Here is a 68230-nt window from a genome sequence, read left to right as displayed (position 1 = left end):
CATGTGACGCAAATACACAAGTGGATTGTGATCCGTGTACACAACCAATTCTTTTCCTGCATCAAGATAAACTTCGAAGTGCTGTAATGCTAACAACAACGCTAGGGTTTCCTTCTCAATCGTTGCATAGTTTAATTGATGTTTACAAAATTTCCTAGAGAAGTAACCGACCACTTTGTCTACTCCATCCACATCCTCCTGAAGGAGCACCGCTCCTGCAGCAGTATCACTGGCATCGGTCTCCAGCTTAAAGGAGCGAGAGAGATCTGGCGCTGTTAAAACAGGTGCATTGCACAGCAGGGCTTTGGCGTTTTCAAAGGCTGTCTGACAGGCAGTGCTCCACACAAAAGCGTTTTTCGGACTGAGCAAAGACGTTAGAGGATGTACTACAGTGGAGAAATTCTTGCAAAAATTTCTGTAGTAGCCTACCATGCCAAGAAACCGGCGTAATGCTTTGCGGGAGGATGGAATGGGATAGTTTTGAATGGCTTCTACTTTAGCTTTGATGGGTCTAACTTGGCCATCACCGACTTGTTTTCCTAGATATGTTACCGTGGCTTTCCCTACCTCACATTTTGCCAGATTTAGGGTTAAATTAGCATCAGCGAAGCGAGAAAATACTTGTTCCAGTATTTCCAAATGGTTTGTCCAGGTTGAGGAATAGACGACAACGTCATCCAAATATGCCGTGCAATTCTTTATACCCGACAAGACAGTGTTAATTAATCTTTGAAATGTAGCGGGCGCGTTACACATGCCAAATGCCATTACCGTGTACTGTAGAAACCGGTCGGGAGTGACAAAGGCCGAAATTTCTGATGCGCGTTCAGTTAATGGCACCTGCCAATATCCTTTCAAAAGATCGAGTTTTGTCACAAATTTAGCAGCTCCAATTGTGTCTACACAGTCGTCAATTCTGGGCAACGGGAACGAATCATTAACAGTAACAGAATTTACCTTTCTGTAATCTGTAATGAATCTTGGACTACCGTCAGGTTTGCTCTCCAGCAGGCAGGGTGAGCTCCACGGACTGGAACTGTTTTCAGCCAGGCCATTCTGTAAAAGATAATCAGTTTCCTGTTGCATTAGTTCACGCTTATGTGGGCTAGTACGGTACGGGTGCTGTTTAATTGGCTTTGCATTCCCCACATTAATATCGTGCTTAATCACAGTCGTGCGCGTCGGAACATCATTAAATAACGAGGGATACCTTTTCACAAGATTAACAACATCATCCCTTTGATTATCAGTTAAGTGAGTTAATTGATTCGGCAACTCTTTTAACATAGCAGAGTTTACTAGTCTAGCAGACAGCGGCGCAGCACGCACAGTGGGACAGCCCGGTCCACACTCTTCGTTTGTAACAAGGGCAACATTACACACGGGAGAAACAACGGTTTTCTCAGAATTCGTTCCATTCTCATCTGGAGAATTGTATCTTTTCAACATGTTCACGTGGCAAACTCGGGACTTCTTCCTGCGATCAGGAGTACTGATCACATAGTTTGTATCAGAAAGGCGGTCTAGCACTTTAAACGGTCCACAAAATTTTGTAGACAATGCCGAAACTTGATTTGGCATAAGCACTAGTACTTGCTCTCCTACTTCTAATTTTCTGACTGCAGCGCGACGGTCAAATTTCCTTTTCATTTTTTTCTGGGCATGCACAAGATTCTCTTTCGCAAGAGTGCGTACTCGAGACAAGTGTTCACGTAGAGTGGCAATGTATTTAGATATTGTCACCTTCTCGGCGGACTCTGATATTAACTGTTCCTTTAACATCTTCAGAGGGCTTCTTCTATTATGTCCGAATATTAATTCGGCTGGGCTGAATCCTAGCGATTCCTGAACAGCTTCACGTGCGGCAAACACAGCGAACGCAATTCCCTCATCCCAGTCTTTCTGTGTCTCAAAGCAGTACTTTCGTAACATAGATTTTACGGTTTGATGCCAGCGTTCGAGTGCTCCCTGTGATTCAGGATGATAAGGGCTAGAAGTTAGATGTTGAATTTGCAGCGCATTGAGCACCTGTTCAAACAGCTTTGACATAAAGTTCGCACCCTGATCGGTTTGAATTACTTTGGGTAAACCAAAGGTGGTGAAGAATTTAGTCAGTGCCTTCACAACGGACTTTGCAGTGATTTTTCTCAGAGGAATAGCCTCCGGAAATCTAGTGACTGCACACATGATAGTGAGTAGAAATTGATTTCCATTTCTAGTGCGTGGCAAAGGTCCTACACAATCCACTATCACTCTTTCAAATGGTTCTCCTACAACAGGAATTGGATGCAGTGGAGCAGACGGGAGCGGTTTGTTTGGTTTCCCACTCATCTGACATGCGCGACAGCTCTTGCAGTGAGAAATTACATCCCGTTTTAATCCAGGCCAAAAGAAATAATTTAAAATCAGTCTGTAAGTTTTTGAGATGCCGAGATGTCCAGACCACGGACTCTCATGTGCCAATGATAAAATTTGTTTGCGGTATTGGACTGGCACTACAATTTGATGAATGACTGTCCACTCATGTCCTGATGCAGCACACCATTTGCGCATTAGGACATCATTGTGCACATAAAAGAGCGGAGCGTCAGTCATCTCAGGGGAAATACTCACAACTTTGCCGAAGCACTCTTGTAGTGTCGGATCATTTTTCTGGGCTTTACACAAGGATGGACATCCCTCATCGACACGAGACACTCCAGGAGAAGGTGATGAGGTTTTGTCGAGCTGCTCCACGGCAGTGACAGTGCTCTCCTCCTTCTCCGTAAGTTTCTCTACAGTGTTTGGTTCATCAGAAAAAACGGCAGCAAACAGACTGTCAGCCAAGGTTACATCGTCCTTATTTTTTTTTGCTTGTGCTCTTGTGACAGCACAAGTGGGAAACATTTTTAATGTCGCCTGATCGTTCAAATTTTCGTTTAACACAGGTTGATCCAAAATTTCCAAATTTGGAGTTACCTTTCCTCCTGCAATATCGTTGCAGAGTAACAAGTGAATTCCTTTGATAGGAAGTGCAGGGCACACAGCTATCGGAAACACCCCTGAAATTAGATCAGACGTTAGTTGAACGTGGTGCACAGGTCGAGGCACATAACCCATTTCAACACCTTGGATCACAGCACTGTAGCCAGCAGCAGAGGCATCGGTGAATGGCAAACAGTCAGCTAAAATTAGCGACTGCGATCCACCAGTGTCTCTTAACATTTTAACACATTTCTTAATTTCAGAATTCCCTGGCAAGGAGACTGACCCTTCTGTCACAAATGGTGTAAAGCACTCATCCACCTTGACTTCATCATCCTTTGTCTGTTTTTCACTCAAAACCATTTTTTTGTTCACAATCAGTCCCACTCCTTTTGTTTGCGAATTTGTCTGTCCCTCTTTTCGTTTAACAGCCATGCAATTGGCAATTATGTGGCCAGGTTGATGACAGTAGTAACATTGGCGGGTTTCTTTACTTTGTACTTTTCCCTCAACTCGAGTAGAATTACTTGAGCTGTTCACAGACCTTGATCTACTCACATTATTCTCATTAAAGAACACTTTATGCGTCAACATATATTCATCAGCCAACACAGCAGCAGCAGTTGGAGAACTAACTTTCTGCTCATTTAAATACGTCACTACTCGTTCTGGCAGACAACTTTTATATTCCTCAAGTATTAGCAAATCCCTTAATGCAGACAAGTCATTGATTTTCTCTGACATACACCATCGATCAAAAAGTAGAGATTTTTCTCTCACAAACTCTACATGTGTCTGTGTAGGAAGCTTTCTTGCCCGTCTAAATTTCTGCCTGTACGCCTCGGGCACAAGTTCATATGCTTTCAAGATTACACTTTTTACCTTTTCATAATTTGTGCTGTCCTCTATTTTTAATGCAGAGACAACCTCCTGAGCTTTGCCATTAAGCTTGCATTGTAACAACAATGTCCAAAATTCTGTTGGCCACCTCATCGCGTTAGCCATTCTCTCAAATACTGTGAAATAGGAGTCCACCTCAGCTTCACGGAAAGTCGGCACTAGTGCAATATACTTAGTAATATCAAAATGTGAGGAGGTGGTGGGATCCATACCTGCTTCATTGGCTGGCGTCATTTGTTGTGCGCGGTGTTGAGCATCCAGCTCGAGCTGGCGTATCCTTACAGCTTTTTCCGCCTCGATTTCCATTTTTTTGAGCTCAAAGAGCCGCTCTTCTTTACGCTCCTGAGCCTCTAGCTGAAGTCGTGCCAGTCGCACTTTCAACCGGACATCTAGGCGTGAGCTTGCACTGCCTTCAGAAGAAGGTGGATAAAATCGGGGGAGGGTGAAAGGAGTTTTCACCTCAGCTGTATCGCCATCACACACCTGACTACCAGCTGCGTTATCCTGTTCATCAGGATCAACACACACAGCTACAGGCTCCTCCTGCGCTGACAAAGCAATTCCCAATTCCACCAATTTGTCTGTAATCAAGAGTTTGAGCTCCAGCTTTCTAATTTGTTTTGGGTAGGAAATTTCATAATGCAGTGCAATTTGGACCAAGTCTTCTTTCCTTAACTTATCCAAGGCCTTTATTGAAGGTGCAACAAAGAACCTTTCCAGCTCAGACGTGGCCATTTCTCTCTTTTTTTTTTTTTTTTTTTATTTTTATTAGCAAAGTCTATCAATTGTCTCTGCACTCTTACTCACACAGAACATAAATAATTGAGCCCAACCAACAGTTCTACCAAAAAAATTGTGTCCAATTTTTTTTTTTTTTTTTTTTTCTCAAATTTTCTATTATATGGGATCAACTTTTGAAAAATATCCCGGACGAGCCCCCATTTAATGTCACGTCCACAGCTCAGCTAGGGCGTTTAGGGAGGACGTGCACTAAGGCAGTGGGTTAATTTGAATAATTGAGAAGAAATTAAGAACACTGGCAGGCGGAACTCAATGCTATTTATGTTTTTACTCAAAGGTTGTGGTGCAATACAAATAAAACAGGTTTTCAAACAAAACCTCACAACCAAGAAAATAAAACTACAAAAGTGGTAAAAAGAAAATCAAGCAGGAACCCTACAGGGGGAATTAGCCTTAGGGAACCGGACACTCTAAGGAGAACACAAAACTACCCAAATGGTGGGATTATCACAACAGTACAACAAACAGAAAACTACTCTAACAGAGCGAGAACAATACACAGGGCACAAACAAACTGAAAACTACTCCGTAGAGCGACACACTCACACAATGGAGGACAGCACAGCAAGACTAAGTTTAACACAGACCTTCTCACTTTTCGTTTAACACACAAGGCACGGGGGAGAACGACCAACACACTCTACACACAAACCAAGTCACTACAAATTCTCCCCAGGACGCAAAGTCTCGCGGGTCCTTTTATACGAGGCCTCGTCGACACTCTCGTTCCAGTTGGTCCACGCTCTCCCAGACGAACCAATCAGGGCAGGGGGGCGACGGTGCACAATTTGCATTTTAAAATCACACTCAGCAAGACTCTGCAAGACTCTGAGGAGAACGTCACTCACTCCCCTCCTAAGGACCTCAGGGGCCGTGACATGATCTATCAACCAGGACACCTTTAATTGTTCTGTAGTCAAATTCTGATGTCCAAAGTAGGAGCTTTCAGCAGTGGGCAGAGGTCAGCATGGACACCCTGACTGTTCTGCAGCTACACAGCCCCATGCACAACAAACTGTGATGTACTGTATGTTCTGACACCTTCTATTAGAACCAGCAGGAACCTTTTTTTAGCAGTTTGAACATAGTTGTTTACTGTTGGATTTGACCACTAGGACCAAGCCCTACTCTTGATGTGTGCCTTGGCCATCCATGACCCTGTCACCAGCTCACCTCTTCTTTGGACCACTTTTGACACTGCACTGACACTGACACACTGCAGAATGATAACACACTGACCCATTCATCTAGCTTTCACAATTTGGCCCTTGTCAAAGATGTCCATTTTTTTGCCTGCCTTACAATGTTCTCCACACTGTGTTAACCTGCCAGCATTGTGAGGTGAGTGTGTGAATAAGAACATCCACATCCACAGGTGAGCCTGACGTTTCTCGCTGTAATATGATCAAAGAGCTGTTTAAAAAAAATGGTAATAAATACAGAATAAAAACCTATTGTGTAAATGGAAGGTTTGACTGAAAATGACCTTCAGTGAGAATCTAACATCTCTGCAGGGAAGCCCCTTTGATGCCTGCTGAGGATGGTAAGCTGATGAAAAAAATATCAGCCTCGGAGTCGCTTAGATAGGATCTTAAAAGAAATGGCAGCTCAAATGTAAGGAATGATGTGCTGATGCAATTTGACTTTAAAAACAAGGATTCAGACTGAGGACGATGAATGATGGTGTCCTTACAGACTTCAGAAGAAAAATAAAACTTGTAGACATAAAGCTGGAGGGAACCAGATTTACTTGGAATGAAAGGGAAAAAATGTACTATGGGGTTTACAGGCCATTGTTAGGATAGCATAAGTGTGTCTGAGGCTTTTGTTGTGCTTTGTTTTACTTAAATAGAAATATTTAATTGTCAGCTAAAGTTACATTGGAAAATGTCTGCACTCCTACACCAAGCTTTTCTGACTGAGTCAGGACTACATTTTGAGGAGAAACTCTCTATACGCAGCTGTCAGACTGATTGATTGGCTAGAAAACAATAGTGCTGGAGGATACCATTGATTTTTCGGCACCACTTACACCATGGTAAGCAAACCAAGACGGGAATTCACTACAGGAAAATATACAGATCTCACACTTTAAGGCAGTCTAGTCAACATAGTATCAAACATAAGGTATTCTGAAATGCAAAAAGAAGCTTATTAGATCCACGTCGCATAGTGTGTCATGCAATGGTCTTATAAGATTGATAAAAATTGCACAGTGTATAGTGGCCATAGGGTGAAGTTTGCATTAAAACCAGATCCTCTTAATGAATAAAAGAATAACACTAAAAGGTATTTCCCCAATTACTTATTCTGGCTTTTAACATGAAAAATATATCAATAGAAAGTTGGCCCAAGTATGTGCGTTTATTAATTTTTGAAAACAGCCATTATGAGTGTAATTTATCAACACTTGCTCCAACCATCCTAAATTTCAGTTTCCTTAAAGTCACACAACAACAATCATATGGTACAGAGATGTGTACACCTCCTGAAACAGGGTTGGTCTTCATCTGGACACTATTTATTTGCCTGTTCTTAACAGACATGATAATTTGAGATAAGATAGATCTAGCAAAGTTCATATTTAAAGGTGATATTCACCTATCTGAATCAATTCAATCAGATTCCATCACTAGCTCATATGGCTTTTGTTCGATAAATACTTGTCCAATCTCCAAATCTTGTTTTTCAACTATATATTTCAATCATGAGAGACTCAGCGAACTGAATGAGAAAGAATTTATTAACACAATAATTGTAAACGTGCATTGGCGTCCTAGACCCCGTCGTGAGGACCACGTCCGAAAGGGGGGAAAGCTCGAGCGGAGAGGCCGCTGACCAGAAGACCCCCCGTGTCTAGACCTGGTGGTGGTGTAGAAGCAGGAGAGCAGGAGAGAGGAGGCCTTGAACTGCATGAATCGTGAGGTGCTTGGGGTGGAGGAAGGTTGCCGGATTTGATCAGGAGACAGCTGGAGAAGAGACAGAGGCTTTTAAATTTCTTGCTACGCTATCTATTACACACCTGACTATGTGGGAGGTCACTAGGGGGAGTGCAGTGTAGTGAAAGAGAGAGAGTGTGAGGACGGTGAAGAGGGAGAGGGAAGCGGATAGAGATAAGAGGTAGATGATGTGAAATAGAGTCTTCATGTCTGAACTTACGCTGAGAGCTACATTTCTGAAGACCCAACCAGGATGATCATCTTTTAGAGTCTCTGAAAACAGTCTCATTGTTACTGTGACTTATTTTATTTTTTTGCCTTTGTTGTGACTTTGTTCTGTAGAAAGACTGCAGTTCCTCACATCGCCACTTGAGGCTGACTCTATAAGTGGGTCAACCCTCACATGTTAAAATGTCCAGCTTTACAGCAGAAATAAACATGCATGTTTACAGCTTATAGTTAATGTCACAAATGAAATATCATTTCATATCATACCACTGCGCCACTGCTGTCCCCATTTGCATTGTGTGTGTTATACAATGACAAGATATTACAGTAATTCTATAAATTTTTTATCCATTTTAATGCATCCTCTTCAGTTGCCCTGTGTCAGTGACCAAGCAGGGACAGGCACAGGTTTTACTGTCAAGAAAAAAATGTTTTTTATTCACTTGAAATATAATAAAAATACAAACAATAAAAAAACAAGCCACATCATCAAAAACAGAGCAGTGTAACTTAAAATAAGGCAAAAATAAGCATATGCCAACTCAACAAACAGACCTCACAAACTAAGAAAATAGTGAATAAAATATACACTTTTTAACAGACCAATGAGACACAAAAGAGGAAAACTGACTCCAGCTTTTGCCACTATCCAGGCAGGAGGTCTGAAGCTTCTAAAAAGGTAATTCAGACCAAGAAAAACAAGAGAGAGAGAGAAGTTGATGGGCAGCCATGAACCTGTCTACAAAATGTGGTGGAACTGGATCACAGCCATCACACACTGCATTGATTGTTTGAGTTGCTGGTTGTATTTTCACTGAATAAACTGAGAAATGAACTGTAAGGCTACTTTGACTACTAATTCAGCTACATTAACACACTGTGGTTAACAGTTATCTGAATGCACTCCTCTCCTTCTGTCTGTCAACTCAGTGGAGAAGAAAAAAACAAAAAAAAACAAATTACCCAAGCAGATGGAAGATTGAAAGCTTTTTTCTCCTGCTTGATAATCCACCACTGACTGAGCCTTACCCTCATTAAAGAAACCTGACACTGATTGAACCGCCTGTCACCCCCCCCCCACCCCCCCACCCCAAGTCCTGACAAAAACCCCTTTGTTGTCATCTGCTGCATATGTGTCTGTGATCTGATACTTTATTAATAGTAAACGATGTTGGGTGGAGAGGGGCAGGGGCATTTGAGATGGAGGCTTACATGGTCTGCTGCAATGCTTTAAAGGAGAATTATGACTGAATGCAAGTATGAAATAGGTATCAAGGTTGACATGTGTGTTTGCCTATTGAAGGCATATCCTCTCTCAGGCCTTTAACAAAACATTCAGGTTTTTTTGCGATCACTATTTATAACAGGAAGTGGAAATTGCCAAGGGGTTCTTTGTGCGCCACCACTTGAGGTCACAGTGTGTTTTATGAATGCCACACTCACAGGGAAGTGAGTCTGTGTGGCTATTTTAATTTTGATGCTGTCTACTGCCACCACCTTAACACAGTGTGCTGGACCTGCAGCAGCACGGTTGTAGAAAATGTTGAGGTAATGATACCCTGACATGGTTATAGCTGAGCATGCATAAACTTGTTGTGGTTGAAACTGTTGGAAGCTAACACCATCTTAACACTACAACTGCCAACATTCCATTACAATCTAGTAAACTGTTTATTTTTATCATTTTCATTTTTTTTAGTCAGCATATTTGCAAAAGTTACAAATTAATAAACTGACCATATAAAAGGCTGTTTGTGATGTTTATTTTTTTGAGTTGTTAGAATTTCTGGCTATTTTATTATGCTTACAAATCAAAATTGTAAATACATAATAATAATATATTTCTCAATTGTTCTCAACTGGTAAACAGTTTTAACAACAATGTAATTATAAAATAATAAATAATTACCATATTACATATTATTACATATTATTTACATACCATGTAAATAATTACCATATTACTTAGTTTTTCCATTTTCTGTGATACATCAATAAATCTTAATTATTTTCAATAATGACATTTCTTCTTTACAGCCTGAACACTGCCAGAGTGGCCACAGACTGAAGTTACTACTCACACTGTGATCAGCATGATTTCTCCTGTGTGCGATACTCCCTCAGTCATGTCCAGGACAGGACATTTATCTATCTAATTCAGCTGATATGATATTAATGTGGGAATAATTACCATATGACTTAATGTATCAGTTTACTGTGACACAGAATAATAATTTAATAACATTTCTTCTTACAGCCTGAACATTGCCAGAGTGGCCACAGACTGAAGTCATGTATGACAAACCTCTTTTCTTTCTCTTTTTTTGCACAACTGATGCTGGCACCTATAGTTCATTCTGTACATACACTAATTTGCTTTTTATTTTTTAGTACCCTATGTTTATACACTTATGCATGCTATGTTGTCTGTTCCTATGCTGTTGTTTCTGGATACCTAAATTTGCCCTCAGGGATCAATAAAGTATCTATCTATCATCTATCTATCTAATTCAGCCTATATGATATTAACGTGGGACTACTTGCCCAGCTGTCATCAACTTTCTGTGATTGCTGTTTGTTAAACAGAGGTGCTGGTTGGTGCAAATTTACTTTTTAAAAAAAAAAAAAAAAAAAAAGGAAACAGGTAAAAGAATGCCAACACAAAACTGGACAGAGGAGCAATGCTCACTCTGAGCACAGTTTGCTGACGAGAGAAAAAAAAAGTTCTCCAAGCAAAATTTGTAATTTCTCCTGGTTTGAGTGAGGAGTGCAAAAAGCGATGGAATGTGTTGAATTTAAGATGAAGTCAACCACAAACATTATGCCCGCTCCATCTAATTTGTATTGTTTTATTAGCTCACTGTCAGGTTTCTCCTCTCTGTCGCTCCGCCATGGCCTCTCTGTTTAAGGAACTCTTAAGCCCTTTTAAAAGTCCTCCTATCTACTCTTAACAGTTTTTCACCTCTTTTAAGGGCTAAGATGTTTTGTGAATCTTTTTTACCTTTACTCGGATTTAGTCTTAATTATGAGGGGAAATAGAAAATGTCATAATTATAAGTATTTTCTTAGAATTTCACCACTAAGGGTATTTCTTAGTGTTAAGAATCTTTGTTAATATAGCCCCAGGTTTCTAGGCAACCGTGGCATGAATGTTGAGCACCGCATTCTAGTGATCATATTTCTTTCCAGTTACTCCACACAACCCATATCGTACTTAATGATTAATAAACTCGTTTTAGGAAACAAGAAGATCAGTGAGAGAGTTATTTTCCCAGCCTTACTACCGGCTAATCCAAAAATGCAATCAAGTGTCACACCCTTGTTGTGTGGGTGGTGTACTGTAGGGCTGGGTGTCATTTACATTTAGGCCACTACCCGGAATCTGACAGAAACTGAAACATTTTTCATTTCTTCAGTGCTGTCTGGGCTGCTATTATTGCCTGTTATTGTTGTCATCACTACCACAATATTTTGCAGTGTTTGCAGCTAACATTAGTTGTTGTGCATTTCCATGTATTAGCCTCCATATTTCATCCAAAGCCCCTCCATAGTTAGGCCCCTTAAGGCCATGTCAGAAAGTATGGTTAAGATTATGCAATAAATGTCTGAATAAAGTACATTGGAGAAAAAAAATGTATGTTTATGTTTTTGGTTCTTGGTTACCATGCTATCAAACGCTGCCCCTTCTAGAATATAGTGTGCTGCCTGATGAGGAATGGCTAATGGTGTTTATTCCTGTGGTTAAAACACATCGAAGTAGGGCTGACAACAAAATACTACCTCCAGGATTACATCTATGATGTTTTCAGCCCCTTAAGGTGAGACCAAAGACAGTTAGTCCATCTCAGGTCATCAGAGCAATGAATCACATGTCGCTAAAAGCTGCGGCCAGTTATCTGAGGGCACTGTTCACAGAGGCACCTTCAAATAGATACTTTTCAAGGGGATTGGATGGGACAGTTAAAGGCACATTAAAGGTCAGTGTAACTCATAAGACACCAAGAACCTCCAGTACTTAGGTGCAAGATGACGAACCACCTACAGTTCGTGTGCAAACACATAGCTTAAAGCCTTGCAACATGTGAGTGAATCCTGTGAGAATCCAGCTACCTCATAATATAAAGCAGCACTGACAACTTCCTTGAAATCTATAGAGGTTTTAAATGATAGATGTCAACATGTATTTATAATTATATCATTATAAGTAGACTAAGTCCATTCCTCTGCTTAGTTTCTGTTTTGTAAACAGATCCCTGTAACCTGATCACATATCAAGGTAATCCATTAGCCCTGCACTAAACCCTCAGAGCAGCTGTCCAGGTTACTGAAAGTTTGCACACACACACACAGCACACTGCATCCAGATTACTGTGACACGGCACAAACAAGCGGGGCAAAACCAACATTGTCATGCTAGCCATAGCCTGCACATACACCGTGATAAGCTGCAGACAGATTTAGTCAGGATTTTAATTTAATAGATTGGAGTGGCATAAGGCAGCAGATGTGGTGTTTGGCAGTGAGAACCCAAAGACTTGTGAATAGAGGATATGAATCAACTGTGTGTGTGTGTGACAGAGGCAGAGAGAATATGGTTGAAGGTTAGCTGTCATTTGAATAGCTGTATGTACTGATGCTTTCACTGTAGATCTCAGAGTACAATCTAAAGTAAAACCTTTGTCTATTCAGTGTATGCAATGGGGTCAAAGTATGCTGTATGTGTCCTGAAATCAGCTTTCAGGACACAGAATGTTTTATCATCCTACTAAGTCTGTGTTTTTTTAGGAAACTATCCACCTAGTGGTGTCATTAAACAAGTGTCACTGGCTCAAAGCAAAATGTGCGCAAAAATGTCTTCTGTGTTACACAGGAAGTAAACAATAAAGTGACATTTACTGCAGGAGTTGGTGACACACAGGCCAGTTCAGAGACTATAAAAGACAGCAGACTAAAGAAGAGGGAAAATACAAGTCTGATACGTTCATGGCTAAGAATGAAAGGATTTCTGTTTTAAGTAACTGAAAATTGCATGTCTGAACAAATGCACAGACATTTAGATTTTGTGATATTCTTGAGCCTCTGCACTATGAGTGGGGCACACCCTGCCCCTCCTGTCACCGTCGTGCCCTCGCAGTAAGACCGAGGTAGCGGATGACTGTGCAAGGCCATCCATTTTCTCAGACAGTGCTGACTTGCAATATTCATTAGCTGGTGAGCTAAGTAACTTCTTCTACCTGAGGCCACTGACTTGTTGATCACCTCATGTATAACATGTAACAGTAAATTATATGCTAGGACTTCTTCTCTTCTTCTTGAATCAGCACTGCAGATAAAAATGCAATGGTGAAAAAGAGTAGAGGGGAGGTGCACAATGCATCATGGGAGGTCTGCCAGCAGCTAGGCCTATAGCACTATAACTAAGGGAATGCCTCAGAGTGGGGTCTGGCTGGCTGGTTCCACAGGAGAGTTTACAAACAGCTAAAGGTTCTACACCCCATTTTGGAATCTGGTATTCTAAGCTCTTAATATACAAGAGCTTGCTTATTAAATGTCACTTTGCTGATTTCCAACAATATCTTGAGTGTGCTCCATGCTCCACCTCTTTGACCATATTTGGATTGACCAGGAGTTAACTGGACTCAGGTATTGCTGAGATAGCGTTGGCCATAGCCTCCACACTGAGCAGCAAACCTAATCTTCTGAAAACCAAGAGGTTCATTCATCTTTATTCTTTAGTAGTGACTGAAAGCTGCTCACATTGCTGCTGAGATCATGTGATTACCTATTCTGGAGTTAACAGTGTTTCAGTCCTGATAACCATTATCTACTGCTCAGCCACAGGTCACACACTACATGTAACTCTTTCTCCTTGGCCCTTCAGCTGCTGTGGAAGAATTTATCAATTAAGTATTCTTTCTGTGTCTTAACTTCTCATCTGCATGTCCTGGTCCCACTTGTTAATCTGTGCAATGTCAGAGCAAGTAAGGCTCTAGTCTCTCCTAAAAAAGCAGAAAAGGTAGGTGTTCACATTTTAGTACTTCTGTTTCCCTCATCCTTGTGTTTCTGTTTATATGCCTGAAATATGGTCTCTGGTTAGCTCACAAGATTTTTACTTTTTTTTTTTACTTTTTACTGACAAACCTACAGTATATTACGCTATAGTAAACACCCCATAATTATTTAGTTTTATAGACTCCGTTGCTACCAAGTGGCTAAATGGGACAACAGAAGATACTGGGGACAGTAAACATCATTACATTGAACTGGTGCAACACCTAGGTGAGGTGATTCTGTAGCATGTGACGCTGGTGTTTGGCAAATGTAATATGAGCTGGATATCTCTAAGCCACAGAAATGACTAGTGGGCACAAAACCAAGACTCCTGGGTGAAAGTCCCTGATGTCAGGTGTGCTGTTCTGGCATCCTGTGTTAAATTAACCATGTGTTGTTTCTGGTTTAGAGGATTATTGAGGGAGTGAAGTGTTTATATTTGAAGCTGAGTTTGAGTTAGCAGCACATTAGCTTTTTAGTTCTGGTTTTTAAAATTTATAGATTATATTAGTGAAGATTGACCTGCTGAACAAAACATGTACACTACAGTAAAAAGTTTGGGCACACCTTCTCCTTCAATGGTTTTCTTGATTTTTATCATGATCTGTATTGTACACTAATATATAAGACATAAAAACAATAAAGAAACACATATGGAATTATGTAATAAACAAATGTTAGATAAACCAGAATATGTTTTATATTTTAGATTCTTTTGAAATAAGGGCCCCAGCCCTGTGATATGCTGGTGACCTCTCTCAATCAGGTCCATGATATTGTCACCTGGAATGGTTTTCAGTTAAGAGATATGCTTAAGTAAAGTACTGAAAGTAAAGAGAAATGACAGTCAATCATCACAGACATGAAGGTCAGGTAGCCTGGAACATTTCAGTGACTTTTAATGTGTGTTCAAGTACACTTGCGAAAAAAAAAAATCAAATGCAAACACACCTGCAGAATATGTATGGGTTATTTGACCAAGGAGGAAAGTGATGGAGTGCTGCATCAGATGATCTCCATCACTTGACCTAACCCTAAAAGCTGTCATCCAGACAAAAAGAGGCCACCTTAAAGCATCTAAAATATAAAACATTTTTTTGTTGTGTTCTATCATAGCTCTGATGTCTTTAGTATTATTCTACTATACAGATAATAGTACAAGTGATTAAAAACCATTAAATGAGAAGGTTTGTCCAAGCGCTTGACTGGTAGTGTAGGCATCATTATATTTGTTTGTCATGAAATCAAATTTGCAGCAGATGATAACTGCCGTGTGGCCTTCAAACAAATGAAACAGACCCGGAGGGCCAAAGGGTTTTAACCTTGATAACCATAAATTCACACCTGTCTTCTGTAGAAATGGCCTTAAATCAAGCTGTAGTGCCTTTTAACATTTCAGGTTTTTGATGTGATGAACGAATGTAAATCAATCTAATGTAGCATGAATGCTGGTGGCTTCCTTGCAGTTTTGAATTAAGGGTTGGGAGAGTGTAACAACAATGTAATTAGGGATGGACATGGTAAAAAAAAAGGAAAAAAAGAAAAAAAAACTTTCTGATTTTCTTTCCCACTGTATATTTGCTTCCTTTATTTTCAGTTGATCACTTGGTAGAAATGTTGTGATAACACACACGCACACACAGTGTAAACCAAGAGTGAGAGCGAGAGAGAGAGAGAGAACGAGTGAGTGAGGGAGACAAAGGTGGCTGTGAGAGAAGTGTGTGTATGAGCAGAGTGAGAGAGAAACGCAGAGAGCGCGCGTTAACAGAGACAGGGTGAGTGTTGGGGCTCCGGGAGGAACCAGGCAGCCTCTGAAACACTTACACAGATATGGACTTTATATCCGGGGCTGCCAGCGGCGGAGCGGCGGGGGTCAGGCTGGTAGCCTCCAACTCTTCTCTTCTCTCTGCTTCGTGTCTCTTTGTCCTCCTCTGAGGGCAGCGGAGGAACTTCACCGGTGGCTCCGGAGCAGCGGCCGACACGCTTACAAGGCGTAGTAGTGTTCACGAGTAGGCAAGGAGCGAGGGGGGAAAGATGCGGAGCGGACCGCTTGTGACATAAACTTCCTTTTTAATATTATCACTGGCTTATTCTGTCAGGAGCATGCACATTAGGCGTAATGTCACATTTTTTCCTCTACCGGAAAACCAAGTGAGACGAGCCCGCATCTGCAGCGGGAGCGGGGAGCGGACGCAGCGGGCAGGATGCAGACTTTGCGCGCGGTGTGAGCGCAGCAGTCTGCGGACAGCGCAGCAGACGGGCTGGATGTGAAGCAGCAGTACCTTCTGCTTTCCTGAAGGTAAGGAAAAAAAATAGTTTGACGAAAAACACTTTGTTTTCCCAGTCTTTATATATATTTTTTTATTGTCCAAACAAGTGTTGGGTTACAGAAAGAATAGCCTATATCTACCTATTAATTAAACACTTTATTTGATTTTTACTCTTTATGTATTGTATCATATTCTCACATGTTACATATTAGTAGATATTTAAAGCATTGACATATTTAATACAGGGAAAAATACTGGGATGGACTGTGCGCTCTCTTAAGGCGCAAAACAAATGCCTGCCAGTTCATTGCCTAAACTGGGACGGTGCACAAAGGCTGTCTCTCTAAATGTAGGCTTTGCGCAGGGGCACGTGAACTTAGGGGTTGTGCTATTGGGGTTGATGCCAAAGACCCTGCTGATATTTACCTCAGTGTGGTCGGGTCACCATAATTGGACTCAGTTTGATGCCTTGTTTGCCCCCGCCACCACCCCACCCCCCACCCCCCACCACCACCACCAAGGAACATTACATAACTATTGAACCGTCTTGGCCAGAAATCAATGCAATCTGTCAACAGGCTGCTGCTGCTGCTGCCTAGTGATATTTTATCAATCACCAGTACCACCCAGCTAACAACTACTAATAATACATTATTATCAGAAATTTTCTATTAAACTCAACTTAAAAGAGCTGCAGTTTTTTTCTTTAAATCTAAAACAGGTGGGTACTTTTATTTAAATCTTATGACCTTGCAGGCACAGTAGCACCTTTCCCTAATTGTAAAGAGGCCTCCATCGATCTTAGTATTTGTCCCTGTGCAAGGAATTTGTCTCATCTTATCTCTGCTGACAGGCTGTGTTCATCACCATCCAGCACGCCTTCTCTCCTCCAGCACAGCTGAACTTAACAAATCAGGGGAGGACAGGAATGCAGAAGTCTAATCTAGCAATAATTAGGAGCAAATATTTGGCTTGGTACTGGTCTTATTATCTGCCACATTATCTGATGGCAGAATCCTTGAAGGCTAGATTTGGATAATGGATTCACAGTGCTTGTGGCTTCACATCTTATTGCCTGGAAAAAAACAGTTTTTAACAACCTGTGTTTTAAGTTTTTACATTTTTATTTTAAATGTAAATGAAGAACGTAACAATTCAAATTCATTTGTATGCACAGTGCTTCTCCCCCAGTTTAGAATGCCTCACAATGCACTGTGGCATATAGAGTGGGAGACAAATTATTTGGTCTTTGGTAGAAGCATTTTAAAGGAAAGAAGTACTGATTTTCCCCATTATTCTTCTTTCACAACAGGCTTCTGGGTCCAAATGTCAAGCCAGAGACGCTTTTTATTATTCTGGAACCAGCAGTGTGTGACGAGAAAAGGAAATGAAGCAAGAAAGGGACATCAAATGATAAGCCTCCGGTGTGTACATGACACCATCAGCACCAAGCACTGTGGAGAGAGAGAGCTCTACCCGATGGTGAAAGAGGGTGAAAATGTGATGAACTTCACTAATGTCGCCCAGCTCAGCTATGGACCATAGCTGGCAAAGGAATAATATTGCTTAATGAGATCATTGCTCTTGTGTTGGGAAGCATAAGACAACCAATTACGAAGGGATTACTCAAGACCTTCTGCAGCACACCAGGCTGGACACAGTGGTGTTATTAAGCCTGATTTCTTACCATTTCTTTCATCTTTCTGTTTTTCCTGATCTGTTTGAAATGGAGATACAGTGGCGTTTATGGAATAAGGACTGGTTCTCCTTCATAAGACCGTGGCTACCTATACTGTTAGGCCTTCATCTTCAGTTCTCCCGGGCCTCCAATTGTCCCGAGGAGTGCCGCTGTGATCGCACCTTTGTTTACTGCAATGAGCGGAGCCTGACCTCAGTGCCTCTGGGAATCGGTGAGGGTTATAAGACCCTCTACCTCCACAACAACCAAATCAATAACGCTGGCTTTCCTTTGGAGCTCCACCATGTGTCTTCTGTGGAAACTGTTTATCTGTATGGCAACCAGCTAGATGAGTTCCCGATCAACTTACCAAAAAATGTAAAGGTCCTTCATCTGCAGGAGAACAACATACAGACTATCTCCAGAGCAGCTCTGGCACAGCTTCTTTGGCTGGAAGAGCTGCACTTGGATGATAACTCCATTTCAACCGTAGGGGTGGAGGAAGGAGCCTTCCGTGAGGCTGTGAGTCTTAAGATGCTCTTCCTCACCAAAAACCACCTAAGCAGTGTGCCTATCGGTCTCCCAGATGATTTAAAAGAACTGCGACTGGATGAAAACCGTATTGCAGTGATTGCAGAAGAAGCATTTAGAAATGTCACCCGGCTGGAACGTCTCTTATTGGATGGAAACCTGTTGACAGATGAAGGGATCTCACCGGGAATATTTCAGGACCTGGTCACCCTGAGGGAGCTGTCCCTGGCCCGCAACTCACTTACTTACCCTCCCCCGTTCCTCCCCGGGGAAATGCTTGTCAAATTAAACTTTCAAGAAAATCAGATAAACCAGATCCCTGCCAAAGCATTTGCAGGGTTGTACAAGCTGGAGAGGCTGGATATTTCTACCAATCAGCTGCAGTCTTTGGTACAAGGGGTTTTTGATGGCCTTGTAAGTCTCAGACAGCTCACTGTACGAAACAACCTTTGGCTGTGTGACTGCAGCATCAGATGGGTGGTGTCATGGTTGAAGTCTCTGCCTGCCTCGCTTAATGTGCGTGGCTTCATGTGCCATAAACCTGAAAAGTACAGGGGCATGGTGATTAGGGAGCTTACTGCTGAGCTAATGCAGTGTCCAGAGAGCACATCCCTAGCCCCAGACCCCACCTCACCTACTGATACTGCTCTGATCCCATCTTTGCCCTCCTCCACAGATGCCCCTTTGATAACTAGGCATGTTTCCTCCTCCACCAGGACACCATTCCCCATACAACCCACTCTCTACACTGTCTATACAACAAGAGAAGGAGGACTAAGGACTAAGCAACCTTTGGTTCCCCGAAAGGAAAGTCTACAGGTCACATTTGCCATACTAAATGGGTCAGCTATCCACGTGAGCTGGGTGGCTGCATTTCCAGTCACTGCCTACAAAGTGACCTGGGCCAGGATGGGCCCCAGTCTGACTGGTGACACAGTAAGGGAGAGGATAGTGGGTGGGGAACACAGAGGGATCCGACTGGCCAACCTGGAACCTAAGTCCACCTATCGGATCTGTGTCATTCCTTTGGATGCATTCAATAACTATCGACCCAAAGATGATACAGTGTGTACCGAGGCCATGACAACGGCGGCCCTGTTTAGCCCCGATGACAACAACAAGAGACGGTCAGGTCCTGAGCAGGCTGCTCAACAAGAACACAGTTCGCCTTTCTTGCTTGCAGGGTTGATCGGTGGGGCCGTGATTGTGGTACTGGTAGTTCTGCTTGGCGTCTTCTGTTGGCATATGCACAAGAAAAGCTGCTCTAAGTCCTCAGCAAAGTGGAAATACAACCGTGGGCGCAGAAAAGATGACTATTGCGAGGCAGGCACCAAGAAAGATAATTCCATTCTGGAAATGACTGAAACAAGCTTCCAGATAGTCTCACTAAACAACGAACAGCTCCTCAAGGGAGATTTCCGCATTCAGCCTATTTACACCCCTAATGGGGGCATCGGCTTCCGAGACTGCCCTCTGGGGAACAACAGCACAGTCTACTGCAAGAACAATGTTCAGGATGCAGACTTTTGTCACACATGATAGTTTTGGAGCATCAGGAGCATTTTTACTGACAACTACCCACACTTTACTGACACTGTACAGTGTGAATATTATTTGAAACCCCTGTGTCTTCAAGAAATGTAATTTATACAACAGACTGGATGATAGCTTTTATATTAACAACGCTAGATTTATAAGTTATTGGTTTTTGAAAATGTGCTGTTTCAGTTCTGTGCACACACACATAAACAAATGAGATTAATTTCCTTCTAAATATTAAACCTCATTTATTTTAGTTTTTCAGTTAAATATTTTGAAAATCATTGTATACTGTGACCATACCAGATCTACAAAATGGGCTTAGAAAAGTGAAAAAAAAAGAAAAAAAACAGCTGATAAAATTTAATATGAGAGAGGGAGAAAAGAGACAGGCACAATTTAACCATACTCACCACTAGAGGGTGCAGTTTTCTGCCAGCCACACTGGCTGTGACTGAGTCATCACACTTGTACGACACGATGTTTAATAACAGCCTGCACTCAAAAGAATTTTATATTCCTGCAGTAGGAGAACACATTTTTTATGTTTTGCTCTTTGCATCAAAAAGAAATTTTAAAGGTCACAGTCATTAAACACTCACAGAAAGTGGCAGGCTGCAGTGCTTTCACCTGCTTTCCAAGATTAATATAATATCAGCGTTAAGAGGTCATGTTATTAGCGCTAGCTGTGTTTGTGGATGTCACAGAAGGAGCAGCAAAAAAAATCCCACATTTGCTGTATGTTTTAACACATTATGGGCCTTTTTTGTTCAGCAAAAACAATGTTATGGTATCAGCTTACAATGTATTTTAAATTCATGTTTTGTTTTTTTGCACAAAATATATCCTGTATATACATTCAATTGTTGTTGAGCAAACATCTTGCTCTGAATTATTTATTTACCTCATTACATGTTTAATTAAAGCATAGGCTATCTCCAAATGTGAACTTATTCCTCATTGTGTCTGAGAAAATTCACAGATTTATAAGAGCATTGGTGTGATAGAAACGGGGTCCTTTAAGGATTTGCAGTACAAGCTCAAATGTTACAAAGGGATTGCATTCTATGTCTACTGATTCTTATCTCAATGCTGCACAGCTGTGGGCATAGATTTACAACTATTTTCCATGGCCTGAACCTGTGGTAAACAACATTAGTTCAGCTTTAAATAAATGCAACATTTTCTAATGTTTTCTAAATCGTTTTAAGTGTATTTCTTTTAAAAATAAGACAAATGCCCATATAATCATTCAAATAGTTAATGTGTCTTCATAGCCAGTGCACTGCTTCTTTTGGGAGATTCTTTAGGATTAGGACTGCCTGGCCTTTGGTTAACTGCTCCAGGTGTGCGTCATCCTGGAGTAGCTGGTGTATTTGTTCAGCCAGGCAGTCATGGAATAAGGTCAGCATCTTTAGCCAGAAGACATGGATTATACCAGGGCCTCCTGCTGCCCAGTTCTTTTCTGTCAAAGACCGTTTCTGGAATGTGTGTCATTGTGACTTTGACTGCATTTTGCTCAGGGTGATTACTGTGTTCAGTTTGTAGGTCCAGTAACTACCGAGCACCGTCTCAGATATTTACCGTTTATATTGAGAATGCTGTAATCCATTTTGGTGCATTTCAGCACTGCAATCTATTTGCTGCAACTGTATTGAAGCAAGAATTCAAAAAATATGGAATATATAAAAATGAAATGTGAAGTTCAAAATGAGGAAGACAGCTATTATAATGAGTTGTCTTATTATATTAGACGTGGAAGTAGAAGTAAGTACCGGTATCTTGTCTTCCACTAAACAATATACTTCTTCTCTGGTGTGACCTCTCTGGATGTTGTTTGCTTGTTATTGTTGTCATCACTACTACAGTACATAGTCACGAAAATACAATGCACCTTACGTACGATGTGGCACATGCAAAAAAAAACAAAAAAAATGCAAACACCAAATCTGTGAAGCCTATTATTTTAGAAACTGAAGATTTTCGGGAAACACTTTATTTGCATTTTTGCCATTCTTATGATGCCTTGTGCATTTGTAAATACTGTTAAAGGTCGGGTAGGAGATTTCATTCTGATGCACTTTTTGTTAAATTAGTGTAACCTCTCTTTACAATCCGATAGCAATCGATTAGTTCGGCAGTTTCGCTTTAAAACGAAGAATATTAATCACCTGTGGAAGCTATAAAACACTAAAAACATCAGCCAATCCTACGAGGCGCCCCTGCGCGTATAGTTGGCTGGTTGTCACTCTCTTCCTGCTCTGCGCGCACCAGAGAGGTGTGTGCATGGCCGAAGTCACAGACTGGTTGGGATGCGTGGCTTGGGAGTGAGCTCCGAGAGAAAGGGGCGTGTGTTTACTTACAAAATCTGGCTGACTCTCACTGAGTTTTCAAAATCTTCTACCCTACCTTTAAGGCTACAGTGCTGCCAGTTTTTACTTTTGGTTGAACTAGTAACTATGTTATGTAAGTTTACTCTCAGTTGTGACAGTAAGCAAAATAGTTCATAAACATGAGTTTTTTATAGTAAGAATATAATATTCTGTACATGTCTGTAGTAGTAAGTTTTATTTGTCTGTGTTTGAGCACTAGGCTGTTTTACCTGCGATTGATTTATGGTGCTCAAAACACTATAAAAATACTCCCTACAACAATAATCTGAGTGTAAATCCACATTGTTTTCTGATACCAGTGAGAAAAAACAAGGCTTTGTTCAGCTTTAATTGTATTTGTCTCACATTTTAAGTGCAGTTCAATCTTTAGTAGATTTAAAGCCTAAAGAAAACATTCTAGTGACTAGAGAAAATCTTTATATATAAAGTATAAATGGTGGAGTGGAGACACAGGATACTGTACTCCCTTGGTCAAAGTGCCTTGGGGACAAAAGGATCCTCTTACTCAGATACTGTCTAAAGTGTTTTAGATAGTATTTAATCTTACTGATGGCCATAGATCCATAGTGCCAGTGAAGAAGACATGAGATATTTATAATATATTTTAGTAGATACACATACTGGCAGGGAAAAGCGACAGCAGAGAGGGCTAAAACATTCTGTAACTTTCCATGAGAAGTATATTTTTTATTTGTATCAGCCAAATCCACACTTGTGCTCTTCTGGTTTATTATATTTTGGGTTGTATTTTTCACCAGTGTAATGATTCTAAGTGTTAACTTTGAGACCAGAAAAGGGTCTACCCTGGGGCCCTCTCCAGAATAGACATCCGAACTAGGTGCACAAACCACTTTAACTGACTCCTCTCAATGCAGTAGAGCAGTGCTCTACTTGGAGTAGACCGACCTTCCTGACCCTGTCTCAAGAGAATCGGGCCACTCTACAGAGGAAACGTATGTAGTCTGCATTTATTCACAGTTTTTTGATCTCATAGCTTGTGGCTATAGGTGAGGGTAGGAACTTATATCGACTTCTTCTTCAATATGTGCTGCTACGAGCAGCCTGCAGTTGTTAGATAATATTCAAAAGAGCACTCTTTGGCATTGAGCTCAATTTGTGGAGTCAAGTGGGTTCAAGCCCCACTAGTGTCTTTGCATGTATTTCTACTTGTTTAATTTATTTGCATATCAAATGTGGGGGTCTTTATAAACAAAGCATGATTAAAACTGATGGTGATCATCCTGGATTTCAAGTTTACACAATGTCATCTACAGTAACTGGTGCTGTGACTTAGTTGGTCAAAGTGCCCTGCTGCTGTATCAGGCACTGTGGCTTAGTTTGTTAAAGTTAAAGCAAGTCTAAGACTGGTTGAAGAATGCAAATCAAGCTTCAAAGTGTTTTTTATCACTGCTTCACCTTTTGACTCCTTTTGAAAGAGAAGGACTAACAAATAGTGTATCTGGCTTTTACTTCTTACCTTTTCTAGGAGGACAGAAGCCTTCATGTGGAGGTGTACAGGAAACCCACACTCATGGACCGGTACTTGCTGTTTGACTCCCACCACCCACTGGAACATAAGCTGGGAGTTATCTTTGACTTCTATTTGTCTGTAACAAAAAAGAATTTCCCCTCAGGGATAAATAAAGTAAATCTGATCTGATTCTGATTCTGACCAGGACCCTGCAGCACAAAGCTCACACCAGCTCAGAGGGGAATAACAAGGAGTAACAACACATCAGGTAAGCATGTGGCTGTCCCAACCGGTTTTGACCCTCGTCAAAACCACAAAGACAAGACCCACCAACAACAGAAAAATGGACAACAACCAGCTGAGGAAGAATAGTCACCCCATATGTGTCAAGAATGTCAGAGAAACTCTGCAGGATTTTGAATAAGCATGACATCCTGGTCCATTTTAAACCAATGACAACACTAAGACTGAAGGACACACTCTTTTGTATGTCAACTTTTGTAACTGTTGCGCCTGTCTTTTTTGTGCAAAATATGTTTGTGGTCTGTTTTTCGTTACAGGCCAAACAACTAATTGGGCCATCCTGGACTCCCAGCGACTACTCATTGCTTTATCAGGTGCTGTGCCATAGTAGGTCATTTTCATTCAAAAGGGTTGAAGTGAGGCAACTGGACTTTTGGAGTTTTCTTGAAGACATTTCTCTGCTCCTCCAAGCAGCTTCACCAGTTCTAACTGTTTGGTGGGGAAACATGATTTATATGTGGTGGAGGACCTCAGTGGGTGGGTCTGTGAGAAACTCACCAACAGTAGTGCTAAATGTCTCCATAGTTACCTGTGTTGGTCCGACTGTCTGTCTGGTGTATCTAACCACTGGTTATAACGACTATGAAACTACAGGGGGGCTGTGGTGGCGGGAGAGGCTGATAGTCCATTGTTCTTGCTGGGCACATGTGACTTGGAGTCAAACTTTGGAGGTCTAGTTGATCGTTAGGGTTTGAATGGGGGTGAAACCTGCTAGGAAGGGATGAAAGGTAATCTATGGAGTTTAGTGCAGTGAGGAATGCTTTGATCTCTATATTAGCTGTACTACCAGCTTTATCCAGGAGGGGCCATTCTGTGTCTCTATGGACTCCCTAAGATACACAAAGATGGAGTTCCTCTTAGACCCATCGTATGCAGCGCTAATTCAGTTACATATAACTTTGCGGATAAAATCAAACAGATTATAATGGACAGATGACACCATGGTACCTCTTGATGTAACTTCGCTTTTCACACAGCTCTCTCCAATGCTGCATCAGGCGCTGTGGCTTAGTTGGTCAAAGCGCCTGTCTAGTAAACAGGAGATCCTGGGTTCAAATCCCAGCAGTGCCTTTGTGTCTGCTTTCCAGATATTTTAATGGGATGCAGATCACACTTGTTACACTTGCTCTGGGGTGGCAGTGTAACTAATGAACATGAGGCTGAAGACAAATAATATTAATCAGTTACTATTATCACCTTCTATTCCATAAGAAAAAGAATTGCATCCTTATGATGCACTGTCATGCAAACTTGCTTAGGACGTCAAAGTGCTGGCATGCCAGCACTGACCAACACACTCTTTTGTATGTCAACTTTTGTAACTTTATAGACAAAGCATGAGTAAGACAAGTTGTAGCGACCATCCCGGATTCCAGTATAATAGTATGTAGCATACCTCAAGGCGCTGAGGCTTAGTTGGTCAAAGCGCCTGTCTTGTAAACAGGAGACCCTGGGTTCAAATCCCAGCAGTGCCTTTCTGTTTTTTTGTGCAAAATATGTTTGTGGTCTGTTTTTCGTTACAGGGCAAACAACTAATTGGGCCATCCTGGACTCCCAGCGACTACTCATTGCTGTATCAGGTGCTGTGCCATAGTTGGTTAAAGCACCTGAAATTATTGTGGTGTGGATCAGACATGTTGATGAAGATTCTCAGTAATCTAGGTCATTTTCATTCAAAACGGTTGAAGTGAGGCAACTGGACTTTTGGAGTTTTCTTGAAGACATTTCTCTGCTCCTCCAAGCAGCTTCACCAGTTCTAACACTTTGGTGGGAAAACATGATTTATATGTGGTGGAGGACTTCAGTGGGTGGGTCTGTGAGAAACTCACCAACAGTGGCTCTAAATGTCTCCATAGTTACCTGTGTTGGTCTGACTGTCTGTGTCTGGTGTATCTAACCACTGGTTATAACGACTATGAAACTACAGGGGGGCTGTGGTGGCGAGACAGGCTGATAGTCCATTGTTCTTGCTGGGCACATGTGACTTGGAGTGAAACTTTGGAGCTCTAGTTGATGGCCCATCGTTAGGGTTTGAATGGGGGTGAAACCTGCTAGGAAGGGATGAAAGGTAATCTATGGAGTTTAGTGCAGTGAGGAATGCTTTGATCTCTATATTAGCTGTACTACCAGCTTTATCCAGGAGGGGCCATTCTGTGTCTCTATGGACTCCCTAAGATACACAAAGATGGAGTTCCTCTTAGACCCATCGTATGCAGCGCTAATTCAGTTACATATGATGTGGCCAAACATCTAGCAGTCATCCTGTCTCCATTGGTGGGCAACACGCCACACCATGTACACAACTCACAGGACTTTGCGGATAAAATCAAACAGATTATAATGGACAGATGACACCATGGTACCTCTTGATGTAACTTCGCTTTTCACACAGCTCTCTCCAATGCTACATCAGGCGCTGTGGCTTAGTTGGTCAAAGCGCCTGTCTAGTAAACAGGAGATCCTGGGTTCAAATCCCAGCAGTGCCTTTGTGTCTGCTTTCCAGATATTTTAATGGGATGCAGATCACACTTGTTACACTTGCTCTGGGGTGGCAGTGTAACTAATGAACATGAGGCTGAAGACAAATAATATTAATCAGTTACTATTATCACCTTCTATTCCATAAGCAAAAGAATTGCATCCTTATGATGCACTGTCATGCAAACTTGCTTAGGACGTCAAAGTGCTGGCATGCCAGCACTGACCAACACACTCTTTTGTATGTCAACTTTTGTAACTTTATAGACAAAGCATGAGTAAGACAAGTTGTAGCGACCATCCCGGATTCCAGTATAATAGTATGTAGCATACCTCAAGGCGCTGTGGCTTAGTTGGTCAAAGCGCCTGTCTTGTAAACAGGAGACCCTGGGTTCAAATCCCAGCAGTGCCTTTCTGTTTTTTTGTGCAAAATATGTTTGTGGTCTGTTTTTCGTTACAGGTCAAACAACTAATTGGGCCATCCTGGACTCCCAGCGACTACTCATTGCTGTATCAGGTGCTGTGCCATAGTTGGTTAAAGCACCTGAAATTATTGTGGTGTGGATCAGACATGTTGATGAAGATTCTCAGTAATCTAGGTCATTTTCATTCAAAACGGTTGAAGTGAGGCAACTGGACTTTTGGAGTTTTCTTGAAGACATTTCTCTGCTCCTCCAAGCAGCTTCACCAGTTCTAACACTTTGGTGGGAAAACATGATTTATATGTGGTGGAGGACTTCAGTGGGTGGGTCTGTGAGAAACTCACCAACAGTGGCTCTAAATGTCTCCATAGTTACCTGTGTGGGTCTGACTGTCTGTGTCTGGTGTATCTAACCACTGGTTATAACGACTATGAAACTACAGGGGGGCTGTGGTGGCGAGACAGGCTGATAGTCCATTGTTCTTGCTGGGCACATGTGACTTGGAGTGAAACTTTGGAGCTCTAGTTGATGGCCCATCGTTAGGGTTTGAATGGGGGTGAAACCTGCTAGGAAGGGATGAAAGGTAATCTATGGAGTTTAGTGCAGTGAGGAATGCTTTGATCTCTATATTAGCTGTACTACCAGCTTTATCCAGGAGGGGCCATTCTGTGTCTCTATGGACTCCCTAAGATACACAAAGATGGAGTTCCTCTTAGACCCATCGTATTCAGCGCTAATTCAGTTACATATGATGTGGCCAAACATCTAGCAGTCATCCTGTCTCCATTGGTGGGCAACACGCCACACCGTGTACACAACTCACAGGACTTTGCGGATAAACTCAAACAGATTATAATGGACAGATGACACCATGGTACCTCTTGATGTAACTTCGCTTTTCACACAGCTCTCTCCAATGCTGCATCAGGCGCTGTGGCTTAGTTGGTCAAAGCGCCTGTCTAGTAAACAGGAGATCCTCGGTTCAAATCCCAGCAGTGCCTTTGTGTCTGCTTTCCAGATATTTTAATGGGATGCAGATCACACTTGTTACACTTGCTCTGGGGTGGCAGTGTAACTAATGAACATGAGGCTGAAGACAGATAATATTAATCAGTTACTATTATCACCTTCTATTCCATAAGCAAAAGAATTGCATCCTTATGATGCACTGTCATGCAAACTTGCTTAGGACGTCAAAGTGCTGGCATGCCAGCACTGACCAACAGACTCTTTTGTATGTCAACTTTTGTAACTTTATAGACAAAGCATGAGTAAGACAAGTTGTAGCGACCATCCCGGATTCCAGTATAATAGTATGTAGCATACCTCAAGGCGCTGTGGCTTAGTTGGTCAAAGTGCCTGTCTTGTAAACAGGAGACCCTCGGTTCAAATCCCAGCAGTGCCTTTCTGTTTTTTTGTGCAAAATATGTTTGTGGTCTGTTTTTCGTTACAGGGCAAACAACTAATTGGGCAATCCTGCACTCCCAGCGACTACTCATTGCTGTATCAGGTGCTGTGCCATAGTTGGTTAAAGCACCTGAAATTATTGTGGCGTGGATCAGACATGTTGATGAAGATTCTCAGTAATCTAGGTCATTTTCATTCAAAACGGTTGAAGTGAGGCAACTGGACTTTTGGAGTTTTCTTGAAGACATTTCTCTGCTCCTCCAAGCAGCTTCACCAGTTCTAACACTTTGGTGGGAAAACATGATTTATATGTGGTGGAGGACTTCAGTGGGTGGGTCTGTGAGAAACTCACCAACAGTGGCTCTAAATGTCTCCATAGTTACCTGTGTTGGTCTGACTGTCTGTGTCTGGTGTATCTAATGTTGTGACCTAATCTGGTCACCCCGGATTCCCAGACTCCGTCCCCGAAGCACAGAACATTGAATGAAAACCAGTACTGATCAGTTTCAGTTTCGCCTTTATAAAGGGAGAATGCACAGCTCAATACAGACCCCTCGATCTGCTCCTGCAGCTGACCATTTGCATTCTGTCCGTCCCATGCATTAGGCTCGTTTTATTAATCTCTCAAGGTGTGGTTACATTTACATAGAAAGGCATAAAAGGTAATGTTTTTCAGTGAAACATGCATATTCAATAATCACAAGGTGGAAGGCGTATACGAAACTAAAAGACATTGAAGTTCTCCCACTCACATCTCAGATGTGAGGGTGTGTGTGTATTTCACAGATCCTCCTGTTACGGCCTTGAGTATATCTTGTCTCTTTGGTTACATCTCTGGGTCAACTAGGGGTTTGCAGTTCGAATATCTAAACACATCATTAAACATCAGAATGCTTTATGACCTCAGTCAGAGGTCACGATCTATGAGCAACCATACACTTTTACCATATGTGCAGACAAACATATATTTTGACCAAGTTTGACCATATATTTCCACACTAACCACTGGTTATAACGACTATGAAACTACAGGGGGGCTGTGGTGGCGAGACAGGCTGGTAGTCCATTGTTCTTGCTGGGCACATGTGACTTGGAGTGAAACTTTGGAGGTCTAGTTGATGGCCCATCGTTAGGGTTTGAATTGGGGTGAAACCTGCTAGGAAGGGATGAAAGGTAATCTATGGAGTTTAGTGCAGTGAGGAATGCTTTGATCTCTATATTAGCTGTACTACCAGCTTTATCCAGGAGGGGCCATTCTGTGTCTCTATGGACTCCCTAAGATACACAAAGATGGAGTTCCTCTTAGACCCATCGTATGCAGCGCTAATTCAGTTACATATGATGTGGCCAAACATCTAGCAGTCATCCTGTCTCCATTGGTGGGCAACACGCCACACCATGTACACAACTCACAGGACTTTGCGGATAAAATCAAACAGATTATAATGGACAGATGACACCATGGTACCTCTTGATGTAACTTCGCTTTTCACACAGCTCTCTCCAATGCTGCATCAGGCGCTGTGGCTTAGTTGGTCAAAGCGCCTGTCTAGTAAACAGGAGATCCTGGGTTCAAATCCCAGCAGTGCCTTTGTGTCTGCTTCCAGATATTTTAATGGGATGCAGATCACACTTGTTACACTTGTTCTGGTGTGGCAGTGTAACTAATGAACATGAGGCTGAAGACAAATAATATTAATCAGTTACTATTATCACCTTCTATTCCATAAGCAAAAGAATTGCATCCTTATGATGCACTGTCATGCAAACTTGCTTAGGACGTCAAAGTGCTGGCATGCCAGCACTGACCAACACACTCTTTTGTATGTCAACTTTTGTAACTTTATAGACAAAGCATGAGTAAGACAAGTTGTAGCGACCATCCCGGATTCCAGTATAATAGTATGTAGCATACCTCAAGGCGCTGTGGCTTAGTTGGTCAAAGCGCCTGTCTTGTAAACAGGAGACCCTGGGTTCAAATCCCAGCAGTGCCTTTCTGTTTTTTTGTGCAAAATATGTTTGTGGTCTGTTTTTCGTTACAGGGCAAACAACTAATTGGGCCATCCTGGACTCCCAGCGACTACTCATTGCTGTATCAGGTGCTGTGCCATAGTTGGTTAAAGCACCTGAAATTATTGTGGTGTGGATCAGACATGTTGATGAAGATTCTCAGTAATCTAGGTCATTTTCATTCAAAACGGTTGAAGTGAGGCAACTGGACTTTTGGAGTTTTCTTGAAGACATTTCTCTGCTCCTCCAAGCAGCTTCACCAGTTCTAACACTTTGGTGGGAAAACATGATTTATATGTGGTGGAGGACTTCAGTGGGTGGGTCTGTGAGAAACTCACCAACAGTGGCTCTAAATGTCTCCATAGTTACCTGTGTGGGTCTGACTGTCTGTGTCTGGTGTATCTAACCACTGGTTATAACGACTATGAAACTACAGGGGGGCTGTGGTGGCGAGACAGGCTGATAGTCCATTGTTCTTGCTGGGCACATGTGACTTGGAGTGAAACTTTGGAGGTCTAGTTGATGGCCCATCGTTAGGGTTTGAATGGGGGTGAAACCTGCTAGGAAGGGATGAAAGGTAATCTATGGAGTTTAGTGCAGTGAGGAATGCTTTGATCTCTATATTAGCTGTACTACCAGCTTTATCCAGGAGGGGCCATTCTGTGTCTCTATGGACTCCCTAAGATACACAAAGATGGAGTTCCTCTTAGACCCATCGTATGCAGCGCTAATTCAGTTACATATGATGTGGCCAAACATCTAGCAGTCATCCTGTCTCCATTGGTGGGCAACACGCCACACCGTGTACACAACTCACAGGACTTTGCGGATAAACTCAAACAGATTATAATGGACAGATGACACCATGGTACCTCTTGATGTAACTTCGCTTTTCACACAGCTCTCTCCAATGCTGCATCAGGCGCTGTGGCTTAGTTGGTCAAAGCGCCTGTCTAGTAAACAGGAGATCCTCGGTTCAAATCCCAGCAGTGCCTTTGTGTCTGCTTTCCAGATATTTTAATGGGATGCAGATCACACTTGTTACACTTGCTCTGGGGTGGCAGTGTAACTAATGAACATGAGGCTGAAGACAAATAATATTAATCAGTTACTATTATCACCTTCTATTCCATAAGCAAAAGAATTGCATCCTTATGATGCACTGTCATGCAAACTTGCTTAGGACGTCAAAGTGCTGGCATGCCAGCACTGACCAACACACTCTTTTGTATGTCAACTTTTGTAACTTTATAGACAAAGCATGAGTAAGACAAGTTGTAGCGACCATCCCGGATTCCAGTATAATAGTATGTAGCATACCTCAAGGCGCTGTGGCTTAGTTGGTCAAAGCGCCTGTCTTGTAAACAGGAGACCCTGGGTTCAAATCCCAGCAGTGCCTTTCTGTTTTTTTGTGCAAAATATGTTTGTGGTCTGTTTTTCGTTACAGGGCAAACAACTAATTGGGCCATCCTGGACTCCCAGCGACTACTCATTGCTGTATCAGGTGCTGTGCCATAGTTGGTTAAAGCACCTGAAATTATTGTGGTGTGGATCAGACATGTTGATGAAGATTCTCAGTAATCTAGGTCATTTTCATTCAAAACGGTTGAAGTGAGGCAACTGGACTTTTGGAGTTTTCTTGAAGACATTTCTCTGCTCCTCCAAGCAGCTTCACCAGTTCTAACACTTTGGTGGGAAAACATGATTTATATGTGGTGGAGGACTTCAGTGGGTGGGTCTGTGAGAAACTCACCAACAGTGGCTCTAAATGTCTCCATAGTTACCTGTGTGGGTCTGACTGTCTGTGTCTGGTGTATCTAACCACCGGTTATAACGACTATGAAACTACAGGGGGGCTGTGGTGGCGAGACAGGCTGATAGTCCATTGTTCTTGCTGGGCACATGTGACTTGGAGTGAAACTTTGGAGGTCTAGTTGATGGCCCATCGTTAGGGTTTGAATGGGGGTGAAACCTGCTAGGAAGGGATGAAAGGTAATCTATGGAGTTTAGTGCAGTGAGGAATGCTTTGATCTCTATATTAGCTGTACTACCAGCTTTATCCAGGAGGGGCCATTCTGTGTCTCTATGGACTCCCTAAGATACACAAAGATGGAGTTCCTCTTAGACCCATCGTATGCAGCGCTAATTCAGTTACATATGATGTGGCCAAACATCTAGCAGTCATCCTGTCTCCATTGGTGGGCAACACGCCACACCGTGTACACAACTCACAGGACTTTGCGGATAAAATCAAAAAGATTATAATGGACAGATGACACCATGGTACCTCTTGATGTAACTTCGCTTTTCACACAGCTCTCTCCAATGCTACATCAGGCGCTGTGGCTTAGTTGGTCAAAGCGCCTGTCTAGTAAACAGGAGATCCTGGGTTCAAATCCCAGCAGTGCCTTTGTGTCTGCTTTCCAGATATTTTAATGGGATGCAGATCACACTTGTTACACTTGCTCTAGGGTGGCAGTGTAACTAATGAACATGAGGCTGAAGACAAATAATATTAATCAGTTACTATTATCACCTTCTATTCCATAAGCAAAAGAATTGCATCCTTATGATGCACTGTCATGCAAACTTGCTTAGGACGTCAAAGTGCTGGCATGCCAGCACTGACCAACACACTCTTTTGTATGTCAACTTTTGTAACTTTATAGACAAAGCATGAGTAAGACAAGTTGTAGCGACCATCCCGGATTCCAGTATAATAGTATGTAGCATACCTCAAGGCGCTGTGGCTTAGTTGGTCAAAGTGCCTGTCTGGTAAACAGGAGACCCTGGGTTCAAATCCCAGCAGTGCCTTTCTGTTTTTTTGTGCAAAATATGTTTGTGGTCTGTTTTTCGTTACAGGGCAAACAACTAATTGGGCAATCCTGCACTCCCAGCGACTACTCATTGCTGTATCAGGTGCTGTGCCATAGTTGGTTAAAGCACCTGAAATTATTGTGGCGTGGATCAGACATGTTGATGAAGATTCTCAGTAATCTAGGTCATTTTCATTCAAAACGGTTGAAGTGAGGCAACTGGACTTTTGGAGTTTTCTTGAAGACATTTCTCTGCTCCTCCAAGCAGCTTCACCAGTTCTAACACTTTGGTGGGAAAACATGATTTATATGTGGTGGAGGACTTCAGTGGGTGGGTCTGTGAGAAACTCACCAACAGTGGCTCTAAATGTCTCCATAGTTACCTGTGTTGGTCTGACTGTCTGTGTCTGGTGTATCTAACCACTGGTTATAACGACTATGAAACTACAGGGGGGCTGTGGTGGCGAGACAGGCTGATAGTCCATTGTTCTTGCTGGGCACATGTGACTTGGAGTGAAACTTTGGAGGTCTAGTTGATGGCCCATCGTTAGGGTTTGAATTGGGGTGAAACCTGCTAGGAAGGGATGAAAGGTAATCTATGGAGTTTAGTGCAGTGAGGAATGCTTTGATCTCTATGTAGAGAAGGTTGAAGCAAGGCGTCTGGACTTGTAGAGTTTTCTAGAAGACGTTTCGCTGCTCATCCAAGCAGCTTCATCAGTTCTAACTGTTTGGTGGGGAAACATGGTTTATATGTGGTTACAGACCTCAGTGGGTGGGTCTGGGTAAAACTTAAAAAAACTTAAAAAACAATAGCACTAAATGTTTCCATACTTACCTGTGATGTTCTGGCTGACTGGGCCAGGTGTGTCTGACGACTGGCTAACGACTATGAAACTGCCGGAGGGGGACTGGTTGACAGCCCTTTGTTCTTACTGTGATTATGTGCAAACTTCCTGGGAATGGATGGAATCACTGCATTGTATGTGGTAGAAAGATGATGTCTGAGGCCACCACCTCTGTTAAGGGAAGGTTTTTCCAGCTTAACATAGATGGCTTCCTTGACTCCTCTTTCATACCACCTTTCCTCTCTGTCTAAAATGTGAACATTGTTGTCCTCAAAGGAGTGTCCTTTGTCTTTGAGGTGGAGGTGAACAGCTGAGTCTTGTCCTGAGGAGGTGGCTCTCCTGTGCTGAGCCATTCTTCTGTGGAGTGGTTGTTTAGTTTCTCCAATGTACAGATCAGAACATTCCTCACTGCACTGGACTGCATATATCACATTACTGTGTTTCTCCCTGGGAATCTTATCCTTCGGGTGAACCAGTCTCTGTCTCAGTGTTGTCATAGGTTTGAAATGGACCGGGATGTCATGGTTGTTGAAGATCCTGCGGAGTTTCTCTGATACTCCTGACACATATGGAATGGAGATGTTCTTTCTCCGCCTGGTGTTGTCCTTCTTCTTGTTGTTGGGGGGTCTTGTTTTTGTGGCTTTGATGAGTGCCCACTTCGGGTAGCCACATGTTTGCAGGGCCTTCCTGATGTGGTGTTGCTCCTTCTTCTTCCCCTCTGAGCTGGTGGGTACAGTTTGTGCTCTGTGCTGCAAGGTCCTGATGACTCCCAGTTTGTGTTCCAGTGGGTGGTGTGAATCAAACAACAGATACTGGTCCGTGTGTGTGGGTTTCCTGTACACTTCCACATTGAGGCTCCTGTCCTCCTCAATGTGTACTGTGCAGTCCAAGAAGGCCAGATTGTTGTCCTTAGTGTCCTCGCGAGTGAACTTGATGTTGTTATCCACTGCGTTGATGTGTTCTGTGAACCGTTCCACTTCGTTGGTCTTGATTTTAACCCAGGTGTCATCCACATATCTAAACCAGTGGGTGGGGGTGGTTCCAGGATAGGAACTCAGGGAAACGTCTTCTAGAAAACTCTACAAGTCCAGACGCCTTGCTTCAACCTTCTCTACGTATGATGACCTGGATGACTGAGAATCTTCATCAACAATTTGATCTCTATATTAGCTGTACTACCAGCTTTATCCAGGAGGGGCCATTCTGTGTCTCTATGGACTCCCTAAGATACACAAAGATGGAGTTCGTCTTAGACCCATCGTATGCAGCGCTAATTCAGTTACATATAATGTGGCCAAACATCTAGCAGTCATCCTGTCTCCATTGGTGGGCAACACACCACACCGTGTACCCAACTCACAGGACTTTGCGGATAAAATCAAACAGATTATAATGGACAGATGACACCATGGTACCTCTTGATGTAACTTCGCTTTTCACACAGCTCTCTCCAATGCTGCATCAGGCGCTGTGGCTTAGTTGGTCAAAGCGCCTGTCTAGTAAACAGGAGATCCTGGGTTCAAATCCCAGCAGTGCCTTTGTGTCTGCTTTCCAGATATTTTAATGGGATGCAGATCACACTTGTTACACTTGCTGTAGGGTGGCAGTGTAACTAATGAACATGAGGCTGAAAACAAATAATATTAATCAGTTACTATTATCACCTTCTATTCCATAAGAAAAAGAATTGCATCCTTATGATGCACTGTCATGCAAACTTGCTTAGGACGTCAAAGTGCTGGCATGCCAGCACTGACCAACACACTCTTTTGTATGTCAACTTTTGTAACTTTATAGACAAAGCATGAGTAAGACAAGTTGTAGCGACCATCCCGGATTCCAGTATAATAGTATGTAGCATACCTCAAGGCGCTGTGGCTTAGTTGGTCAAAGCGCCTGTCTTGTAAACAGGAGACCCTGGGTTCAAATCCCAGCAGTGCCTTTCTGATTTTTTGTGCAAAATATGTTTGTGGTCTGTTTTTCGTTACAGGCCAAACAACTAATTGGGCCATCCTGGACTCCCAGCGACTACTCATTGCTGTATCAGGTGCTGTGCCATAGTTGGTTAAAGCACCTGAAATTATTGTGGTGTGGATCAGACATGTTGATGAAGATTCTCAGTAATCTAGGTCATTTTCATTCAAAACGGTTGAAGTGAGGCAACTGGACTTTTGGAGTTTTCTTGAAGACATTTCTCTGCTCCTCCAAGCAGCTTCACCAGTTCTAACTCTTTGGTGGGGAAACATGATTTATATGTGGTGGAGGACCTCAGTGGGTGGGTCTGTGAGAAACTCACCAACAGTAGCTGTAAATGTCTCCATAGTTACCTGTGTTGGTCTGACTGTCTGTGTCTGGTGTATCTAACCACTGGTTATAACGACTATGAAACTACAGGGGGGCTGTGGTGGCGAGACAGGCCGATAGTCCATTGTTCTTGCTGGGCACATGTGACTTGGAGTGAAACTTTGGAGCTCTAGTTGATGGCCCATCGTTAGGGTTTGAATGGGGGTGAAACCTGCTAGGAAGGGATGAAAGGTAATCTATGGAGTTTAGTGCAGTGAGGAATGCTTTGATCTCTATATTAGCTGTACTACCAGCTTTATCCAGGAGGGGCCATTCTGTGTCTCTATGGACTCCCTAAGATACACAAAGATGGAGTTCGTCTTAGACCCATCGTATGCAGCGCTAATTCAGTTACATATAATGTGGCCAAACATCTAGCAGTCATCCTGTCTCCATTGGTGGGCAACACACCACACCGTGTACCCAACTCACAGGACTTTGCGGATAAAATCAAACAGATTATAATGGACAGATGACACCATGGTACCTCTTGATGTAACTTCGCTTTTCACACAGCTCTCTCCAATGCTGCATCAGGCGCTGTGGCTTAGTTGGTCAAAGCGCCTGTCTAGTAAACAGGAGATCCTGGGTTCAAATCCCAGCAGTGCCTTTGTGTCTGCTTTCCAGATATTGTAATGGGATGCAGATCACACTTGTTACACTTGCTGTAGGGTGGCAGTGTAACTAATGAACATGAGGCTGAAAACAAATAATATTAATCAGTTACTATTATCACCTTCTATTCCATAAGAAAAAGAATTGCATCCTTATGATGCACTGTCATGCAAACTTGCTTAGGACGTCAAAGTGCTGGCATGCCAGCACTGACCAACACACTCTTTTGTATGTCAACTTTTGTAACTTTATAGACAAAGCATGAGTAAGACAAGTTGTAGCGACCATCCCGGATTCCAGTATAATAGTATGTAGCATACCTCAAGGCGCTGTGGCTTAGTTGGTCAAAGCGCCTGTCTTGTAAACAGGAGACCCTGGGTTCAAATCCCAGCAGTGCCTTTCTGATTTTTTGTGCAAAATATGTTTGTGGTCTGTTTTTCGTTACAGGCCAAACAACTAATTGGGCCATCCTGGACTCCCAGCGACTACTCATTGCTGTATCAGGTGCTGTGTAATAGTTGGTTAAAGCACCTGAAATTATTGTGGTGTGGATCAGACATGTTGATGAAGATTCTCAGTAATCTAGGTCATTTTCATTCAAAACGGTTGAAGTGAGGCAACTGGACTTTTGGAGTTTTCTTGAAGACATTTCTCTGCTCCTCCAAGCAGCTTCACCAGTTCTAACTCTTTGGTGGGGAAACATGATTTATATGTGGTGGAGGACCTCAGTGGGTGGGTCTGTGAGAAACTCACCAACAGTAGCTGTAAATGTCTCCATAGTTACCTGTGTTGGTCTGACTGTCTGTGTCTGGTGTATCTAACCACTGGTTATAACGACTATGAAACTACAGGGGGGCTGTGGTGGCGAGACAGGCTGATAGTCCATTGTTCTTGCTGGGCACATGTGACTTGGAGTGAAACTTTGGAGCTCTAGTTGATGGCCCATCGTTAGGGTTTGAATGGGGGTGAAACCTGCTAGGAAGGGATGAAAGGTAATCTATGGAGTTTAGTGCAGTGAGGAATGCTTTGATCTCTATATTAGCTGTACTACCAGCTTTATCCAGGAGGGGCCATTCTGTGTCTCTATGGACTCCCTAAGATACACAAAGATGGAGTTCGTCTTAGACCCATCGTATGCAGCGCTAATTCAGTTACATATAATGTGGCCAAACATCTAGCAGTCATCCTGTCTCCATTGGTGGGCAACACACCACACCGTGTACCCAACTCACAGGACTTTGCGGATAAAATCAAACAGATTATAATGGACAGATGACACCATGGTACCTCTTGATGTAACTTCGCTTTTCACACAGCTCTCTCCAATGCTGCATCAGGCGCTGTGGCTTAGTTGGTCAAAGCGCCTGTCTAGTAAACAGGAGATCCTGGGTTCAAATCCCAGCAGTGCCTTTGTGTCTGCTTTCCAGATATTTTAATGGGATGCAGATCACACTTGTTACACTTGCTGTAGGGTGGCAGTGTAACTAATGAACATGAGGCTGAAAACAAATAATATTAATCAGTTACTATTATCACCTTCTATTCCATAAGAAAAAGAATTGCATCCTTATGATGCACTGTCATGCAAACTTGCTTAGGACGTCAAAGTGCTGGCATGCCAGCACTGACCAACACACTCTTTTGTATGTCAACTTTTGTAACTTTATAGACAAAGCATGAGTAAGACAAGTTGTAGCGACCATCCCGGATTCCAGTATAATAGTATGTAGCATACCTCAAGGCGCTGTGGCTTAGTTGGTCAAAGCGCCTGTCTTGTAAACAGGAGACCCTGGGTTCAAATCCCAGCAGTGCCTTTCTGATTTTTTGTGCAAAATATGTTTGTGGTCTGTTTTTCGTTACAGGCCAAACAACTAATTGGGCCATCCTGGACTCCCAGCGACTACTCATTGCTGTATCAGGTGCTGTGCCATAGTTGGTTAAAGCACCTGAAATTATTGTGGTGTGGATCAGACATGTTGATGAAGATTCTCAGTAATCTAGGTCATTTTCATTCAAAACGGTTGAAGTGAGGCAACTGGACTTTTGGAGTTTTCTTGAAGACATTTCTCTGCTCCTCCAAGCAGCTTCACCAGTTCTAACTCTTTGGTGGGGAAACATGATTTATATGTGGTGGAGGACCTCAGTGGGTGGGTCTGTGAGAAACTCACCAACAGTAGCTGTAAATGTCTCCATAGTTACCTGTGTTGGTCTGACTGTCTGTGTCTGGTGTATCTAACCACTGGTTATAACGACTATGAAACTACAGGGGGGCTGTGGTGGCGAGACAGGCCGATAGTCCATTGTTCTTGCTGGGCACATGTGACTTGGAGTGAAACTTTGGAGCTCTAGTTGATGGCCCATCGTTAGGGTTTGAATGGGGGTGAAACCTGCTAGGAAGGGATGAAAGGTAATCTATGGAGTTTAGTGCAGTGAGGAATGCTTTGATCTCTATATTAGCTGTACTACCAGCTTTATCCAGGAGGGGCCATTCTGTGTCTCTATGGACTCCCTAAGATACACAAAGATGGAGTTCGTCTTAGACCCATCGTATGCAGCGCTAATTCAGTTACATATAATGTGGCCAAACATCTAGCAGTCATCCTGTCTCCATTGGTGGGCAACACACCACACCGTGTACCCAACTCACAGGACTTTGCGGATAAAATCAAACAGATTATAATGGACAGATGACACCATGGTACCTCTTGATGTAACTTCGCTTTTCACACAGCTCTCTCCAATGCTGCATCAGGCGCTGTGGCTTAGTTGGTCAAAGCGCCTGTCTAGTAAACAGGAGATCCTGGGTTCAAATCCCAGCAGTGCCTTTGTGTCTGCTTTCCAGATATTGTAATGGGATGCAGATACACTTGTACACTTGCTGTAGGGTGGCAGTGTCCACTAATGAACATGAGGCTGAAAACAAATAATATTAATCAGTTACTATTATCACCTTCTATTCCTAAGAAAAAGAATTGCATCCTTATGATGCACTGTCATGCAACTTGCTTAGGACGTCAAAGGCAACAGGAGATCCTGGGTTCAAATCCCAGCAGTGCCTTTGTGTCTGCTTTCCAGATATTTTAATGGGATGCAGATCACACTTGTTACACTTGCTGTAGGGTGGCAGTGTAACTAATGAACATGAGGCTGAAAACAAATAATATTAATCAGTTACTATTATCACCTTCTATTCCATAAGAAAAGAATTGCATCCTTATGATGCACTGTCATGCAAACTTGCTTAGGACGTCAAAGTGCTGGCATGCCAGCACTGACCAACACACTCTTTTGTATGTCAACTTTTGTAACTTTATAGACAAAGCATGAGTAAGACAAGTTGTAGCGACCATCCCGGATTCCAGTATAATAGTATGTAGCATACCTCAAGGCGCTGTGGCTTAGTTGGTCAAAGCGCCTGTCTTGTAAACAGGAGACCCTGGGTTCAAATCCCAGCAGTGCCTTTCTGATTTTTTGTGCAAAATATGTTTGTGGTCTGTTTTTCGTTACAGGCCAAACAACTAATTGGGCCATCCTGGACTCCCAGCGACTACTCATTGCTGTATCAGGTGCTGTGTAATAGTTGGTTAAAGCACCTGAAATTATTGTGGTGTGGATCAGACATGTTGATGAAGATTCTCAGTAATCTAGGTCATTTTCATTCAAAACGGTTGAAGTGAGGCAACTGGACTTTTGGAGTTTTCTTGAAGACATTTCTCTGCTCCTCCAAGCAGCTTCACCAGTTCTAACTCTTTGGTGGGGAAACATGATTTATATGTGGTGGAGGACCTCAGTGGGTGGGTCTGTGAGAAACTCACCAACAGTAGCTGTAAATGTCTCCATAGTTACCTGTGTTGGTCTGACTGTCTGTGTCTGGTGTATCTAACCACTGGTTATAACGACTATGAAACTACAGGGGGGCTGTGGTGGCGAGACAGGCTGATAGTCCATTGTTCTTGCTGGGCACATGTGACTTGGAGTGAAACTTTGGAGCTCTAGTTGATGGCCCATCGTTAGGGTTTGAATGGGGGTGAAACCTGCTAGGAAGGGATGAAAGGTAATCTATGGAGTTTAGTGCAGTGAGGAATGCTTTGATCTCTATATTAGCTGTACTACCAGCTTTATCCAGGAGGGGCCATTCTGTGTCTCTATGGACTCCCTAAGATACACAAAGATGGAGTTCGTCTTAGACCCATCGTATGCAGCGCTAATTCAGTTACATATAATGTGGCCAAACATCTAGCAGTCATCCTGTCTCCATTGGTGGGCAACACACCACACCGTGTACCCAACTCACAGGACTTTGCGGATAAAATCAAACAGATTATAATGGACAGATGACACCATGGTACCTCTTGATGTAACTTCGCTTTTCACACAGCTCTCTCCAATGCTGCATCAGGCGCTGTGGCTTAGTTGGTCAAAGCGCCTGTCTAGTAAACAGGAGATCCTGGGTTCAAATCCCAGCAGTGCCTTTGTGTCTGCTTTCCAGATATTTTAATGGGATGCAGATCACACTTGTTACACTTGCTGTAGGGTGGCAGTGTAACTAATGAACATGAGGCTGAAAACAAATAATATTAATCAGTTACTATTATCACCTTCTATTCCATAAGAAAAAGAATTGCATCCTTATGATGCACTGTCATGCAAACTTGCTTAGGACGTCAAAGTGCTGGCATGCCAGCACTGACCAACACACTCTTTTGTATGTCAACTTTTGTAACTTTATAGACAAAGCATGAGTAAGACAAGTTGTAGCGACCATCCCGGATTCCAGTATAATAGTATGTAGCATACCTCAAGGCGCTGTGGCTTAGTTGGTCAAAGCGCCTGTCTTGTAAACAGGAGACCCTGGGTTCAAATCCCAGCAGTGCCTTTCTGATTTTTTGTGCAAAATATGTTTGTGGTCTGTTTTTCGTTACAGGCCAAACAACTAATTGGGCCATCCTGGACTCCCAGCGACTACTCATTGCTGTATCAGGTGCTGTGCCATAGTTGGTTAAAGCACCTGAAATTATTGTGGTGTGGATCAGACATGTTGATGAAGATTCTCAGTAATCTAGGTCATTTTCATTCAAAACGGTTGAAGTGAGGCAACTGGACTTTTGGAGTTTTCTTGAAGACATTTCTCTGCTCCTCCAAGCAGCTTCACCAGTTCTAACTCTTTGGTGGGGAAACATGATTTATATGTGGTGGAGGACCTCAGTGGGTGGGTCTGTGAGAAACTCACCAACAGTAGCTGTAAATGTCTCCATAGTTACCTGTGTTGGTCTGACTGTCTGTGTCTGGTGTATCTAACCACTGGTTATAACGACTATGAAACTACAGGGGGGCTGTGGTGGCGAGACAGGCCGATAGTCCATTGTTCTTGCTGGGCACATGTGACTTGGAGTGAAACTTTGGAGCTCTAGTTGATGGCCCATCGTTAGGGTTTGAATGGGGGTGAAACCTGCTAGGAAGGGATGAAAGGTAATCTATGGAGTTTAGTGCAGTGAGGAATGCTTTGATCTCTATATTAGCTGTACTACCAGCTTTATCCAGGAGGGGCCATTCTGTGTCTCTATGGACTCCCTAAGATACACAAAGATGGAGTTCGTCTTAGACCCATCGTATGCAGCGCTAATTCAGTTACATATAATGTGGCCAAACATCTAGCAGTCATCCTGTCTCCATTGGTGGGCAACACACCACACCGTGTACCCAACTCACAGGACTTTGCGGATAAAATCAAACAGATTATAATGGACAGATGACACCATGGTACCTCTTGATGTAACTTCGCTTTTCACACAGCTCTCTCCAATGCTGCATCAGGCGCTGTGGCTTAGTTGGTCAAAGCGCCTGTCTAGTAAACAGGAGATCCTGGGTTCAAATCCCAGCAGTGCCTTTGTGTCTGCTTTCCAGATATTTTAATGGGATGCAGATCACACTTGTTACACTTGCTGTAGGGTGGCAGTGTAACTAATGAACATGAGGCTGAAAACAAATAATATTAATCAGTTACTATTATCACCTTCTATTCCATAAGAAAAAGAATTGCATCCTTATGATGCACTGTCATGCAAACTTGCTTAGGACGTCAAAGTGCTGGCATGCCAGCACTGACCAACACACTCTTTTGTATGTCAACTTTTGTAACTTTATAGACAAAGCATGAGTAAGACAAGTTGTAGCGACCATCCCGGATTCCAGTATAATAGTATGTAGCATACCTCAAGGCGCTGTGGCTTAGTTGGTCAAAGCGCCTGTCTTGTAAACAGGAGACCCTGGGTTCAAATCCCAGCAGTGCCTTTCTGATTTTTTGTGCAAAATATGTTTGTGGTCTGTTTTTCGTTACAGGCCAAACAACTAATTGGGCCATCCTGGACTCCCAGCGACTACTCATTGCTGTATCAGGTGCTGTGCCATAGTTGGTTAAAGCACCTGAAATTATTGTGGTGTGGATCAGACATGTTGATGAAGATTCTCAGTAATCTAGGTCATTTTCATTCAAAACGGTTGAAGTGAGGCAACTGGACTTTTGGAGTTTTCTTGAAGACATTTCTCTGCTCCTCCAAGCAGCTTCACCAGTTCTAACTCTTTGGTGGGGAAACATGATTTATATGTGGTGGAGGACCTCAGTGGGTGGGTCTGTGAGAAACTCACCAACAGTAGCTGTAAATGTCTCCATAGTTACCTGTGTTGGTCTGACTGTCTGTGTCTGGTGTATCTAACCACTGGTTATAACGACTATGAAACTACAGGGGGGCTGTGGTGGCGAGACAGGCCGATAGTCCATTGTTCTTGCTGGGCACATGTGACTTGGAGTGAAACTTTGGAGCTCTAGTTGATGGCCCATCGTTAGGGTTTGAATGGGGGTGAAACCTGCTAGGAAGGGATGAAAGGTAATCTATGGAGTTTAGTGCAGTGAGGAATGCTTTGATCTCTATATTAGCTGTACTACCAGCTTTATCCAGGAGGGGCCATTCTGTGTCTCTATGGACTCCCTAAGATACACAAAGATGGAGTTCGTCTTAGACCCATCGTATGCAGCGCTAATTCAGTTACATATAATGTGGCCAAACATCTAGCAGTCATCCTGTCTCCATTGGTGGGCAACACACCACACCGTGTACCCAACTCACAGGACTTTGCGGATAAAATCAAACAGATTATAATGGACAGATGACACCATGGTACCTCTTGATGTAACTTCGCTTTTCACACAGCTCTCTCCAATGCTGCATCAGGCGCTGTGGCTTAGTTGGTCAAAGCGCCTGTCTAGTAAACAGGAGATCCTGGGTTCAAATCCCAGCAGTGCCTTTGTGTCTGCTTTCCAGATATTTTAATGGGATGCAGATCACACTTGTTACACTTGCTGTAGGGTGGCAGTGTAACTAATGAACATGAGGCTGAAAACAAATAATATTAATCAGTTACTATTATCACCTTCTATTCCATAAGAAAAAGAATTGCATCCTTATGATGCACTGTCATGCAAACTTGCTTAGGACGTCAAAGTGCTGGCATGCCAGCACTGACCAACACACTCTTTTGTATGTCAACTTTTGTAACTTTATAGACAAAGCATGAGTAAGACAAGTTGTAGCGACCATCCCGGATTCCAGTATAATAGTATGTAGCATACCTCAAGGCGCTGTGGCTTAGTTGGTCAAAGCGCCTGTCTTGTAAACAGGAGACCCTGGGTTCAAATCCCAGCAGTGCCTTTCTGATTTTTTGTGCAAAATATGTTTGTGGTCTGTTTTTCGTTACAGGCCAAACAACTAATTGGGCCATCCTGGACTCCCAGCGACTACTCATTGCTGTATCAGGTGCTGTGCCATAGTTGGTTAAAGCACCTGAAATTATTGTGGTGTGGATCAGACATGTTGATGAAGATTCTCAGTAATCTAGGTCATTTTCATTCAAAACGGTTGAAGTGAGGCAACTGGACTTTTGGAGTTTTCTTGAAGACATTTCTCTGCTCCTCCAAGCAGCTTCACCAGTTCTAACTCTTTGGTGGGGAAACATGATTTATATGTGGTGGAGGACCTCAGTGGGTGGGTCTGTGAGAAACTCACCAACAGTAGCTGTAAATGTCTCCATAGTTACCTGTGTTGGTCTGACTGTCTGTGTCTGGTGTATCTAACCACTGGTTATAACGACTATGAAACTACAGGGGGGCTGTGGTGGCGAGACAGGCCGATAGTCCATTGTTCTTGCTGGGCACATGTGACTTGGAGTGAAACTTTGGAGCTCTAGTTGATGGCCCATCGTTAGGGTTTGAATGGGGGTGAAACCTGCTAGGAAGGGATGAAAGGTAATCTATGGAGTTTAGTGCAGTGAGGAATGCTTTGATCTCTATATTAGCTGTACTACCAGCTTTATCCAGGAGGGGCCATTCTGTGTCTCTATGGACTCCCTAAGATACACAAAGATGGAGTTCGTCTTAGACCCATCGTATGCAGCGCTAATTCAGTTACATATAATGTGGCCAAACATCTAGCAGTCATCCTGTCTCCATTGGTGGGCAACACACCACACCGTGTACCCAACTCACAGGACTTTGCGGATAAAATCAAACAGATTATAATGGACAGATGACACCATGGTACCTCTTGATGTAACTTCGCTTTTCACACAGCTCTCTCCAATGCTGCATCAGGCGCTGTGGCTTAGTTGGTCAAAGCGCCTGTCTAGTAAACAGGAGATCCTGGGTTCAAATCCCAGCAGTGCCTTTGTGTCTGCTTTCCAGATATTTTAATGGGATGCAGATCACACTTGTTACACTTGCTGTAGGGTGGCAGTGTAACTAATGAACATGAGGCTGAAAACAAATAATATTAATCAGTTACTATTATCACCTTCTATTCCATAAGAAAAAGAATTGCATCCTTATGATGCACTGTCATGCAAACTTGCTTAGGACGTCAAAGTGCTGGCATGCCAGCACTGACCAACACACTCTTTTGTATGTCAACTTTTGTAACTTTATAGACAAAGCATGAGTAAGACAAGTTGTAGCGACCATCCCGGATTCCAGTATAATAGTATGTAGCATACCTCAAGGCGCTGTGGCTTAGTTGGTCAAAGCGCCTGTCTTGTAAACAGGAGACCCTGGGTTCAAATCCCAGCAGTGCCTTTCTGATTTTTTGTGCAAAATATGTTTGTGGTCTGTTTTTCGTTACAGGCCAAACAACTAATTGGGCCATCCTGGACTCCCAGCGACTACTCATTGCTGTATCAGGTGCTGTGCCATAGTTGGTTAAAGCACCTGAAATTATTGTGGTGTGGATCAGACATGTTGATGAAGATTCTCAGTAATCTAGGTCATTTTCATTCAAAACGGTTGAAGTGAGGCAACTGGACTTTTGGAGTTTTCTTGAAGACATTTCTCTGCTCCTCCAAGCAGCTTCACCAGTTCTAACTCTTTGGTGGGGAAACATGATTTATATGTGGTGGAGGACCTCAGTGGGTGGGTCTGTGAGAAACTCACCAACAGTAGCTGTAAATGTCTCCATAGTTACCTGTGTTGGTCTGACTGTCTGTGTCTGGTGTATCTAACCACTGGTTATAACGACTATGAAACTACAGGGGGGCTGTGGTGGCGAGACAGGCCGATAGTCCATTGTTCTTGCTGGGCACATGTGACTTGGAGTGAAACTTTGGAGCTCTAGTTGATGGCCCATCGTTAGGGTTTGAATGGGGGTGAAACCTGCTAGGAAGGGATGAAAGGTAATCTATGGAGTTTAGTGCAGTGAGGAATGCTTTGATCTCTATATTAGCTGTACTACCAGCTTTATCCAGGAGGGGCCATTCTGTGTCTCTATGGACTCCCTAAGATACACAAAGATGGAGTTCGTCTTAGACCCATCGTATGCAGCGCTAATTCAGTTACATATAATGTGGCCAAACATCTAGCAGTCATCCTGTCTCCATTGGTGGGCAACACACCACACCGTGTACCCAACTCACAGGACTTTGCGGATAAAATCAAACAGATTATAATGGACAGATGACACCATGGTACCTCTTGATGTAACTTCGCTTTTCACACAGCTCTCTCCAATGCTGCATCAGGCGCTGTGGCTTAGTTGGTCAAAGCGCCTGTCTAGTAAACAGGAGATCCTGGGTTCAAATCCCAGCAGTGCCTTTGTGTCTGCTTTCCAGATATTTTAATGGGATGCAGATCACACTTGTTACACTTGCTGTAGGGTGGCAGTGTAACTAATGAACATGAGGCTGAAAACAAATAATATTAATCAGTTACTATTATCACCTTCTATTCCATAAGAAAAAGAATTGCATCCTTATGATGCACTGTCATGCAAACTTGCTTAGGACGTCAAAGTGCTGGCATGCCAGCACTGACCAACACACTCTTTTGTATGTCAACTTTTGTAACTTTATAGACAAAGCATGAGTAAGACAAGTTGTAGCGACCATCCCGGATTCCAGTATAATAGTATGTAGCATACCTCAAGGCGCTGTGGCTTAGTTGGTCAAAGCGCCTGTCTTGTAAACAGGAGACCCTGGGTTCAAATCCCAGCAGTGCCTTTCTGATTTTTTGTGCAAAATATGTTTGTGGTCTGTTTTTCGTTACAGGCCAAACAACTAATTGGGCCATCCTGGACTCCCAGCGACTACTCATTGCTGTATCAGGTGCTGTGCCATAGTTGGTTAAAGCACCTGAAATTATTGTGGTGTGGATCAGACATGTTGATGAAGATTCTCAGTAATCTAGGTCATTTTCATTCAAAACGGTTGAAGTGAGGCAACTGGACTTTTGGAGTTTTCTTGAAGACATTTCTCTGCTCCTCCAAGCAGCTTCACCAGTTCTAACTCTTTGGTGGGGAAACATGATTTATATGTGGTGGAGGACCTCAGTGGGTGGGTCTGTGAGAAACTCACCAACAGTAGCTGTAAATGTCTCCATAGTTACCTGTGTTGGTCTGACTGTCTGTGTCTGGTGTATCTAACCACTGGTTATAACGACTATGAAACTACAGGGGGGCTGTGGTGGCGAGACAGGCCGATAGTCCATTGTTCTTGCTGGGCACATGTGACTTGGAGTGAAACTTTGGAGCTCTAGTTGATGGCCCATCGTTAGGGTTTGAATGGGGGTGAAACCTGCTAGGAAGGGATGAAAGGTAATCTATGGAGTTTAGTGCAGTGAGGAATGCTTTGATCTCTATATTAGCTGTACTACCAGCTTTATCCAGGAGGGGCCATTCTGTGTCTCTATGGACTCCCTAAGATACACAAAGATGGAGTTCGTCTTAGACCCATCGTATGCAGCGCTAATTCAGTTACATATAATGTGGCCAAACATCTAGCAGTCATCCTGTCTCCATTGGTGGGCAACACACCACACCGTGTACCCAACTCACAGGACTTTGCGGATAAAATCAAACAGATTATAATGGACAGATGACACCATGGTACCTCTTGATGTAACTTCGCTTTTCACACAGCTCTCTCCAATGCTGCATCAGGCGCTGTGGCTTAGTTGGTCAAAGCGCCTGTCTAGTAAACAGGAGATCCTGGGTTCAAATCCCAGCAGTGCCTTTGTGTCTGCTTTCCAGATATTTTAATGGGATGCAGATCACACTTGTTACACTTGCTGTAGGGTGGCAGTGTAACTAATGAACATGAGGCTGAAAACAAATAATATTAATCAGTTACTATTATCACCTTCTATTCCATAAGAAAAAGAATTGCATCCTTATGATGCACTGTCATGCAAACTTGCTTAGGACGTCAAAGTGCTGGCATGCCAGCACTGACCAACACACTCTTTTGTATGTCAACTTTTGTAACTTTATAGACAAAGCATGAGTAAGACAAGTTGTAGCGACCATCCCGGATTCCAGTATAATAGTATGTAGCATACCTCAAGGCGCTGTGGCTTAGTTGGTCAAAGCGCCTGTCTTGTAAACAGGAGACCCTGGGTTCAAATCCCAGCAGTGCCTTTCTGATTTTTTGTGCAAAATATGTTTGTGGTCTGTTTTTCGTTACAGGCCAAACAACTAATTGGGCCATCCTGGACTCCCAGCGACTACTCATTGCTGTATCAGGTGCTGTGTAATAGTTGGTTAAAGCACCTGAAATTATTGTGGTGTGGATCAGACATGTTGATGAAGATTCTCAGTAATCTAGGTCATTTTCATTCAAAACGGTTGAAGTGAGGCAACTGGACTTTTGGAGTTTTCTTGAAGACATTTCTCTGCTCCTCCAAGCAGCTTCACCAGTTCTAACTCTTTGGTGGGGAAACATGATTTATATGTGGTGGAGGACCTCAGTGGGTGGGTCTGTGAGAAACTCACCAACAGTAGCTGTAAATGTCTCCATAGTTACCTGTGTTGGTCTGACTGTCTGTGTCTGGTGTATCTAACCACTGGTTATAACGACTATGAAACTACAGGGGGGCTGTGGTGGCGAGACAGGCTGATAGTCCATTGTTCTTGCTGGGCACATGTGACTTGGAGTGAAACTTTGGAGCTCTAGTTGATGGCCCATCGTTAGGGTTTGAATGGGGGTGAAACCTGCTAGGAAGGGATGAAAGGTAATCTATGGAGTTTAGTGCAGTGAGGAATGCTTTGATCTCTATATTAGCTGTACTACCAGCTTTATCCAGGAGGGGCCATTCTGTGTCTCTATGGACTCCCTAAGATACACAAAGATGGAGTTCGTCTTAGACCCATCGTATGCAGCGCTAATTCAGTTACATATAATGTGGCCAAACATCTAGCAGTCATCCTGTCTCCATTGGTGGGCAACACACCACACCGTGTACCCAACTCACAGGACTTTGCGGATAAAATCAAACAGATTATAATGGACAGATGACACCATGGTACCTCTTGATGTAACTTCGCTTTTCACACAGCTCTCTCCAATGCTGCATCAGGCGCTGTGGCTTAGTTGGTCAAAGCGCCTGTCTAGTAAACAGGAGATCCTGGGTTCAAATCCCAGCAGTGCCTTTGTGTCTGCTTTCCAGATATTTTAATGGGATGCAGATCACACTTGTTACACTTGCTGTAGGGTGGCAGTGTAACTAATGAACATGAGGCTGAAAACAAATAATATTAATCAGTTACTATTATCACCTTCTATTCCATAAGAAAAAGAATTGCATCCTTATGATGCACTGTCATGCAAACTTGCTTAGGACGTCAAAGTGCTGGCATGCCAGCACTGACCAACACACTCTTTTGTATGTCAACTTTTGTAACTTTATAGACAAAGCATGAGTAAGACAAGTTGTAGCGACCATCCCGGATTCCAGTATAATAGTATGTAGCATACCTCAAGGCGCTGTGGCTTAGTTGGTCAAAGTGCCTGTCTTGTAAACAGGAGACCCTGGGTTCAAATCCCAGCAGTGCCTTTCTGATTTTTTGTGCAAAATATGTTTGTGGTCTGTTTTTCGTTACAGGCCAAACAACTAATTGGGCCATCCTGGACTCCCAGCGACTACTCATTGCTGTATCAGGTGCTGTGCCATAGTTGGTTAAAGCACCTGAAATTATTGTGGTGTGGATCAGACATGTTGATGAAGATTCTCAGTAATCTAGGTCATTTTCATTCAAAACGGTTGAAGTGAGGCAACTGGACTTTTGGAGTTTTCTTGAAGACATTTCTCTGCTCCTCCAAGCAGCTTCACCAGTTCTAACTCTTTGGTGGGGAAACATGATTTATATGTGGTGGAGGACCTCAGTGGGTGGGTCTGTGAGAAACTCACCAACAGTAGCTGTAAATGTCTCCATAGTTACCTGTGTTGGTCTGACTGTCTGTGTCTGGTGTATCTAACCACTGGTTATAACGACTATGAAACTACAGGGGGGCTGTGGTGGCGAGACAGGCCGATAGTCCATTGTTCTTGCTGGGCACATGTGACTTGGAGTGAAACTTTGGAGCTCTAGTTGATGGCCCATCGTTAGGGTTTGAATGGGGGTGAAACCTGCTAGGAAGGGATGAAAGGTAATCTATGGAGTTTAGTGCAGTGAGGAATGCTTTGATCTCTATATTAGCTGTACTACCAGCTTTATCCAGGAGGGGCCATTCTGTGTCTCTATGGACTCCCTAAGATACACAAAGATGGAGTTCGTCTTAGACCCATCGTATGCAGCGCTAATTCAGTTACATATAATGTGGCCAAACATCTAGCAGTCATCCTGTCTCCATTGGTGGGCAACACACCACACCGTGTACCCAACTCACAGGACTTTGCGGATAAAATCAAACAGATTATAATGGACAGATGACACCATGGTACCTCTTGATGTAACTTCGCTTTTCACACAGCTCTCTCCAATGCTGCATCAGGCGCTGTGGCTTAGTTGGTCAAAGCGCCTGTCTAGTAAACAGGAGATCCTGGGTTCAAATCCCAGCAGTGCCTTTGTGTCTGCTTTCCAGATATTTTAATGGGATGCAGATCACACTTGTTACACTTGCTGTAGGGTGGCAGTGTAACTAATGAACATGAGGCTGAAAACAAATAATATTAATCAGTTACTATTATCACCTTCTATTCCATAAGAAAAAGAATTGCATCCTTATGATGCACTGTCATGCAAACTTGCTTAGGACGTCAAAGTGCTGGCATGCCAGCACTGACCAACACACTCTTTTGTATGTCAACTTTTGTAACTTTATAGACAAAGCATGAGTAAGACAAGTTGTAGCGACCATCCCGGATTCCAGTATAATAGTATGTAGCATACCTCAAGGCGCTGTGGCTTAGTTGGTCAAAGCGCCTGTCTTGTAAACAGGAGACCCTGGGTTCAAATCCCAGCAGTGCCTTTCTGATTTTTTGTGCAAAATATGTTTGTGGTCTGTTTTTCGTTACAGGCCAAACAACTAATTGGGCCATCCTGGACTCCCAGCGACTACTCATTGCTGTATCAGGTGCTGTGCCATAGTTGGTTAAAGCACCTGAAATTATTGTGGTGTGGATCAGACATGTTGATGAAGATTCTCAGTAATCTAGGTCATTTTCATTCAAAACGGTTGAAGTGAGGCAACTGGACTTTTGGAGTTTTCTTGAAGACATTTCTCTGCTCCTCCAAGCAGCTTCACCAGTTCTAACTCTTTGGTGGGGAAACATGATTTATATGTGGTGGAGGACCTCAGTGGGTGGGTCTGTGAGAAACTCACCAACAGTAGCTGTAAATGTCTCCATAGTTACCTGTGTTGGTCTGACTGTCTGTGTCTGGTGTATCTAACCACTGGTTATAACGACTATGAAACTACAGGGGGGCTGTGGTGGCGAGACAGGCCGATAGTCCATTGTTCTTGCTGGGCACATGTGACTTGGAGTGAAACTTTGGAGCTCTAGTTGATGGCCCATCGTTAGGGTTTGAATGGGGGTGAAACCTGCTAGGAAGGGATGAAAGGTAATCTATGGAGTTTAGTGCAGTGAGGAATGCTTTGATCTCTATATTAGCTGTACTACCAGCTTTATCCAGGAGGGGCCATTCTGTGTCTCTATGGACTCCCTAAGATACACAAAGATGGAGTTCGTCTTAGACCCATCGTATGCAGCGCTAATTCAGTTACATATAATGTGGCCAAACATCTAGCAGTCATCCTGTCTCCATTGGTGGGCAACACACCACACCGTGTACCCAACTCACAGGACTTTGCGGATAAAATCAAACAGATTATAATGGACAGATGACACCATGGTACCTCTTGATGTAACTTCGCTTTTCACACAGCTCTCTCCAATGCTGCATCAGGCGCTGTGGCTTAGTTGGTCAAAGCGCCTGTCTAGTAAACAGGAGATCCTGGGTTCAAATCCCAGCAGTGCCTTTGTGTCTGCTTTCCAGATATTTTAATGGGATGCAGATCACACTTGTTACACTTGCTGTAGGGTGGCAGTGTAACTAATGAACATGAGGCTGAAAACAAATAATATTAATCAGTTACTATTATCACCTTCTATTCCATAAGAAAAAGAATTGCATCCTTATGATGCACTGTCATGCAAACTTGCTTAGGACGTCAAAGTGCTGGCATGCCAGCACTGACCAACACACTCTTTTGTATGTCAACTTTTGTAACTTTATAGACAAAGCATGAGTAAGACAAGTTGTAGCGACCATCCCGGATTCCAGTATAATAGTATGTAGCATACCTCAAGGTGCTGTGGCTTAGTTGGTCAAAGCGCCTGTCTTGTAAACAGGAGACCCTGGGTTCAAATCCCAGCAGTGCCTTTCTGATTTTTTGTGCAAAATATGTTTGTGGTCTGTTTTTCGTTACAGGCCAAACAACTAATTGGGCCATCCTGGACTCCCAGCGACTACTCATTGCTGTATCAGGTGCTGTGCCATAGTTGGTTAAAGCACCTGAAATTATTGTGGTGTGGATCAGACATGTTGATGAAGATTCTCAGTAATCTAGGTCATTTTCATTCAAAACGGTTGAAGTGAGGCAACTGGACTTTTGGAGTTTTCTTGAAGACATTTCTCTGCTCCTCCAAGCAGCTTCACCAGTTCTAACTCTTTGGTGGGGAAACATGATTTATATGTGGTGGAGGACCTCAGTGGGTGGGTCTGTGAGAAACTCACCAACAGTAGCTGTAAATGTCTCCATAGTTACCTGTGTTGGTCTGACTGTCTGTGTCTGGTGTATCTAACCACTGGTTATAACGACTATGAAACTACAGGGGGGCTGTGGTGGCGAGACAGGCCGATAGTCCATTGTTCTTGCTGGGCACATGTGACTTGGAGTGAAACTTTGGAGCTCTAGTTGATGGCCCATCGTTAGGGTTTGAATGGGGGTGAAACCTGCTAGGAAGGGATGAAAGGTAATCTATGGAGTTTAGTGCAGTGAGGAATGCTTTGATCTCTATATTAGCTGTACTACCAGCTTTATCCAGGAGGGGCCATTCTGTGTCTCTATGGACTCCCTAAGATACACAAAGATGGAGTTCGTCTTAGACCCATCGTATGCAGCGCTAATTCAGTTACATATAATGTGGCCAAACATCTAGCAGTCATCCTGTCTCCATTGGTGGGCAACACACCACACCGTGTACCCAACTCACAGGACTTTGCGGATAAAATCAAACAGATTATAATGGACAGATGACACCATGGTACCTCTTGATGTAACTTCGCTTTTCACACAGCTCTCTCCAATGCTGCATCAGGCGCTGTGGCTTAGTTGGTCAAAGCGCCTGTCTAGTAAACAGGAGATCCTGGGTTCAAATCCCAGCAGTGCCTTTGTGTCTGCTTTCCAGATATTTTAATGGGATGCAGATCACACTTGTTACACTTGCTGTAGGGTGGCAGTGTAACTAATGAACATGAGGCTGAAAACAAATAATATTAATCAGTTACTATTATCACCTTCTATTCCATAAGAAAAAGAATTGCATCCTTATGATGCACTGTCATGCAAACTTGCTTAGGACGTCAAAGTGCTGGCATGCCAGCACTGACCAACACACTCTTTTGTATGTCAACTTTTGTAACTTTATAGACAAAGCATGAGTAAGACAAGTTGTAGCGACCATCCCGGATTCCAGTATAATAGTATGTAGCATACCTCAAGGCGCTGTGGCTTAGTTGGTCAAAGCGCCTGTCTTGTAAACAGGAGACCCTGGGTTCAAATCCCAGCAGTGCCTTTCTGATTTTTTGTGCAAAATATGTTTGTGGTCTGTTTTTCGTTACAGGCCAAACAACTAATTGGGCCATCCTGGACTCCCAGCGACTACTCATTGCTGTATCAGGTGCTGTGCCATAGTTGGTTAAAGCACCTGAAATTATTGTGGTGTGGATCAGACATGTTGATGAAGATTCTCAGTAATCTAGGTCATTTTCATTCAAAACGGTTGAAGTGAGGCAACTGGACTTTTGGAGTTTTCTTGAAGACATTTCTCTGCTCCTCCAAGCAGCTTCACCAGTTCTAACTCTTTGGTGGGGAAACATGATTTATATGTGGTGGAGGACCTCAGTGGGTGGGTCTGTGAGAAACTCACCAACAGTAGCTGTAAATGTCTCCATAGTTACCTGTGTTGGTCTGACTGTCTGTGTCTGGTGTATCTAACCACTGGTTATAACGACTATGAAACTACAGGGGGGCTGTGGTGGCGAGACAGGCTGATAGTCCATTGTTCTTGCTGGGCACATGTGACTTGGAGTGAAACTTTGGAGCTCTAGTTGATGGCCCATCGTTAGGGTTTGAATGGGGGTGAAACCTGCTAGGAAGGGATGAAAGGTAATCTATGGAGTTTAGTGCAGTGAGGAATGCTTTGATCTCTATATTAGCTGTACTACCAGCTTTATCCAGGAGGGGCCATTCTGTGTCTCTATGGACTCCCTAAGATACACAAAGATGGAGTTCCTCTTAGACCCATCGTATGCAGCGCTAATTCAGTTACATATGATGTGGCCAAACATCTAGCAGTCATCCTGTCTCCATTGGTGGGCAACACGCCACACCATGTACACAACTCACAGGACTTTGCAGATAAAATCAAACAGATTATAATGGACAGAGATGACACCGTGGTATCTTTTGATGTAATTTCACATTTCACCCAGCTCTCACCAGTGCTTCATCAGGTGCTGTGGCTTAGTTGGTTAAAACACCTGTCTATTAAACAAGAGATTCTGGGTTCAAATCCCAGCAGTGCCTTTTATTTATGTTTGGTGCCATTGCTTTTTTTAAGACTTCTACAGTATGTATCAAATTTCTTATAGCGTTTGTGGTGCAGTGTCATACATGAAACCTTTGTGTAAAATATTTGATTTGATCTGATTGCGGTGTGACCTGAACATTAGTAAACCATCTGCTCCTTCCTGAAGCCTGTTGTGCAGTGGCTTGATGGGTAACTGCCTGCTGCTGCAACTCGAGAAAAGCAGTAAAAGCCAGATGCAGGTTTTGTTGTTAAAGTTGTACATTTAACTGTATAGTGATTTTTTTCTTCTCCCCTAACTTCTCAAACGTACTCAAATTGCTTGTAAGCAACCTAGGGTTAGGTGTCTTGCCCAGGGACACATCAGTATGCAGCCAGAGTGGTATCGAAACACCAACATTGCAGTTAGTGGACAAGCTCTCCTGCCAGCATTGATAACAGTATGTGATTTTGAGCAGCTTCTCCACATAGTCTCAGACCACTAATGAGATGTCTGGTTCTTATTCTGCTAGATCGCCCTTCCTAATATGTATTATCTGTAGCACATAAGGCCAAACATCAGTATAGTTTCCAACGTATAATACGTTGTATAATAATTGATGTACTTGGCTGCTGCAAACATGTAAACACTTAAATGTTTCACTTTGTCTTTGCTTGCATCATTTCTTTATTGATGTGTGTGTGTGTGTGGATGTTTAGAGGAATGAATGCTTCTGTCACTAATACTATATCTTTGATTATGTGGAGGTTTTACTGCAGTAAAGAGATGTGATCTGAAAAAGCTTGGTCAAATTACCTGACGTGAGAATTTTAGATGCACTTCTATACAAGGTGTTTCGGTATTAGTGCTGGGGGCAGCCTAAAAGGGTGAAAAGAAGGTACAGATTTAAGTAATTCTTTATTGTCTGAGATAAAAGTATTTGACAGAGATGTAAAGTAACAAAGTATTTGAATACTTTTACTCTAAAACATTTTCTATGAGCAGCATCGTTACTTAGCACACAGACACACCCGACCGCAGACTTCTGTGCAGCACAGAGGCTTAATGAGCATATACCTCTCTAAGAGGAGGCAGAGACCGAGAGGAGGTGGATGCTTCTCAGTAGAGTGCATTGCTGACCCACATGTAACTACAGTGTTTGTGTTAGAGGACACCTCTACTAAGACTGGGAGGCAGCGCCGGGCAAGTTACGCCACCATATGTGAATGGATTGTGGATGCGTGGACTAATGTATCTACATTGACTGTTGTCCAAGCTTTTGCGAAAGCTGGCATAATTTCTGAACAGCCAGCCAGCAACGACAGTGTCTCTGACAGTAATGAGAGGGAAGCTGGCATGTTTGAACTCGCACAGTTGTTTACTGTTTATTGTACATTGTTTCAATTCAGTTCGACTGAACTCACTGATTTGCTCCCGTTACCTTTTTTTTTGGGTAGAACGTATGTTTTTAGCGTAGCATGCGCCTTATGGTGCAGAAGCTCCAGAAGCTTTGGAAAATGATAAAGATCTGTAATACATGATCAGCTTTATGTATGCAGTACTTTAACCAGTGAATTACATAAATCGGTAAACCAAAATGACCATAGTGCAGTGTACAGAGAAGAGTTTGAATCAATACAGTCTCTTCTACAAATAATTTAAGGGCTTCACAGTGAGTTAGTAACACAACAAACCTAACTAAACTGATTCAGTCTTATTTTCTTCTAAACACAGAGTGTGATAGTGGACTCAATTAAGTGTCTTTACCTCTTCAATTCATAGCAGATGGATAAAATGGCCCTCTGATTCACAGGAATTTTTGGATTCTATTCCTCCTGGTCATTACTGTGGTCAGCTTGCATTAAATTGCATTAGAGGAGCACTAACAGCCTCTATTCCCTCTTCACACACACACAAATCTACCCCACACACAAGTATTGATCTGTGGAGCTCCACTGAATTATGAAAAATGGGTACCAGCCTTAATGACACTTCACCTGAGATAGACTGCCTCTCTCTCCACTGCCTTTGCTAGTGAGGTAAAAACGCATGCACAGGGAAATCAGTGGTAAAATGTTGTCCCAGCCTGTCCCTGTATCTTCTTGCATTGATTAACTGTTAAAACAGAGATATGAAAGAATAATTTATGCTGGAAATGATTAATGGATTGAACTGTGGAGGGTCATTTGGTGCTGTTAAAGACACGAATTGTGGGACAGTCATTTTATCATAGGCAACATTTTCACTCCAAGCAGCATCACTTGTATGGCAATAATGTATATTATATTTATGTTTGCCTTTGAATGACTCACGATGAGGCACATGCACATATGCCAGTAAGAATATAACAAGCTATACTTGGTAGTAAGTAAGCTGGGATCCATTAACCCAACATAAGATTTTTACCGAAGCCTCATGTATCACTGACATTGTTTTAGCCACAGCTGTTGATTACAATGTGTTACAGTATAGCTAAAGATTCATCTGTTTTCTGTACCTGCTTTGTCCTGCCCTGAAGGGTCAGGGGGCTGGAGCAAGGGTGAGAGGTGGGTTACACTCTAGACAGGTCACGAGTATATGCAAAGGAATAACATAGAAAGACAAACAACCAGTTATACTCACAGTATGTTGTAGGAAGTTGGATTGAAAAACCCATTCAGGAGGAAAACATGCAAACTCCACACCAGGAAATTCTTGCTAACCGCTTGCATAACTGTAACACCGTGATCAAAACCCTTAAGAAAGAAAAGGGGAATAACCAAAATACAAACAAAACAAAACAAACCAATCCAGGATAACAATTCAACTCAGGACAAAGAATATTACTAATCATCAAATACAGATTAAATAACACAACTAAATTCTAACACAAAGGTACAATTAAGCAGAAACAAGAAGACTCAGTATGAAGTGGGGCTTATATAGGGCAGGAGGCAGTTGTTCCCAAACAATCTCCAGCACTAACCAGGACACCTGCAACACAAGAGGGGAAAGACAAACACAATTAAGCACATCAAGCTTACTTCAATTAGGATCACCACCAGTGTTTAAACCCCGGAGGATTTCCTGTTCCTTCAATTTGCTCTACTTGTACAAATCATCCCAAGTAGAAATGATTGATAAACTGACAGCTGAAAGAAATACATTTTATACTATAGGGGTAAGGTCACGGTGAAGAGTTTTGATTCAGGGCACACAAAAAAGCAGTGAGAGATTTCCAATGCCTGTAAGTATTTTCCTAGATGATAGCTGATTTGCCATGAGTCTATTAGTGTAATATTGCTCATGTCTCAGTGGCAATGTAGCCCAGTATCTTTATATACAGAGTTGGATCTGAAAATAATACGATGAAGACAAAGGATATGTTCAGCCCATGCAGAAACACTGCCCATTGGAAATGTCCTCTGTTCCATAAGTATAAAAAGCATCAACAACTACAGATGATGCTCCAAATGATTGAAGGCTTATCCCTTATAAATTACAAATTACATATACATAAAAGTAGGGTTGCATTTTAAAATAAGGGGAAAGGAGGGGGTGTATGTTTGTTACTTATATAATGTTCACCATAATATTTTTGTGTATGTTCATTGCAATGCTGGAAATAGTATCACTTCAGACAATGTTTTTGTTTAATTTACTTAACTTGAACAATACTTTGCTACATATCCACCCATCTAGATAACATAACTTATGCCAGCTAAAATTTGCTTTCTTTGCATGCACAGGTACAGCAGAACAAAGTGGTGAGTGCGTGAGAGGGAGAGAGGATTTAATTGGTTGATTTATTGAATATCTGCGTGACGGAATCAACCAAACTGCAACTTGCATCTCCGAAAAATTACAACATTACTATAAGAATATTTTATTGTTTTCTGAACGCATATCTATTTATAGAAGCTGCCGGAATGCTGTACTGGACCGATCTGGCCCACTTTAACCCCGGTGTATAGCTGTCTTCCTTTTCTTTTCTCTCGTCTTTTCACATGTGTAACCTGTCTGCAAATTGTATTGTAGCCGCAACCACCTGAAATGCCCAGATTTGATTGGCTGAGAGTTGTCACGTAGGACGGATAAACTCGTATCTCATATATTTCCTCATGTGCTAAGCCACTATCGTAAAGTCAATGAAAGCTGCGGCAGTTAAAATAGAAGCGCCCCGTCAGGTTTTAAAGAGTAACCTGCTGTTTGGACTATAAGTTCGGGTCCGCATGGGACGGCTTCTGGGTCCGGACCCGGACTGCGGCCCGCCATTTGGTGACCCCTGCCTTATGGAATATAGGGATGACCAAACACAAGGAGTGGAAATATAAATAAGAACAGGTCTGGATTTTTTTTAATTCTGAAAAGTGTCCCAAAAGTGCGAAGATCTAAGAAAACCCCACTTTTCCAACAATTGTTAAAACTTAGTGGACCAGCTCACTTTGTTTCCTCTTCCTTCGACCTTGACTCAGCTCTGTAGGGTCCAGCTCACTGTTCTAATAAGCCTGCACTCTGAGCCTTGTGTGTGTGTGTGTGTGTGCGCATGTAGGGATGTGAATCCCAGTGCGGACAAAAAGGTTAGTTATAGGATGTAGCCTTCCTGGCTCACACAGTGTGTCCTATTATCACCAACATATTGCACTGGTGGGGGAACATTACTCATTCTATTGGCACAACAGCAACAACTGCAGCTAAGCTCTCTGTCATCATCAACACTGACCAAATCAGTCACCTCTGATTCAAAATGTCCACTCATATTCTATTTAAATCGCACATCAGCGTGATTGCACTGAAAGCAAGGTCTATCCACTATTTGATTCTATTTTTATATTCATTTATTTGTTGTATTACGTCATGTCTGTATGACTGTTTTGAGTTGAAATCTCCAACTGTCGCCATGTTGGCAGTGTATGCTTAAACCAGAGATGTCCCCCTTAGAGCACCTGCCTACTTTTATTCATCATACCAAAACTGGCTGCAATTCACCAAGAAGACCATCATGACATAGTCCTCTAGGATTAGGATGGATTGGAGTGTGTTATTCACATCTTCTTCCTGAGAGAAAAGATCAAAGCTCATTTCCTGAATTTAAAGTAATTTTGCCAACAAGATATTAGCATTCAGCAAATGGATGATGATTAGGCAGTGCAGATTATGATTAGATATGATTAGATGGTGACAGGTTATCATCAATGAATGGCAGCTAGAAGCATCAGATAAACTGTATATATAAATCTCTTTAGGGGCTCTACTGCTTGTGGTGAGCAAGGATTTTAATATCTATAAATTCTCTGTTCCAGAGATGACCCATACCATTCAGCTACATTTAGCTCTGTGTGTTGTCTCCCTCCCTCTTTTTGTCTCCCTCTTTTTGTCTCCCCTCCCTCTCTCTTGCTCTCTCCAGGTGCTGACTTCCTGTTTTCCACCTGATCACCTGGTTGTGCAGCTCATTGGCCTGTGGAGTGTGCAGCTGACCAATCCTTCAGGAGGGCAGGCTTTAAAAAGGGCAAAAGACCTGTTGCTTGTTCTCGGTGGATGCAGACGCGGTGGAGAGACTGGCCTGGGAACGCCTCAGGATTCCCATGGAATACCTGGAATAAGTTTCCAGTGAGAGAGAAGTCTGCTTCAGTTCAGGGTGTCCCTGCTTAGACTGCTGCCCCTGCAACCCTGCCCTGGATTAGAGGTTGTAAATGGATGGATAAGATTTGGCAAGGGAGGGGGTGGCCTACGTAGATTGGGGTACCCCATACACTTTGCTTTCATGTAGATTCCTTTTTGTCTAGAAACACTAATCAGAGTGGCCGGTGCTAAGTTTTATTTGGTAGAATGATCTTTTTTGGCTAAGTTAGACAAGCCGTTTTGTTTGTTCTTTTTGTTGTAGAAAGGGTAAGTCAAGGCTTGTTTTGTTGTCTCTTTGTTAGTTCTTTTGGCACTTCCACACTGGTCCCTTCTCCTCCACATCCAAGAGCTGTTTTATGTTTTAAAACCTTTCTGTTTGCCTTTGACTCACTCTTTGTCACTTTGACTCCTGACTTCTTTTGGTTAATATGCTATGACCCCTGGTCACCCTCTAGGCAATACCACAGGAGACATAACAGTGTCTATACAGTATATATACTGTATATATATATATATATATGTGTGTGTGTGTGTGTGTGAATGTATATTGATCAAATCTGTGACATATTTATGAATGTATATTTTTTTGTTTATTCAAGTTAAATGGCTTGCGTATTTATGAAAATTGGTGACATTTAATCGTATCAGCAGTAATCAGCACACAGCTGTGCATCCATCTCCTAATAGATTACAGAGGTTAACCGAAACACACATCTTTTTTTTGTCCTATACTAACCCTCTGCTACACAAGTGTCAAGCTGACAACTGTAATATGCATGCATGTATAAAAGTAACAAACTCATACGCAGACAGTTGGCCTTAATAGATAAATACTGCAAATTTCTAAATCACTAGATGAGGATCTGGTGTTAACCCCACATGAGAGAAAATTGCTGAAGCTGATTTGATGTTAATCTTTTCATGCCTCTCTCTCTCTGGCTGATACTCTTTTTATAGTATAATGAAGAAGCAAAGACACTCCAGAGAGAACTCTACAATGTAGCCTATTGACAGTCAGCAGAGGTAGTTAATGTCTTTCCATGGTCGTCAATGAGTACACTGATTGTTGCTAAGTGGTTTGCTGCAGCACTTTGTTTAAAGTTGTGCTAATGCAGAATCACTCTCGTGGGACACCAAGACATCACAAGTTTAACACAAGTTTAATGGTTCAGAAAGGACCACAAAACTCCTACACATTAACCAATCTCAACGAGAGATTATTTTTATTTTTTCATAGCTGTTATGACCATTAAAAAAGTGTTTCCAGTCTATCTCACCTTTTAAACTCAAAGTTTAAGGGGCCATGTTATGAAGCAACTGTGTACAAACTGCATGCTCATGTGACACTTTTTACATATGCGCTTCATAATTACAAATATTATGCCTCAGACTTGCATTTGACTTCAGTGTGAACATTAATTTCCTCTGAAAAGGCGTGTCACCTGTGTCATCAACAACACAAAATGTCATATTTGTGCAGCTGCATGTCTATCAGGACGACACATAGCTAATTCATATAGGTAAAAACAGCATAGATTGTGACATGCCCATCCTTATTCATGTTGCATGGCCACAAGTAAGATACAAAAGTCAGGATTGATCAGATTAGTCTCCGTACTATCGTTCAAAAGTTTGGGGTCACTTAGAAATTTCTTCCTTTTAATCCTTTTAAAAATCCTTTTTTAAATGAAGATAACATTAAAGTAATCGGACATACAGTCTAGACATTGTTAGTGTGGTAAATGGTGGTAAACTGCTTATTTTACAGGAAACAGTTTTAAATATGTCATCAGTGATTTTGAGGCTAAGAAAACCAGACATCAGTGGTTGTCTTATTGGTTGGTGGTTGGTAGGTGGTATTATTTGTTAATTTGATATTTTGCTTATTGAAATGATAAGGCTTTGTTTTGTGACCCCAAAATGTACCATTTTAAATACTGTCCCAATGGCCAAAGTTGATTTTTCAGATTAGTGCGACCCAGAAGTCAGTCTTAAGTACTTTGTCACTAGTGTCTTTTAAAAAAAATCTGTTTTGACCTATGTGCTTGGCAGTAAAGTGTGAACAAAAATGAACCACTTGAACCACCTGCAGACACCTCTGGGGTGAGGATGTGTCCCTGCTTAGACTGTTAGATGGATGGATCAATGGATTCTCAATTGAATTTGTGAATGACTGAATGATACAGGAACCTTTTTCTTTTACTCTTAGCTGAACTAGTTGACTGCCAAATGTAGTTTCATACTTACACTACAGTTATGGGAGTGTTATTGATCATCCACATATTGTATGAACAGTGCTCCTTGAAAATGTGTGAACCCTTTAGAATTTTCTATATGTATAAATATGACCCAAAAGATCAACTGATTTTCACATAAGTCAGACAGTGACATTGATAAAAGAGAACCCAATCAACCAAATGAACCAGAAATATTTCACTTTGTCATTTTTATTTTTTGTTTAAGAAAATGATCTAATGTTACATATGTATTAGTTGCAAGAGTATTTGAACCTTTGCTGTCACTATCATCTGCGACTCCTTTGTTCAGCAACAGCAACCAAAGGTTTCTGCAAGCCGCTAAACGTTCATCCAGAAAGGTTTGGATTTTTAGAACAGCTTTAGTTCTAACATAGCATTTATCATTCTCCAAGTTGGTGAATATTTTTTTTTCTAATACAGAAGTCGTCCTCCAAATCCAAGAAGATATGTTGAGAGAAACAGAAGTGTGGACAGCTGCTTTTTCAGGGTATGACCCATGATGTGTTCTTTCTTTGTGTGTGTGTGTGTGTCCACAGTTGAAGAGTAAAAAAAAGACGTGCAGCTGCTGAGCATGAAGGACGGTATATCTGGAGGAGGGACGGGTGATAAAAACATCTCATTCAGCGCAGAGAGAGAGAAAACAGAGAGTAGTGACCGGCCTCAGCGACACAAAATCTCAGCACATCTCTCATCCTCCAAACCCTGTGGCTGCTCTCTGTTTTTCTATCACTCTCACAGAATGAGATTCATCTCTGAACATTTGTGAAGATGTCCTTTCAAATCTGCTGCTCTCTAATGACCTCTCCAACCCCTCCCTCCCTTTTTTTACCTCCCCTTCAATCCAGCTTTTGTTGCCTGCGTGTCATTCATCACTGCTGAGACATTTAATGGGAAACCTTTCCGGGGCAGAATCATAAGGAAAGTCATTTAGATTCAATCAGTGCTCAATGAAGATTTTAGAGCATGTGCTATTTCTCCATTATGTAACAGAGTACACTATAGCATGTGGTGAGTGTACACAGTATTAGAGAAATAATGCTGGGTGAGACAAACATGTGCATTTTACTTACTTTAGGAAATGCCCTTTTCCAACAGATAGAGTAGATAGAATAGAATAGTAGATAGATAGCTGTGTGTTTCCAACTTATTGTATGTGAAGGTCCCACCCGTGTGTGTCATGTAACCTTTCGTATTGCACCCTGTCATCAGGTTAGATCGGCTACACGGGCTGTGACACATTCTGACGCACAGCTCGAGCCGGCCTGCAGCAGGAGGTCGTCTTTGCAGGAGTCTATTTTTACATACACAATTCTCCTTCAAAATAAAAGATATATCAACAGCATTGCATCCTTAAAACTCTGTGCTATAGTTTTAATACCTGGGATAATAATAATCAAAACTGGTCCAGAGTATTAATACATATGGCTTTTTAAATATTTTTTATTTATTTATTTTTTTAATATTGCCATCTTTCTTACTGAAAGAAACCTCTCCTGTGAACTAAACACCTGTAAATAAATGCAGGCAGAAAATCCTCACCAACAACCTCAACTTCTCCGCTCAAAATGGAGGATCAGCGACTCAACTTTGAGCCTTTCATGGATTTCTGAAGTCCTCACCATAATAGAGAGTATACTGCAGAGAAATCTCATTGCAGTCTAGAGTCAAGACTCTAGGCGAGAGTAGGAACATAGGCTGTCTTGTAAACCTAGAGCTTTGCCTTCTGCCTCAGCTCCTTCTTAGCTACTACAGGCCCTGCATCATTGCAGATCCCCTTTGTCCTCTTTACCGTCATTCATAACTAAGATACTAGAACTCTTCCACCTGGGACAAATCCCACCGCTTTACCTGGAGGGAGTATGCCGTCTTTTTGCAGGGCAGAACCTCGTAACTTATGATTTGGTGCAAACTGCTTAGCAGACCCTGTACAGGGTATAGCAGGTACAAGAGAATGAAAAAAAGAAAACTTTTATTAAACAAGAGAATGGGTTTTCTTATAATAAATACAATAAAACAAGAAGCAACATTAAAGCAAATATGACTTTATGTGAAGTATGAATTTTAGAAAATGAGGCATGAATAAGGCAGGAGCCATTACAAAAAGATTTGTGCCAGAATCGTCTGCATGGCTTCAGGGGGAAAATTAGTGATACCCTGAATACAGTAAAACTACTGATGTGCTGTGTGTATAATGACTTTTACAATATACTTCAATAAAGACAGGTTTATTTGATTTTAATCCTAGAGTTTTTTGTGTTTAAGTTTTGGGGCAGGCAGCTGTAAATGGAAGTGTGCATTAGTGTGCATGACAGAAGCCATGGTAACCAGGTAATCAGCTTTATTCATCAGGCAGAAGGCCTGCCCAGCAATGACTTTAACTGAAGTTGGAGCAAAACTTCAACATAGGATCTTTTGACCAGCACGTCCCTGTCTGCTGTGGTAGCTGTAGCTGCGGGTGTTTTTACTGATGGTTAACATCAGTGGACTCTTTATTACTGTGGGTTAACTTGCTGCTGCTGGCCTGCATTTAGCACTGCCTGGATATGACTTGACTTCCAAAGCACTGTCATATAATTATTAACGGTCTACATTCAGTTGAAGAGTCTAAAAGTTGTGGTACAGTAAACCTTGACAGAAAGAGATATTTGTTTAGTTTTTAATCATGCTCTCAGTAGATAAGTGGAATTTAGATGTGCTTGAAGTGCCCTCGGTGCAGTTCGACTATACCCGTCAGACTTGACACTGTTCTTTTACATTATCAAACTAATTAAGGCTGCAGGCGTCCTGCAGGCATGGTTTCATTTATTAGGAAGTCCTATGATATCATCATCAAATAATGGCATGTTTGCACAGACAATGAAGGCCTCCATAAAGAATGCACAACTTTAAAAAAGTAGTGTGTAGCCTGATAGCTCTCGTAATCTATCTAATCCACTCTAACTTCAGGGAGTCAAAAAAGGGCAGGGGATTAATTTAAATGATGGCTATTGATTGAGGCATTAGACTTTCAAACTGTCTGAGAGGAATTAAACTGTTTGCGAATGTGCCTGAAATATCAAACGTGTCTCTGTAGTGGAGCGCGGGGAGGGAGAGGAGCACATTACAGCCTCTGCAAGGTAAACTGAAACGCCAGCTGGATGCCTGAAGCGATGCCACTGCTCACGGCTCACACAGAGGCTAAATCACACGCAGTGTAGTCAGAGGAGCTTCTGCTGCTGGGAGACACCCAGGCAGCTTTGATGTAGGATGTATGTTAGTGTGATGTCAAGGACGAGCTCCTCCGTTTGCATACAGATGTTTCAAAGCTTATCGTGTGGAATCTCAATCACATTAGGGTGTGACTGTTGCAAAGTAGTCAACATGTTCTCACAGATGGACGTCGGCTGCTTTTAACCTACTGAAAACACAACATGGTATTGTTTTTGTAGCCAAAATAAGGTCAGTTGGAGCTGTCAAGGATCTGTAAAAACGTACCTATCATCTCCCAGTTGGACTTCTGGAACTCCCTGTATATGGGGATGACTCAGTCCAACCAGCTTTTTTTCATGAATCCTTGAAAACAGAACATGTGTGTATTTTCTACCTGTATCTCTGTGTTATTATAGGGGCTGGAACATCCATCATGGTAGCCAAAGATGACCATGGCAAGAAGTAAAATATGAACTATGATCCCCAGGACTCCTATGTGAGGCCTTCTGCATGGCCTGTACCACTACCATCTGTGAGACTCCCAGGCCTCACTTCCAGTTTTGGTTTTGCAGTGTGCTGGGACCTGGGAGTGGTCTAACAGGAAGATCGGCTGGCACCTCTACTTTCTTTTTCTTGAGGATTTTGGGTTTTGTAATTTTTTTCTGGTTTTTGCTTTGTTTCATATTCATGCAGGTCACACATGCTACTGACCAACCATGACCATAATTCATTATTGTACTGAGTTTTCTTAAATACATTTCTTGATTAGGCACATTCTTGTTTGGTCTCCAGGTTTGTCCTTTCTATTAGCCAGGCCGTGACACATCCCCAGCCTTAACATATACTTTTGCAGCTGTAATGTGGTCTGTTTTGCCTATTTAGCAACCAAATGTTGGTGTTTCAGATGTTAGTAATAAAACAACAGCAGATCACTCCAGTCCTGGCTCACCTTTACTGGCTTCATTTAAAATATAGAATAGCATTCAAGCTTTGCTTCAAAGTTGACTTGGATACTCAATACATCACTGTCATGTTAATTCTGCTCTCAGCTCTCAATAATTCCTCACTCACTCAAAAATACAAAATAAGGACCTCTTGAATAGCTCCTGGAACTCACAGCATCAGATTAACATCAGTGTTAATCTTAGTTAACAATACCATCTATCTGGGATGTATTTATTAAATTAACATTTTCTTTTCATATATTTTTATGATGCATCATGTCTAAGAGAACTTTAAGCATGCGGTCATTTTAAATGCGCTTTGTAAATAAAAAAGGCTTTACTAGTTTGCCTGTTAAAACTACTGTTGTTCCATCTCCTTCAGTATGTGAAAAGGCATAAATAACTAGAGACCAAATAAAATGAAGACTGAAAGATAACCACTGCTACTCCACATTATAATTTCATTAAATATTTAGCAGTGCAGGGGGGTTCATACTGGAAAGCTCAACAGCAAAGAGTAGCAAAGCTTTTAAATGGGCTAAAGACACCCTGGGAATAAAAAGATATCCAGTGAACAATATGATTCCATGTCATACAAGCTCTTGTGGGTCAATCCCACCACATGCATA

General features: G+C 42.4%; 1 protein-coding gene and 41 non-coding genes across 42 annotated transcripts; all 42 read left to right on the top strand.

Annotated features, from left to right (window-relative positions):
- The first annotated feature begins 15625 nt into the window (after positions 1–15625).
- si:dkey-87k14.1 (leucine-rich repeat transmembrane protein FLRT2) lies at positions 15626–20654 on the top strand. The gene is made up of 2 exons (XM_028394712.1): positions 15626–16182; positions 17466–20654. Exon 2 carries the CDS (start codon positions 17880–17882, stop codon positions 19899–19901), a length of 2022 nt encoding a protein of 673 aa, XP_028250513.1. The 5' UTR covers positions 15626–16182; positions 17466–17879; the 3' UTR covers positions 19902–20654.
- Positions 20655–25065: 4411 nt separating this feature from the next.
- trnat-agu (transfer RNA threonine (anticodon AGU)) lies at positions 25066–25139 on the top strand. The gene has a single exon. It is a non-coding gene; the product is annotated as a tRNA-Thr (tRNA).
- Positions 25140–25469: 330 nt separating this feature from the next.
- On the top strand, positions 25470–25543 carry trnat-ugu (transfer RNA threonine (anticodon UGU)). The gene has a single exon. It is a non-coding gene; the product is annotated as a tRNA-Thr (tRNA).
- A 937-nt stretch (positions 25544–26480) lies between these two features.
- Positions 26481–26554, top strand: trnat-agu (transfer RNA threonine (anticodon AGU)). Its single transcript has one exon. It is a non-coding gene; the product is annotated as a tRNA-Thr (tRNA).
- A 330-nt stretch (positions 26555–26884) lies between these two features.
- On the top strand, positions 26885–26958 carry trnat-ugu (transfer RNA threonine (anticodon UGU)). Its single transcript has one exon. It is a non-coding gene; the product is annotated as a tRNA-Thr (tRNA).
- Positions 26959–27895: 937 nt separating this feature from the next.
- Positions 27896–27969, top strand: trnat-agu (transfer RNA threonine (anticodon AGU)). The gene has a single exon. It is a non-coding gene; the product is annotated as a tRNA-Thr (tRNA).
- A 330-nt stretch (positions 27970–28299) lies between these two features.
- trnat-ugu (transfer RNA threonine (anticodon UGU)) lies at positions 28300–28373 on the top strand. The gene has a single exon. It is a non-coding gene; the product is annotated as a tRNA-Thr (tRNA).
- Positions 28374–29892: 1519 nt separating this feature from the next.
- trnat-agu (transfer RNA threonine (anticodon AGU)) lies at positions 29893–29966 on the top strand. The gene has a single exon. It is a non-coding gene; the product is annotated as a tRNA-Thr (tRNA).
- Positions 29967–30295: 329 nt separating this feature from the next.
- On the top strand, positions 30296–30369 carry trnat-ugu (transfer RNA threonine (anticodon UGU)). The gene has a single exon. It is a non-coding gene; the product is annotated as a tRNA-Thr (tRNA).
- Positions 30370–31306: 937 nt separating this feature from the next.
- trnat-agu (transfer RNA threonine (anticodon AGU)) lies at positions 31307–31380 on the top strand. The gene has a single exon. It is a non-coding gene; the product is annotated as a tRNA-Thr (tRNA).
- A 330-nt stretch (positions 31381–31710) lies between these two features.
- On the top strand, positions 31711–31784 carry trnat-ugu (transfer RNA threonine (anticodon UGU)). Its single transcript has one exon. It is a non-coding gene; the product is annotated as a tRNA-Thr (tRNA).
- Positions 31785–32721: 937 nt separating this feature from the next.
- trnat-agu (transfer RNA threonine (anticodon AGU)) lies at positions 32722–32795 on the top strand. The gene has a single exon. It is a non-coding gene; the product is annotated as a tRNA-Thr (tRNA).
- Positions 32796–33125: 330 nt separating this feature from the next.
- Positions 33126–33199, top strand: trnat-ggu (transfer RNA threonine (anticodon GGU)). Its single transcript has one exon. It is a non-coding gene; the product is annotated as a tRNA-Thr (tRNA).
- Positions 33200–35510: 2311 nt separating this feature from the next.
- Positions 35511–35584, top strand: trnat-agu (transfer RNA threonine (anticodon AGU)). The gene has a single exon. It is a non-coding gene; the product is annotated as a tRNA-Thr (tRNA).
- Positions 35585–35914: 330 nt separating this feature from the next.
- trnat-ugu (transfer RNA threonine (anticodon UGU)) lies at positions 35915–35988 on the top strand. Its single transcript has one exon. It is a non-coding gene; the product is annotated as a tRNA-Thr (tRNA).
- Positions 35989–36925: 937 nt separating this feature from the next.
- On the top strand, positions 36926–36999 carry trnat-agu (transfer RNA threonine (anticodon AGU)). The gene has a single exon. It is a non-coding gene; the product is annotated as a tRNA-Thr (tRNA).
- Positions 37000–37329: 330 nt separating this feature from the next.
- On the top strand, positions 37330–37403 carry trnat-ugu (transfer RNA threonine (anticodon UGU)). The gene has a single exon. It is a non-coding gene; the product is annotated as a tRNA-Thr (tRNA).
- Positions 37404–38340: 937 nt separating this feature from the next.
- trnat-agu (transfer RNA threonine (anticodon AGU)) lies at positions 38341–38414 on the top strand. Its single transcript has one exon. It is a non-coding gene; the product is annotated as a tRNA-Thr (tRNA).
- A 330-nt stretch (positions 38415–38744) lies between these two features.
- On the top strand, positions 38745–38818 carry trnat-ugu (transfer RNA threonine (anticodon UGU)). The gene has a single exon. It is a non-coding gene; the product is annotated as a tRNA-Thr (tRNA).
- A 937-nt stretch (positions 38819–39755) lies between these two features.
- trnat-agu (transfer RNA threonine (anticodon AGU)) lies at positions 39756–39829 on the top strand. Its single transcript has one exon. It is a non-coding gene; the product is annotated as a tRNA-Thr (tRNA).
- A 562-nt stretch (positions 39830–40391) lies between these two features.
- trnat-ugu (transfer RNA threonine (anticodon UGU)) lies at positions 40392–40465 on the top strand. The gene has a single exon. It is a non-coding gene; the product is annotated as a tRNA-Thr (tRNA).
- Positions 40466–41402: 937 nt separating this feature from the next.
- trnat-agu (transfer RNA threonine (anticodon AGU)) lies at positions 41403–41476 on the top strand. The gene has a single exon. It is a non-coding gene; the product is annotated as a tRNA-Thr (tRNA).
- A 330-nt stretch (positions 41477–41806) lies between these two features.
- Positions 41807–41880, top strand: trnat-ugu (transfer RNA threonine (anticodon UGU)). The gene has a single exon. It is a non-coding gene; the product is annotated as a tRNA-Thr (tRNA).
- Positions 41881–42817: 937 nt separating this feature from the next.
- Positions 42818–42891, top strand: trnat-agu (transfer RNA threonine (anticodon AGU)). The gene has a single exon. It is a non-coding gene; the product is annotated as a tRNA-Thr (tRNA).
- Positions 42892–43221: 330 nt separating this feature from the next.
- On the top strand, positions 43222–43295 carry trnat-ugu (transfer RNA threonine (anticodon UGU)). The gene has a single exon. It is a non-coding gene; the product is annotated as a tRNA-Thr (tRNA).
- A 937-nt stretch (positions 43296–44232) lies between these two features.
- trnat-agu (transfer RNA threonine (anticodon AGU)) lies at positions 44233–44306 on the top strand. The gene has a single exon. It is a non-coding gene; the product is annotated as a tRNA-Thr (tRNA).
- Positions 44307–44636: 330 nt separating this feature from the next.
- On the top strand, positions 44637–44710 carry trnat-ugu (transfer RNA threonine (anticodon UGU)). Its single transcript has one exon. It is a non-coding gene; the product is annotated as a tRNA-Thr (tRNA).
- Positions 44711–45647: 937 nt separating this feature from the next.
- On the top strand, positions 45648–45721 carry trnat-agu (transfer RNA threonine (anticodon AGU)). The gene has a single exon. It is a non-coding gene; the product is annotated as a tRNA-Thr (tRNA).
- Positions 45722–46051: 330 nt separating this feature from the next.
- Positions 46052–46125, top strand: trnat-ugu (transfer RNA threonine (anticodon UGU)). The gene has a single exon. It is a non-coding gene; the product is annotated as a tRNA-Thr (tRNA).
- A 937-nt stretch (positions 46126–47062) lies between these two features.
- Positions 47063–47136, top strand: trnat-agu (transfer RNA threonine (anticodon AGU)). Its single transcript has one exon. It is a non-coding gene; the product is annotated as a tRNA-Thr (tRNA).
- Positions 47137–47466: 330 nt separating this feature from the next.
- Positions 47467–47540, top strand: trnat-ugu (transfer RNA threonine (anticodon UGU)). Its single transcript has one exon. It is a non-coding gene; the product is annotated as a tRNA-Thr (tRNA).
- Positions 47541–48477: 937 nt separating this feature from the next.
- trnat-agu (transfer RNA threonine (anticodon AGU)) lies at positions 48478–48551 on the top strand. Its single transcript has one exon. It is a non-coding gene; the product is annotated as a tRNA-Thr (tRNA).
- A 330-nt stretch (positions 48552–48881) lies between these two features.
- trnat-ugu (transfer RNA threonine (anticodon UGU)) lies at positions 48882–48955 on the top strand. The gene has a single exon. It is a non-coding gene; the product is annotated as a tRNA-Thr (tRNA).
- Positions 48956–49892: 937 nt separating this feature from the next.
- Positions 49893–49966, top strand: trnat-agu (transfer RNA threonine (anticodon AGU)). The gene has a single exon. It is a non-coding gene; the product is annotated as a tRNA-Thr (tRNA).
- A 330-nt stretch (positions 49967–50296) lies between these two features.
- On the top strand, positions 50297–50370 carry trnat-ugu (transfer RNA threonine (anticodon UGU)). The gene has a single exon. It is a non-coding gene; the product is annotated as a tRNA-Thr (tRNA).
- Positions 50371–51307: 937 nt separating this feature from the next.
- On the top strand, positions 51308–51381 carry trnat-agu (transfer RNA threonine (anticodon AGU)). Its single transcript has one exon. It is a non-coding gene; the product is annotated as a tRNA-Thr (tRNA).
- A 330-nt stretch (positions 51382–51711) lies between these two features.
- Positions 51712–51785, top strand: trnat-ugu (transfer RNA threonine (anticodon UGU)). The gene has a single exon. It is a non-coding gene; the product is annotated as a tRNA-Thr (tRNA).
- A 937-nt stretch (positions 51786–52722) lies between these two features.
- Positions 52723–52796, top strand: trnat-agu (transfer RNA threonine (anticodon AGU)). The gene has a single exon. It is a non-coding gene; the product is annotated as a tRNA-Thr (tRNA).
- Positions 52797–53126: 330 nt separating this feature from the next.
- trnat-ugu (transfer RNA threonine (anticodon UGU)) lies at positions 53127–53200 on the top strand. The gene has a single exon. It is a non-coding gene; the product is annotated as a tRNA-Thr (tRNA).
- Positions 53201–54137: 937 nt separating this feature from the next.
- Positions 54138–54211, top strand: trnat-agu (transfer RNA threonine (anticodon AGU)). The gene has a single exon. It is a non-coding gene; the product is annotated as a tRNA-Thr (tRNA).
- Positions 54212–54541: 330 nt separating this feature from the next.
- On the top strand, positions 54542–54615 carry trnat-ugu (transfer RNA threonine (anticodon UGU)). The gene has a single exon. It is a non-coding gene; the product is annotated as a tRNA-Thr (tRNA).
- Positions 54616–55554: 939 nt separating this feature from the next.
- trnan-auu (transfer RNA asparagine (anticodon AUU)) lies at positions 55555–55628 on the top strand. Its single transcript has one exon. It is a non-coding gene; the product is annotated as a tRNA-Asn (tRNA).
- The last annotated feature ends 12602 nt before the right edge of the window (positions 55629–68230 follow it).

The sequence above is a fragment of the Parambassis ranga genome, chromosome 22 (genome assembly GCF_900634625.1).
Source record: "Parambassis ranga chromosome 22, fParRan2.1, whole genome shotgun sequence".
Taxonomy (NCBI): Eukaryota; Metazoa; Chordata; class Actinopteri; family Ambassidae; genus Parambassis; species Parambassis ranga.
This window is presented reverse-complemented; position numbering and strand designations above follow the sequence as displayed.

Coding starts and splice junctions, on each gene's coding strand:
- si:dkey-87k14.1 (XM_028394712.1), top strand. CDS start 17,880: ATGGAGATACAGTGGCGTTTATGGAATAAGGACTGGTTCTCCTTCATA.